A 72089-nucleotide genomic window follows, 5' to 3' on the forward strand; every position below is an offset into this window, starting at 1 on the left:
AACCCACGAGCCACAACTACTGATCCTGCGCTCTAGAACCCACGAGCCGCAACTACTAAGCCCGCCCACCGCAACTACTGAAGCCCACATGCCTAGAACCCCTGCTCCACAATGAGAAGCCACTGCAACGAGAAGCCCCCGCACCGCAATGAAGAGTAGCCCCCGCTTGCCGCAACTAGAGAAAGCCCGTGCACAGCAACGAAGACCCAACACAGCTGTAAATAAATAAATAAATAACCCTATGGTATAGGACTTCCGTGGTGGCACAGTGGTTAAGAATCCGCCTGCCAATGCAGGGGACACGGGTTCGAGCGCTGTTCTGGGAAGATCCCATGTGCTGCAGAGCAACTAAGACCATGTGCCACAACTACTGAGCCCGCACTCTAGAGCCCGCATGCCACAACTACCAAAGCCTGCACACCTAGAGCCCGTGCTCTGCAACAAGAGAAGACACCGCAATGAGAAGCCCACACACCGCAACGAAGAGCAGAACCTGCTCGACACAACTAGAGAAAGCCCGCGCGCAGCAACGAAGACCCAACGCAGCCAAAAATAAAATAATTTAAAAAAAAAAAAACCCTATGGTATAAACACAACCTTTGAAAAGAGACAAGATGCTGAATTCCTGCAGTGTTGTGTCCAAGAACTGAACCAGAAAATGAACCAGATGTATCCCAACTACTGTTAAGTCTGCCCTTACTGAACACCTGGGAGGCATGAAATCTTCGAACTTCCCAACCTCTAATTATTTCACCTCCGAAGTAATTATTAGCGGGATCCAAAACAGGCCTTGAGAATACCAAGTTTTCTAAGGAGACAACTCAACCTGAGGGTGGAGAACAAATGCACAGACAAAGAGCATGTAAAATATGTTTTATTGTTCTTTAAAAGGGCTCAGGGTTTGGTTTTAAATCAGGCTGCACACCTTTCATCAGTCTGACATCTCCCTCACCATGTCAAACTGGCTTCAGCTAGCAATACTTCATTAAATCCAAAAGAAAAAAATGTTTAATTCTGAAGAAAATCCAGTTCTGAGAACAATTAACATTAGTCTGTAATTTAAAACAAAATGAGGGCTAATGTTTCATGTTGTTTTATATACCCTTCTCCTCATACAGAACCAGGAATGTAATTTTCCCAACTCAGGCAGGCACTGTTACTGGTGGATACTGCTCTCTCTCTCGCTCTCTCGCGCGCTCTCTCTCTCTCTCTCACACACACACACACACACACACACACACACACTCTCTCACACGCTCACTCTCCCTTTCTCTCTCTCTCCCCCTCCCTCCTTCCCTCCCTCCAAACAACAAAACTCAGAGCATGTCAAAGGAAAAAGGTTTGTTCTGGTATTGATCAAAACCCTTGGAGTCAACTGTCTATCTGAGCTTAGAGGGTATGCTGTTTTGATTTTGAGCCTATGTTAAAGGAATCTACTGTCAGGTTCTGAAATAAAGAATTTTGGATAGTACCATCATTTTTCACTTTAAAATCCTAGAAACAATTTCAAAAAGCATTATTTTGTTTTGTTTTCTGGGATGGGGGAGAAGAGAATCTACAGATTTTTATTTATTTAAAAATCAAAACAACTCGGCATAGGAAATAGGCAGTTCACATAGCCAGCCAACATCTGAGGTATCATCAGTGTGAAACAAGGTCCTGGTCCATTCCTACTGGCCTAGCTGATCCTAACAAAATGGGAAGTTTATGGCTCTGCACAGCAAATTCCAACAGGACAAGATGACCGTAAGACTTTATTCAAATCCTTAGAAGCAGAGCACTATTAATTATGTAATATTCAGCTGGAGAGTACAAGAGCCCCTGATGGTATCCTCCAACTTGCTTTGTCAATGCAGCCTGGTCACAACTGCAAAGGAGCAGCAAAATAGCTTTTCTAGATCAGTACATTGAACCCAGCAAAGAATCTGCAGAAATGATACTACACCACTGCACTAGCCACACAGTCCCTTTGCTACACAATGAGCTGCTCTATGTCTCTCTTCTACCCTATTATGGCCTGTGGACACATACTCACTAGGCATTGTTGGTTTTGAACCAGCAAAAAAATTTTTTTTAATCTCACAAAGAACCTAGTAAGAAAATAACAAGGCAATCAGTGGTTAAACTGAACTGTACATATAGGGGGCAGTTTGGGAAATACCCATTACAGGCATTTCTCAAGTCTAAAATATTGTGTCTTTGCTGCTACTCCTTTGACTGTTCCTGAAAATTCAGAGTACAAATAAGTCCTAAAATAAAAACTTTACACTAACAGCATTCTCTGACATCATTAGACAGAAAATCAGAGTAATGCTACAGCCCACAATTCTACAAGGTGTAGAAAGTGTGCTAATGCTCTGCCTGGACATATCTTTAGTGACGGCCTGGAGTACTCCCCTTCCGAAAACAACAATCTCTGGGACATCCACTTAGCTTCATTGGTTGGAAAAGAGATGAATTCGACTCTCAGCTAAGTTCTTTGAGAGACTCCTCTTAAAATGCCATTTCCCCACAAATTTATCAAAACAAAAAAGGCTCCTGGCTACTTTGCCTAATGTTGAATAGGGTTTTCAAGAAAAGAAACTAACATGAATACCCCATCATCAGTAAAGACTAAAAAACACCTGGATCATATACTATATACGCCACTGCCTTTTTTTGTTTTTTCTTTTTTTTGGTGTTTTTTTGTTTTGTTTTTTTTCCTAAGAGTGCCCAGGTGGGCTTAAGGCTGCCAGACTGCACGCACATCTACAGCAACATGGGCTTCTCCTATTTCACCTACAACTTGTATCAGGGGAAAAAAGAGGGATAGACGAAAGTGAGAAGAAGGGAAAAATACACCGTGCCTCCCCCCCCCCCCCAAGAAAGAAAGAAATCCACAAAAGGGAGATCTATGTGCCAAGCATAATGGAAGAGTGTGCTCCCCAAACAGATGGTTCTGCAGAGGCTAATGTTCTGCTGGTTTTCCTTAGAGACCTATTTTGAGAAAGTTTAAAAAGACAGGAGATTTTGAAATAATTCAATCCTGGCAGAAATTCAAACTCCAACACTAGGAGCAAAATCATCCTTCACTAAATTAATCCTTTTTTTTCTTTCTCTTTTTCTTTTCTTAAACATTTTATTCACGTTATAGAGGGATATATTCTTGTTTGTTTGTTTTTTTCCAATCATTAGGAGAGTGGTTGAGGAGTACTGAATCCATCACTACTTTGATGACACAGTTAAGATTCCAGATTCACATTTCCAGGTACCAAGAGTTCCCTCTAAATGCCACGATCAAGTCAGCCTTCGTATACATTTCTTTCTACTGAACGCAGCAATGCCCATTGGTATCTCTGAAGCGTAATCGCATCTTAGGTCGGTATTTCTCCAGGTAAAGCAGCTGTTTGGAATTGAATGCTCCCCTTCTTTTTCTGAAAATACAAGAATGGCACACTTTATCATGTAAAAAAAGAGCTGCCTGATTCACTGAAAAGTGTATTTATGGCCTATGGCCTTTCTAACTCTACACAGCTGAAAACCAGCATATTTCCCATACAACATCACTTCTTAAGTGAAAGCGCTGAACTGAAACATGAACTTTCTGTGTGCCTTCCTAAAAGAAGAAATAGACAAATTTTCTTTGCTAACTCTCATTAGAGTCTATTAATCGTTTAATAAAGATCAGAATGGTTAATCCAGAGACATCTGACTATACTCTTCCCAATTAATATATTCTTCATATTAGAAATGGCAGCAAGTATTTAGGATAAATGAGGAAGTATTTATATGAAGCAGCAGACACAGATGGCATTCCTTGAAACATGTTATCTTCCTAGAGCTACCATACATTTCATGCCCTTTGTCACAAAGTCATTTTTTTATTTCTTTCTTTCTCTTTTCAAGAAAAGGTTAGAAAGGGAAAGGGCAAGACAATAACTGCCAAAGAATTCTGGACAAAAAAAATAGCATGGCCTGTTATTCCAGACTGCTGTCAAGATTCTGTCTGGGCACTACCATCCTGATTCTGTGACTGAACAGGTCACTTAAGAATCCTAGGTGATTAACTGCTCCTCTATAGTTTCTTCCTTTCCTCTTTGTCACAGAGAGTTACATTTGGAAGGCATTTTGGACAGCCATTAAAAGAGGCACCACATCACTGAGACTCAGCTACCTAGCTATTCATTTTAAAGACTCCTAGATGTTCAAGTCATATACTGGACATATTCTACAATGCCCAAATTTACCACCTAAATTAGAAAATCTTTAAATCTGGGAGCCAGTAGTGTTATTGTGAGTCTCTTTATCACTTGCCATTTTTGATATCTTCAAATAATATTTTAAGCCAAAGACAGCAAATTACCCTGTACTATGAATGGGTACTTTTTATAATTTCTTTCTCTTGTATGATTTTGCTTTGTGTGTTTTTTTAAAATTAATTAGTTATTTATTTGGCTGTGCCGGGTCTTAGTTGTGGCACGCAGGATCTTTGCTGAGGCATGCAGGATCTTTAGTTGAGGCATGAGAACTCTTAGTTATGGCAATGTGGGATCTAGTTCCCTGACCAGGGATCAAACCCGGGCCCCCTGCATTGGGAGCTCAGAGTCTTAGCCACTGGACCACCAGGGAAGTCCTGCTTTATGTGTTTCTGAACATAAAACTTCATACTCACTGTCTTATAAACTGAACTGCATCTTCGTACTTCATTCCACATTCAATCAAAGCAAGTGCGACCAGCACAGGTGCCCTGCAGAGATAAACTCATTTGTAAATAACCACAGGTCTTTGGAATTAAAGGATTTTTTAAAACCCAGGATTACTTATTACCAAAATTATGTAAAGCTTGAGCTTTCATTGTTCCTGTACACTAAAATATCTGATATTTTTCTACATAGTAAAAATATTTAAATCATTACAGCTTCTATGGTATTTTCTATTTTTAGTAAAGTACAAAATTCTAAACCTTTATTACAAGATCTTTACTCTTTAAAACATCGTCACATTATATCTCAAATTTTCACATCATTTTATGTCACCAAAAATCCACTGATCTTTAACCATTATCATAGTAAATGACCAAATGGATTATCTTGAGTGTCTCAAAATTTTTGTTACAAATCAATTTTAATATCATCTCTTCATCAAGTACTAAAGAGGTGCTAGACTTCCTCAACAAAATCCTTTCCATGAGCTGGGAGAGTGGCAGAGAATTCGTAATTAGGAGTTGCTTTCTATATATATATTAATATAACAAAGGAAATGATGTTTTTAATAAGCCCATTTTAAGGCACTAACTTTGGACTGACTACCTAACTAGGATAGCTATTAGTTTAAAAAACTGCCCCAAATCAGGATAAGGACTAGAGACGTCTGACCCTGAAGAACTGTACAACACTAAACTGCAAAAAAGGAAAATAGCGAACGAAAGGGTTGAGCAAAGGTAACAGCCTGAGTCACCACCACCTTGAGGCAACAGCAGCTTGCATTAATGTTTGGAGTCAAAGTGCACATTATAAATTGACATTTAATCTACTGTTGATGAGTGTTGCAACACCATTCCATGCAGTGCTCAAGGAAAAAGATTTTAAAATCAAAGTCAACTTTCATTCTCCATACATTTCCTTTCAAGAATTTAAGGTTCAACCATCTGCTCTTCATCTATTAACTTCCATTCATCTCAATCTAAAATTAATCATGTACAGATTCTTCAAATCTAAAATTATTTTAACTTTGTTGCCCATTTCAAACACCTAAAACTTTGATTACTGGAAATGGAGAAACTGAATTAAGACTGTATTTTTGGCTCAAAGATAATTACATTAAACCAGTTCCAAAACAACTTATGAACCACCACCCACTAAACCCAGACTCAGACAATGAAACATAAAAAGTTATTCTGAGAAATCATTACACCAGCTTTTGCTCTCGTTTCCTTTCCTTTCAGGCAACTTAATATTTAGCGTAATAAATGCAGTTTCTATCAAAGTGAAATTTTTGATAATGAATTCACAGACAAAAGGGGAAGAACTTACCTTCCCAGTCCTGCAACACAATGCACTGCAACACAGCAACCTGGCTCTTCACGAAATTTGGTTTTTAGTAGGTTTAGCCAATCGTCAACTATCTGATTAGGGGGTGGCGCTCCATCGTCAAAAGGCCAATCCTGGGAGGGAAAGGTCTTTTACATTAAATTGATATTTTCTCCAGAATTAACATCCTAATGCACAACAGCTGCATACACAGGGCAGGCCTAATTGCACTAACTGTTCTACATGTACCGATTTTTTTTTTAATAAATGTATGTATGTATGTATGTATTGCTGCATTGGGTCTTTGTTGCTGCGCGCGGGCTCTCTCTAGGTGCGGCAAGGGGGAGCTACTCTTTGTTGCAGTGCGTGGGCTTCTCGTTGCCGTGGCCTCCCCCGTTGCAGTGCATGGGCTCTAGGCTCACGGGCTTAAGTAGCTGTGGTGCGCAGGCTCAGTAGTTGTGGTACACGGGCTTAGTTGCTCCACGGCATGTGGGATCTTCCCAGACCAGGGCTCGAATCTGTGTCCCCTGCACTGGCAGGCAGATTCTCAACCACTGTACCACCAGGGAAGCCCCATGTACCTATACTTAACCACACAATTCTGATCACTTCTGAAAAATGATCCAAGATCAAAATTCAAGTGTGCCAACTTAGCCTTCTCAATGAAGCATACATAACCAGCAACATAAGCATCAAACTTTTTCTTTGGAAATATGTCTTATCACAAGAGTGATAAGAGGTTAGCATTCTTCAAATATTTTATCTGAATAGAACAGTAATTAGACATAATAGAGAAAACTAAAATTAAAACCAAGACAAAGTAAGAGAGGACACACCACCTGTCAATAAGATTTAGAAGTCCATTTTGGCAAAGTATACCAACTGGTATCTCATTGGTCTCTACGAATATAAATATTTTTGAGGATTATCCCCAAATAGCTCTAAGTTATGATGTCTTTTCTTTAAAGACTCTGATAAGTAATTTCCAACAGATCATAATAGAAACATACTACTATCTTTGTGCCTACATATGTATTTTTTTTAAAGTCAAGCAGCAAATATTTTTAAAGCTCAGCCTAAATTATACACACCCCATTTTACAAGTATAGTGCCACATGATATGATCCTGAGGAAATGAAAACCATTTTCTCAAGTATTCCCTTCTCTTTTTATATTCATTGATTTGGGTTGTTTTTCAATTAAGACCAACCCCATGTGCATTCACAATACAGGCAGGGATTTATCTTCCTTGTTACCTCGCACAAGGTCCTGAGAAACCAACACAAGTCATTTTGAAGAAAGGGAGGAAGGGACATTCACATATTGCATCATACCCTCTGTCCCATCTAACTTCAAGGACAGAAATGCAAAGACACTGGGAATTTTTTTTTTAACAATACTATTCTAATGAGACTGGATAAGGACACTTTAAAATATTAGAGAAGGAAAAAGGGAAAAGTGACAGAGCACTAAATTGACTGTGCACTCATTACTGGCACCACTAGAACACTTCATGGAGCCCATTAGCCATGACAGCACATTATGTTTGTCAACTACGCCCCATAATTAAAGGGCTGTCAATGTTATCGTTATAAATGTCACTACAAAGTTTAACTGTAAATAGCAGTAAAACTAGTAAGTACCTTAGTCAAGAGCTTACTTCCTCTAAGACTCCCTAAAATGCATCTAGTTAAGAAACAATAATATGAAACATGCTTTACTTACTCATACAAGCAGTTTCTATCCAAAAAAATCACTAAAGCAGTAATTTAGAAGCATCTGAACTTCAAACTGACATGGCTGAAACCACCATTAGTCTTTTCCAATGTGCTTCTGATTTACAAGAACATTGGTCAAAGGGTTGAAAGGTCTCACTTTGGGAATATCCTCTTATAAGGTGTTCCAAACCCTCTTCACCTAGCAAAAGTAAATTAGCAATCCAACTTAAACTAAAATTTCTGCCTAGGCATTAGGGAGAAGGGAGGGATGAATAGGTGGAGCACAGAAGATTTCTAGGGTCATGAAACGACTCTGTATGATACTATAGTGCTGGATACATGTCATTATGTATTAGTCAAAACCCCTAGAACATACAAGAGCAAACTCTAATGTAAATTATAGACTTTGGGTGATGATGATGTATCAGTGTAGGTTCATCAGTTGTAACAAGTGTACCACTCTGGCGGGGGATGTTGATTATGGGGGAAGCTATGCATGGGTAGGATCAGGGCATATATGGGAAATCTCTGTACCTTCTGTTCAGTTGTGCTGTGAACCTAAAATTGCTCTAAAAAATAAAGTTTATTTAAAAAATTTAAAAAAAAATTCTGCCTAGGAAAAAAAAGAAATTCCAAGCTTAATTCTAAATATCCTTGGTTTTTTTCCAGCTTTAGTTAGACCTTTAATTTTATCTGATCACAGCTCTTTAAAACAAAACAAAAGCCTAGATTTAAAGGCCTGGAATAAATCCCAGATCTACCACTATCTTCTACAAACTACTTCAAGTTCTTTAGTTCATTTCTATTTCATAAAGGTGTTTACCAACATTACTGATTCAAACAGACTACGGTCAATCTGCAGTTCATTTTCTCACCCTGCCAACTGTCAAGACAAACTGATTTCTCATCTACTCTCTAAAGAACATACAATACAGGAAAAGGAACTTGTATTTGGTTTAATTTCAGAACTTAAAATTCTGTTTTTATTTTTTTAAACACAGGGCTACATTTTATACACGTTTATACTTATCCCCAGTGATTTCCAGCCAGGGGATCTTAAAGTCATTTAGAAATAGGAATGCAAGCAAAGTATTATTACCATGCCATACTATTAAAATACATTTTAAAAAACATAATGTTTGGCTATTTGATTTTTGTGTTTTCACCAATGTGGAAGTGAGGAAACTTTATGTATCAGATGTGAGACAACTGCCTTACCAACAGGACATTTATTTTCTTTGCATCAACTGCCTTCTCAACTACCAACCAATGCAGTAAAGACTACAGAACTAACTCTCAATAAAAAATAGGCACATAGGGGCTTCCCTGGTGGCGCAGTGGTTGACAGTCCGCCTGCCAATGCAGGCGACACGGGTTCGTGCCCCAGTCCAGGAAGATCCCACATGCCGTGGAGCGGCTGGGCCCGTGAGCCATGGCTGCTGAGCCTGCGCGTCCGGAGCCTGTGCTCCGCAATGGGAGAGGCCACAACAGTGAGAGGCCCACGTACCACAAAAAAAAAAAAAAAAAGAATGTCTGATGGAAACTACTTTCAGTTAGATTCAAACCAGTAGCCTTGAAACAAAAGCTAAATGTCACAGTAATTTCCTAGAGGAAAAAAATGAAATTTCCATTTTCTTGAAATAAGTGTGCACTAAATTTTGCCTTTTTTGTTGAAAATACTCTGCATCTGTGGACTTCAAGGGCATAAATGAACAAAACTGCCAATCCAAAGGAATTTTAACAGATTGCTATGATTACTGTATCTCCTGTAAGTTTAAAAAGCAAACTATGAGTGCCAAGTTTTAAAAATATCTATGTTTGAAAGGTACAAGTTGTTTGTAGTGAAAAATTAAAACACTACACACTCACTAGAACGTGGATTCCTTCTTTTTCAACTGGTGCTTTATCATATGTAGCATCACAAACTCGAACCAAAGTTGTCACTCCATACTTCTTAAGTTCCTTTAAAGAAAAACAAATATAAGGAAACTTGTTTTTAGAATCTGCAATGAAAGCTTTAAAAATATACTCTTATAAACTGAAACGAGACCTCATTCTCAGACAAAGATCAAAATCATTCTCGTTGTAACAACATATACAATAGACATTCTTGCATTCAAAGTGGAAGCATCAATAAGGCCCACCTTTGTAAGGGGCAATTTGGTAGCATTAATGCAAAAACTTTAAAAACACACACACACTTTGACCTAGAAATTCTACTTCTGGGAATTTATACTAAAGAAATAATTAAAGATATACACAAAGATTTAGGTACCAGCATGTTTAGCACAGGTTGTTTGGGATGGTATAAAGACAGAAACATTAATGGTCCAAAAACAGGTGAATGGTTAAAAAAGTATAGCACATCCATACAGAATACTATGACAGCTATAAAAATAATACTAAGGAGGTTGGGGGAAATTTTTCTAAAATACACAGTGTGATCCTATCTATATGTATATTTATAAATATATACATAAATACAGAAAAAACATCTAGACACCAGGTATTAACAGTATTTTTAAATTGTCTTTTGCTTATCTGTAACTTCTCATTTTTATGTACTAAGTACATATTGCTTTTTATAATTTAAAGAAACAAAAGCAATTTTGAAATTAAGATTAAATAGTGGTATTATATTACAAAGTCAAGTAACACACAATTACAGCCAGAAGTCTTGCTCCTTTAGAAGTTTTCCTACAGTAATGCCTAATCCAGTCACTAACTAACTTCAAGAGGCCACCGACATCTTTTTATAGCTGCAGGAGTCTATGACCAAGGAATCCACAGGCTGAAAATAGTATCATGTAATTCAGCCAGGCTTAAAGGTGACTGAACAACCTGAGGGCATACCGGCCTGGAATTAACTTGTACACTGTGTACACAAAGTTAAGAAGCTCAGAGAATTAAAAATATAAATAAGCAGAACAGTGATATCCTACAAGAAGTGTCCATCATCTGGTTATCTAAAGAGAAAGTTATTTTAATTGCTAAAGGACTTTATTATTCACATAAACGCCTTCTCATAAAACAGACTCAGGAGAGTTGCTAATGTTATATAATGAGTCAGAAATTTTTAAAAATTTCAAAATACAAATAAAATCCCATTAAAGTGAACTCCACAGTAGCTGTTCATTGAAAGTTTCCAGTAGAAATTTTTTATGGTAAATATTTGTGACCTTCAGCAAGTCAAAACCTCTTCTGAACTCAGTTTTGCCGTTTGTAAAGTGAGAGAGGTAGATTTAGAATCCCTAGGAGTTCATCTAGCTCTCTAAGTCTACTCCACAAATACATCAACAGAAATCATTGAGACTGAACAATCTGAGAATGATTAAAAAGCTTACATTCAAATGCCCGTTGAATAAAGTACAAAATGTTTCTCTACTACTACCAATAGAAAAAATGCAGGATCTGACATAAAAATGCTACCTATAATACCTTTCCTTCCCCTAAATTTCTGGACCCTTGAATAATGTGGTTCCTACTGCTAAGTAGTTCTAGGGGAGGTTTTCATCAAAAGTGGTTAGGGCATTTTAGGAAGAAATGGGTTTTAGTGTCAGAGATAGTTCTACCACATACTGTGTGCCTTCAGGCAAATTACTAAACCACTCTGAACCTCAGTTTCCTCATCTGTAAGGGAAATAATGGTACCTATACCTCATAGGGTTATTGTGAGGAGTAAATGATATAATGCATAAAACTGCTTATTGTAATGCTGGGTACGTACTAAGTATTCAATAAATGTTAATTAGCTTTATTATTGAAACTGTAACAAAAGAACTGCTAATAATGTTCAAAGGAAAAAACACAGTACTAGACAATCTCTAAGATCTCCTCAAATTCCATAAATGTTCTTTTAAAAATCTGTTTTAACTAATTCAACTCAATTCAAACAAAGACTGGTAAGATCCACAGGATCAGTATCATCCATACTCCAATCACAGAAATAAATGGCTTTGTGGTATAAGATTTCTTTAGAGTGGTGTTAATTTTTAACAGGATTTTACCTATAAATCAATCCAAAACGTAGACCATTTTACAATCTTACCTCTGTGAACTTGTTGAGGGTAGCGTTGGTAGGGTTGTGGGTTATCAGAAAACGCATGTTCTCATAGGAGATCTCCACAGGGGCTGGACGGTTCATTATGGCAAATAAAAAGTGTGAGCGTGCGTGTGTGAGTGTGATGGGGAAAATGAAAAAAAAAATCAATAAATCTTGAAATGTTTCACAGCAGAAAACATTAAAAAGACCACTAAAATGCCTATTATCGATCAGTGTTTTCTCTATTCAACTTGTTTATTCTTTAAGAAGCTTCTCCCTTCAAGATAAGCAGAAGTATTTAGAATCCACTTGAATCCAAATTCAATTTGGGCCTCAATGTCTGCTGATGGATACCTTCGGACTCCAAAAAAATCCAACTACATACGAAACTTAAGCAGCCTTTACTACATTTAGGCACTAGTGAGACAAGTTAAAAGAGTAGGTCGCTTTTCACTTTTGTTTACTTGATGCTTAATTTTACTGGAGTCATTAAAAGATATATGCTTGCAATAAAAAAAAAAAAAAAAAGCCAACTATTTCTGAGGCCAGTCTCGGTGTCCAGAGTCTTCAAGGCAATGTTAATTATGGCACATAGAACCTCCAAGCTCACTTGTCAGCGGAAACGCTGTGCTGAGCCTGGCAGAAGTCTGCCCTCACGCTCAGAATCGCCATAAATGTGCAACGTATATTCCAACGAAAAACCTGGAGGAGACAATCATAAAGAAAATGAACTGGAGGTTGACAGCAAACACAATGCCCAAAAGTCAAGAATACATTCTTTATGAGCCCAAAGACATCTGAAATGGCGCCACTTCTAAACTACTGCCATCTACCAAGAATAGGACAGAAGTACATACCAAGAGTATTAAAAGTCAGAGATTTAAGTTAAGTATGTCTTGGGACTTCCCTGGCTATCCAGTGGTTAAGACTCCGAGCTCTCAATGCAGGGGGCCTGGGTTCCATCCCTGGTCAGGGAACTAGATCCCACAAGCATGCTGCAACTAAGAGTGTGCATGCCACGACTAAGGAGCCCTCAAGCCACAGCTAAGGAGCCTGCCTGCCGCAACGAAGGAGCCCATGTGCCACAACAAAGGAGACTGCCTGCCACAACTAAGACCCAGCGCAACCCAATAAATAGATAAAATAAAATAAATACTAAAAAAAATAAATAAAAGACACCGTGCTCCCACTGCCGGGGGGGCAGGTTTGATCCCTGGTAAGGAAATTAAGATCCCACATGCCGCATGGTGCAGCCAAAAAAAAAAGTTAAATATGTCTTCCTTTTTTCAAAACGAGGCTCAATAAAGTTCTATACTAATAAGATTATTTCTAACTCGTCATTTTAAAATGAATTTTTAAAATCATTTTAAATCATTTTTAAATGATTAAAAGATACTTAAAACTTCACTCCATGGACTCTTTTATAAAGTTCACATCAAATGATCTCCTTATTTGTCTGCTTTGATGTTAACTATCTTTGGTTAAAATTATATCTGTAAATGAAGGCTATTTACCAAAATTCCACTTTGAGGATTTAATTCTTTCAATCCAAAATATATGCATTGGCCCCATTTATGATATCAGTTCATAAAGTTCATATGATACCAGTTTTCTTCTTTTCCTCACAACTCTAAGTAGTTTTTAACTACCTATGATGAATGAGGAAAGAGGATCAGAAAAGTGACTTGTCTAAGGTGAATGAATTAGCTAGGCCCAAATTCAGACTCTTCTGAAAAGTCCTGTATTTTTTCCCAAGGTACCACAATTCCAGCTGACTCAGCTAATATATAAATCCCATTCTCTCATTTCTAGTCCAATTTATCTTTTTATTATTTCTCACATCACTACCTCAAGAGTACAAAAGCATCCAAAGGTTAATGATTCACACAGCAGTCTCCTGCGCAAATATTATTCCTACCAAAACAAGGCAAGAAGAGAAGTGGCAGAATTTTTGAAACACAGTAATCTGTATAGCTGGCTCAGTCAGAGTGTCAACATAATCATAAGTTCCTCTGGAAATAGGGACGAGGTCTAAGTTCTTCTACTTGCCTCTTCCCTAAGCCACCAATAAATGCTTATTTAGAACTCTAAAAAAGATGACTGTAACCAGACAAATGAAAGATAATGACTGCAGAGGCACCTGCAGGAAGAAACTGCAAGAGGTAAGAACAAACCTAAGCCTCAAACTTTCAAGCCTAATCTTCTATCTTCAAGTCTTCTTTTTATGATATTCTTAATGGCATTTTATTTTGTAAATTATATACTTCTGATTATATTACCATAGACACAAGCTCAAAACTAAAACATTCCTAAAATATGAGAGACACAAGAAATTCAAAATGGCATTGTAAGAACTTCAATACCTCAGCATAATGAGTTATCCACTACAGTAAACACACAAAACTTCTACATTCAAACTAACAAAAACATAATACACACCATCACCCTTCCTAACTCATAATCTAACTCATAATTCTAACTGTAACCCTAAAACGCAGCCACTTTAGATCACACATTTCACAGAGTACTCCTTGTACAGTCAAGGAATTTTAAAGCTGGCAGAAACTTAAGAGATCAAATACACTGACCTTTAAAAAAAAAAGTTGCTGTTTGGGATCCAGAGAGATTACAAAAACTTAAGACCACACTGCTAATTAGCAGCAGATCAAGGACAAGAACCCAGGTCTTATTTTCCCTCCAATTTTGACTAATGGAGGTATCCACATATTTTTCAAGTCATAATCTTATTCATGACAGTGTAACTTTTCTTCAAATATTTGGTTGGATGTTCATTTGCAACTCTGTGACCTTATAATAAGGGGAGAAAAGACTATTAAAATAACTACTCAAAGAACAATGGTTTGCGTGCAATGCAGAGCAAAACACAAGGAAATTCTAACCTGTTTGAATCCCTTCGGTTTAATGCTGTTATGGCAGCTAATATGTGTGTCAGCTGAGAAAGGCACTGAAAGACCAGCATTGTAGTGACAGCCAGGCTTAAAAGGTTACAGCTCTAGCATTAAGTTTTCTACCCAGTCATCAGTGTTTGTCTTCTCAGAAAACAGAACAACCTTTATCCCATCTTATTCCTCCAAGCTCAGTTTGGAAGGACCACTACCAGGGAGAAGGATAACTTATTATTAAATTTTCAATTCCTTTTTTTTTTTTGGCTGCACAGCTTACAGTATCTTAGTTCCCTGACCACGGATCGAACACAGACCCCGGCAGTGAAAGCACAGAGTCCTAACCACTGGACCACCAGGGAATTCCCAGATTTTCAATTCTTAATACCATACTGAGATCTCCAGCAAAGGAATTTCTGCCAAATGAAACACTATGTTCTATCAGTGTTAACAGATGCATGATAAAAGCAAGCTTCTGTTCCTTCCCCCTCCCCCAGGAGTTCAACTACACATTAACAGTTAAATGTTCTTGCACCTGTCAATTCAGATAAACTGTTAGTTTCTGTGACACCCATAAGAATGCAAAGCAAACAGTCTGTATAAAAAAATCATAAACAACCTACCACAGCTGGAAAGTACTCAACAGTTACAGAGCCATACATTTTAGCATAAACTCAGCACCTGTATACCTTACTGGAAAACTTTTTTCTGAAGTTTTCTCTCTGGCATTGATTCTGCTCTACCTACTCAAGTAAAAATTGATTTTTACTTTAATTTACCAGATGATGGAAGAGGCTGGTACTTGACACATAACAGTGATCAAATTCAAATACGCATCCAAATATTCTCTCCACCCTTTATCTTTTATAGAATCTAACTTTTAAAATGTTGAATTGGGGAATTTCCATTTCCTAGGCAACATTTCCATTTTTAACAAAAGAATATGACTTCACTGAAGAATTAGAAAACGATGGTCTGTGACAGAGAAATCCTTTTAAATTAAAGAGGGAAGAGGAAAAGATAAAGAAGAATAAAGAAAGGGGGCTGGAAGAACAAGCAAGCAGAGGTCTACCAAGCTAAGACAGTGCACTGCCAGTAAGACTAAGTCAATAACACAACAGAGACTACTTAAAACTCTGAAGAGGGGTATGTTACAAGTTTAAATATCCACTGTCAATGCTCAACTGCTAACATCTACCTAGATGAGAACCAAAAGCCAAAATGCATGTAATAATACAATACCCATCACTTAATCATGGCACAATGTTAAAACGGAAAACCATGGAGAGGTTAAAAAGAATAAAACACCTATATAAACTGATACGGGAAAATGGCTAAGAGATACTAATAAGTGAAAAAAGCAAGGTACATGATAATATAAACAGTATATATAGAAATATTTGTGAGTACTTAGTATGTTTTCACTCAGGCCAGGAGCATGATTTACAATATATACCTTCTAAACAGTTACTGTTTTTTTCCCATGTACACTTATTACCTTAATTTCTTTAATTTTTTTTAATCTTTTTTTTTTTTTTTTTTTGGCTGCACCATGTGGCATGCAGGATCTTAGTTCCCCGACCAGGGTTCGAACCCACACCCCCGGCATTGGAAATGCAGAGTCTTAACCACTGGACAGCCAGAGAAGTCCCCTTAATTTTTAATTCTAGGGTGATAAAGAACCTACAATGATTTACAATTTAATTACATCCTTAACAGTGCTATAACCACTGGATTACAAAGAGCCTCAAAAGGGCTAGTCCTTCTGTCCCTGGCAAGCCTGTACCTACACATTTCCAGAAAGACAGCTTTCTTCTTTGTTAAAGATACTAAATTATGGAGTAAAATTCAGATCCTGCTTTGGCAACTGTAATTCTAAGTTCAAATATAAATATAGAGAATTCAAGGGCATGAACGAACTTTACAAAATCAGCCCCATTTAATGTAACCCACACTTACTGGGCATCCTTTTAAAAATCCTGTCAAGCCACTCACAACAAGCTTTCCACTGAAATCACTTCTATTTACAAATTAAAGTGATGATGCAAAAACCCTCTAATTTGATAGGTTATGCCAGTATTCACCAAATTAAAAACAGTACATTATAAGTAAATGTACAAAAGAACTCTAGATCTTAGAAAATAAAATCTAAAAGCAAAGGTCTGAGGAACAAGTAAGTATACATTTACTGTTTACTTTTCTTGCCAGAAATTCTACAGGAAGTCATGCAAATTTGAGTCAGCGTGGTTTCTACAAGCAGACAACATGAAAGCATAATATGGTATACAAGACTAACACCTTGCAACAATTTTTTCCTAAGACAAATTAATTTCACCTCATTGAAGACACCTGCATTTCCCTTAAGTATGAATAATCTGTCAACAGTAAAGAATTCATTCTCATGAAGGACTAGACACTGCAATTTGGCCAGTTAAGAATGTATAAATGCAAATATTTATTGGATACATAATATATACCATATATTCTTATATGGGCAGCAAGAGCAGTAAACAAACAAAAATTCCTGTCAGGATGGATCTTATATTTTAGCAGGAAGAAAAAGACAAATAAAACATGCAACTGCTATGGAGAAAAATGCAAAGCAGGGGAATCTGCAGTGTCAGAAGGGAGAGGGGATTCCACTTTTAAATAAGGCTAGCAGGAAACGCCTCAATGAAAAAAGTGACCTTTTATCCTAGTCCTGGGGTTTTGAGCCAAATAGATATTTGAGGAAGCATTCTAGGCAGAGGGATTAGCTCTTGCAAAGGTTATGAGGTGGGGCCATGCTTGGAGTGTTCTAGGAACAGCAAGGGGGCCAGTGCTACTGGAGCAGATAAGGCAAGGGAATGAATAGGGTCAGAGAAATAAAAAGAGAGGCTTACAGGCCAACAGAAGTATTTGGCTTTTACTCAGAGAAAAATAAGAGGTTTCAAGCAAGAGTGACAACCAATGTTTAAAAGGATCACTCTAGATGCTATATGGAGACAGATTATGAGTAGTAAGGGTGGAAGCAGGGAAATCCGGTAGGAACTTGATGCTATAATCTAGGAGACAGATAATGGTAGCTTGGGCCAAAGCAGTAGCAGTAGAGAGGATATGAATCAGTTTCAAGATGTACCTTGAGGTGGAACCCAAAAAGATTTGTCCACAGACTGGATATGGGGTCTGTGGGGGAAAAAAACTCAAGGCCCTGAGTAACTGTTAATAACTCACAGAAGGCTGACCGAATATTCACTGACTATTCAGACAACAGACCATAAAATCTTCACAACCATCAAGAAAGAAAAGCAAGGAAATTCCTCTTTAAAGTACTACTGTATCTACTGCATTTTGACCATTTGAGATTAAGACTTGTAAACTAAAGAAAACTCAACATTGCTAATTAAACACTCATCTTCTGGGGCTTCTATGGTGGCACAGTGGTTAAGAGTCCGCCTGCTGGGGCTTCCCTGGTGGCGCAGTGGTTGAGAATCTGCCTGCTAATGCTGGGGACATGGGTTCGAGCCTTGGTCTGGGAAGATCCCACATGCCACGGAGCAACTAGGCCCGTGAGCCACAACTACTGAGCCTGCGCGTCTGGAGCCTGTGCTCCTCAACAACAGAGGCCGCGATAGTCAGAGGCCCGCGCACCGCGATGAAGACCGGCCCCCGCTTGCCACAACTAGAGAAAGCCCTCGCACAGAAACGAAGACCCAACACAGCCAAAAATAAATAAATAAATAAATTTATTTTTTAAAAAAAGAGTCCGCCTGCCAATGCAGGGGACACGGGTTCAAGCCGGGAAGATCCCACATGCCGCGGAGCAACTAAGCCTGTGCACCACAACTGCTGAGCCTGCGCTCTAGAGCCCGTGAGCCACAACTACTGAGCCAATGTGCCACAACTGCTGAAGCCCGCGCGCCTAGAGGCCCTGCTCCACAACGAGAAGCCACCGCAATGAGAAGCCCCCGCACCACAACGAAGAGTAGCCTCCGCTCGCCACAACTAGAGAATATCGACAGGCAGCAACGAAGACCCAAGGCAGCCATAAATAAATAAATTAATAAATTTATTTTTAAAAAAACAAAAAGCCATTCATCTTCTGGGTGAGGGACTGGGCGAAGCAGGTGAAGGGGATTGAAAGGTACAAACTTCCCATTATAAAATAAGTCATAGGGATGTAATATACAGCATAAGGTATATAGTTGATAATATTGTAATAAGTTTTTACGGTGACAGATGGTTACTAGACTTATAGACATGATCATTTCACAATGTACTTAAATGCCTAATCACTATGTTGTACACCTGAAACTAACATATTGCACCAACTAAATTTCAATTAAAAAAAAAAACCTCATCTCCTGGTTAACTGATCTTAAATTGGAAATTTTTACTTTCATACCTACTCCCAACTCATCAGAGCCTTGTCGAAATAAGAGCTCTACTCTCTGTACTACTTATCTTTGTTCATCCTCTCTATTGTTGCATTTATCAAACTAAAAGTGAATACACCTGGCTCCTTGAACTTAGACCATTCAAATTAATGTTAGTTCCCGTCCCCTACTGACTACAGTCCCGGGGAATTGATAAGGAAAGAGGTATCATTAAATTCTACAGAAATTATGATCCAAAATATCTGTAAACAAGCTAAAAATAGCAACACACTTCTTACTGCTAAAAAAAGTTTCAGAGTTACTCCCTTGGTTATTCCCACTTTTCTACTTCCTCATTTAAGGAGGGAACTTGAGAATCAAGTTCCACTACACAAATCAATAATCAGTTCTATAAAAAGAAAGCATGACCTTGATAGTGGGAAAATATCTGAACACTTCAGAACCAGCAGCACATACATGGCCTGCCACTCAGAAAGGAAAGGAAAGCAATTAACCAACAGATCACACCTGCTTCTGAGAACAGTGACAGTTATTTTCTGAAGTCCCGTGGGCTCTGTTCCCACTCAAATGAAAAGGGAGTGGTTTTCAAATTTGTATGTACCCTGGCAATTAGAAGTAGTTGTCATTTTCTGGTAATTCCTACCTCTTCAAATAACTGTAAGACAAAAATTGCATTAAATATTTTCACGCCATACTTCAAAATATTTACTTTTCAATTTTGTACTCCATTGTTCCTCTAAAGATTAGCAACTCTCCAGCTGAAACTCTTTGTCCAAATGTTATTTTTCCTTTCAGAAATAAAATTTAAATGAAGATAAAAGCACTATGGCCAATTTTCACTTTTTCTATAAAATTATTTCAATACCAGTAAAAACATTAAAAATCCTAACACCATTCTAGTATGGAACATTATATTATTGTTTTCAGTGAATCTTTTAAAAATTAAGTTAAATAGCTCTATTAAATTGATTCTATTCATTCATATTTCCATTTCCAAGGAAAGGTATCATCAGGACTACCCTCTCCACGTGCTTTTTGTTTAAAGACTTCAGTTTATGTGCATTTCAAGACTCCCAAGCCTCTTTATTATAAAGTTTAAGCACCTTCTTTTCCTAAAAAACTGTGGTAACCTCCTTCATACTATAGAGAACTATCTCAAATTCAGCTGCATTCCCATAAAATTAAATCCTAATATTTGTTTTCTTCTTTCCCTCCATCCTTCTTTCTTTAATCTCAAAAGGATAAATAATTTTCCTGGAGAACAATTTCAGTCTCAATCATTTTACTTTAGTTTCCAACATCACTATACGTACACTAACTCAAGAACCACTGAATTATTTCATTAATAAGGAAATGTATTTGAGATTCTGAATTTCAATTGTAATAAAGCAAACTCAGTAGTAAAAATCCAAAAGGACACCCGAATTCACCCTGTCAAAACCACTTTGAAATGTTTTCTGAGCTATATCAGGACAGTTAGAATGACTGTAACAGCTGCAAGTTCCCTGAGGTTGCAAAATAGATACTTGGGAAAAGGTTATTTGAATCACCTTTCAAAATAACCTACAGCACAGGAGCAGCATGCAAAGCAAAAACTTCCAAGCTATTGTTAGCATTATTTAAAATGTATGTTTCAGAACTTAGCAGTTTATGGGTCAGCTTAACTCTTTCATTTCCCCATTTTGTCTAACATATTGAGCATATTTAAAGGTCCTGTTCAAGTATCCACCACCAAAAGAGGGGAAGGAAGCTCTCTATGTACAGGATATGGAATAAAAACATTCCAAATTACACCTTGTCAGCATAAATTCTTTTGTTTGAGCCCCAGAAATTTTTCTGCTGTTAGGGCATTTTGGTCCAAGTTTCCCCTAAGTAAGTTACACTTCACTTCCTCTCCTAAACTTGTTTCTTAAAAATCACATTATACTTCACAGCCATCTCTCTGTGCACTGAGTATTAGTACAAGATAAACAGACAAGAACCCAAATAATTCAATTTGGAGAGGCTGGTGGCCTTTTAAAATATGCTGTCTACCCACTAACTGAATTGCCCAGTAATGACTTGATGTTTATTCTCATAAAATACAACATTCAAAAGTCTTTAGAAACCATACAGTGAAAGCAGTTGTTTCACATTACATATGAATGTGAAGTAAAAATGGTGAAATACCTCTATAATTCCATGTCAAGGGGTGATTATTCTTTGGTCACCAGCTTAGTTCAACATGGATTCACTTTCCTTCTCTTCTCACTTAAAGAATGCAAAATTTAGGGGCTTCCCTGGTGGCGCAGTGGTTGAGAATCTGCCTGCCAACGCAGGGGACAAGGGTTCGAGCCCTGGTCTGGAAAGATCCCACATGCCGCGGAGCAACTAGGTCCGTGAGCCACAACTACTGAGCCTGCACGTCTGGAGCCTGTGCTCCGCAACAAGAGATGCCGCCATAGTGAGAGGCCCGCGCACCGCGATGAAGACTGGCCCCCGCTTGCCGCAACCAGAGAAAGCCCTCGCACAGAAACGAAGACCCAACACAGCAATAAATAAATAAATAAGTGGGGGAAAAAAGAATACAAACTTTAATCTTTCATGTCCTCTTCCTCAAAATGCTTACTGAGATGCAGGACAATATACCAGCTCTGAATGATACTAAAACTCAGCCCATCTAATCTTAAAACAAGCATTTGTGGAGCTCTCTTTGCATACCATATAATCACCATCCAGGATCAAGAACCTAAAAGAATCAATATGGGTGAAAAATATTTGATGATGAGCATTAAAATTTCATTATTAATGCTACATACTTTGAAGACACAAAATAAGCATGAGTAGAATGGAGTAGGATTAATTAAGACTTCTGAGGAAAGGTAAAATTTTTATGACAAGACTAATAGAAATAGAGACAGGCCATGGTAGCATGACTCGAGAAAGGAGCTAAGTCTTCGGTTAGATAGCTCTGAGGAGGCCTTGACCATGCTGAGAATTTTAGACCAATTCAAATGCAATAAAAGCTCTTAGGAATTTTAAAAGTAGAGTAGTAGTAACTCTTTGCTCACTGAGAGAAAACAAGTATTGCCATATTGGTGAGCATCTTCTGATCTACTGAGCTGCTCCATAATTACCAGCAAGCTTCACAAAAATAGCCTCTCAGCTTACTAAAACCTACCTGATTGCTGAATTCTTTTTCCTAGTAAATAGATACAAGTTTAACTAAATTCTGCTTGGTGATGACCTCCAAATGAATATCTCATCTCACCTGAAAAACAATTCAGAGTTTAGGCTATGACTTAAATTTGATGTGCTCTTCATCCAGAAAGATCTAAATTATTTGAATAATTTAAACCAATCACCAAAAGGAAACTTGTTTGTAACCACACATGCAGAATGAAGAATGTCACTACAATCTATTGTTTCTCCATCATATCCTTCTCAATTTGCTGACAAATCCTGCTGATGACTCATATCCTTCTGTACTAACCAGTCACTCTGTTCCCTCATGACAGGCTTTTCACCAATAATGGAAAGAAGGAAACACACCAATTTGTTTTGCTATTAAAAATAGTAAATATCAACATATGTATATAAATCCAATCTACAAAGACTGTGGTGGTACAACCTAGTGAATCTCAAAACGAAAAGACTAGAAAAAGGCAGACTTGATTGTGAATTTGAATTCTTGTCAAACAATACATTAGTTAAGAGCCAACATTTTTGACCACTGCGGAAATAAAAATATAAAGTAATTTATCTGATCTGCTAAAGCAAATATATCATGTGCGCATTTTATGCCAAAAGAATTAACATTTTCTGAGAAGAATGAAATTTCAACCCAAAAATACATGAAAGGAATTAAATTCTCTAAAAGGAAAGAGGGTTCTAACGGTCAAAATATTTTTTCAAAACAGGCTCAACTAGCAAAGAAAGGGTCACAGAAAAGCTTAATCTAAAAATTCTCTACACTTTAAAAAAGAATGTTGTAAAATGTAAATTTATATTTAAATGATGAAATTTAGTTTCTAGATCACTTAAAATGGAGTGGATGCTGTGTTACAGAATCCGCAGGTAAGAAATCAGTGTAGGCAAACAAAAAACATTTGTATTCAAATCACATAAAAACTGTTGGTATAATCTGTCAACCCCTTGTAGCCATTTTTCTGGCAGAGTTTATGCCCTGTAAGTCTATACTGATTGATCGGGGAAAACCACCTCAACATGTGCAGGAGAAAGGTTATTTTCTCATCTGGGTCCTAGTAACTCCACAGGGTAACTGTGGAAAGTGGACAGAGCCTGCAGTACTGTGCAGCTTCTCTCATGGAGGTGTCAGAGTAGTGACAGTTTCTGGTTTAGCCTAGACCCCTACAACTCCATGGAGCAAAAGATTCAGATACAATATCCACTTGAGCTCTACGCCAAGCAATCCTGTAAGGTTTCAAGTCTCAACAGAGTGGCCAGGAAGTCAAAGGAGCTAGAGAATGTGGTTCAGTCAGTACAATGAAGAATAACCAGAGAAAGCTATCAGACACCTCTGTATATATATACTAGTTCTGAAGTTGAAAATGGATAGAAGACTCTTCTAATACTCCAGATTAGCAGATTCAAATCACCATTTCCCAAGTAATTTTAATCGGTGGCATCCACTGTTCATTTAACAAACGCAAGATACAAAATTATTGAAACTGTAACATCAAGGACTCTTGCTTTACAAACTTCGAGAATAATCATCAGTTTCTATCTAACCCAACTAGTATCTTGAAAGAAATCTCAAAGCAGCAACATCCCCCAAAGAGCAAAAAAAGTAACTGAGGTATCCTTTAAAAAAAAAAAAAAAGAAAACTAACTAAAAACTAAATTTCAAGCAAAAAAAAGGCGATTTCTTTAACATCTACTAATTCCTACATAATCCCCTGTAAAATGACTACAGTTAACTGGGGAGGAAAAAAAAAATGGCTAGAGACTTAAGTACTTTAAGCCCCAAAGGGAAAAAATTTTTTTAATCCACTGGCATCTATTTACTGATACTCTTTAACTAGGATTCAGCAACTGATCCCTAAACCAATTTTCTTATCTGTAAAATTGGAAGAATGCCACTTACTCCCTCCCAGGGTTATTATGAATTTAAAATGATATGATTCGTCATTTAGCACACAGAAGATTCTTAAGGTGGTAATGTTGAATCCTAAAGCATAATGTTGGACTTCATAAGTACTCCAAGACCTCAAAATCTCTAACTACTACCCTAATTCAATAAACATAACTAAGTCTTCTATGTTAAAACTATGGGTCCTGATTTCCAGTTGCTCAAAATTTGTAAAGATCACCAACTTCTACAAGTAGTATAGCTAATGAGATATCACTTAAAGAAATCAACCTAACTTAGGCTTCCCTCTAACTTGTTTCACTCTTCCAAGAGCAACAGCTAAAAATTTATGTACTGCTCATCTGCATCTTATTTGTAAATGCTTTTTCTAGAGGCTTCACTGATTACCAATCCGACATTCCAACAAAAAAGGAACAGTACAGTCAAACCCTATAAAATAAATCTCCATTCAATTTCAACTTCAGGTCTCAAAACCATAAAGTGTTCAGTAACTACCTCATATAGAAATGTCATCTTTAAAAGACAAAGTGAATAAAAAGTTGCATCTTAAGAAAAATAAATGTTTTTCCTTGTTCACACAAATGTCTTTTCAAGTAAAACATAAATATGGGGCTTTCAGACTTTTTAAGAAACTACGTGCAAAAACATTCAAACATTTACTCTTCCCTAGTGCCACCAAAGTTCAATGATGTTGTAAATGGTTTCTGCCTATAAATTTGGTTCGTTCAAATTAAATATCACTTGCCTGACTCATGGAGGGAGTGGTCTGACTTTTGCTGTTCTGAGTCAGAATATACCAGGTTCAGCAGTTCTAAAAAATTTTTCATTTATATAGGTGGTCTAAAATGCTAGTAGCCTTTTCCAGCTACTAAATATAAGAAACTGTTGCATTAGTAGAAGTCTTAGTGATAATAATACTTTGAGTCTGTAGTTCAATTTATAATTAACAAAGTGCTTTCATATATATTTTCTCACTTGATCTTCAAAATCTCCTGAGGTAAAAATCCCACAAAGCTGAAGAGAAAGACTTTCACAAAGAAGTGACAACTTCTGGTTGACTCTTATCCCCATTAATACACTCTTCTTCTTTCCCCCAAAATAAAAAAAAAAAACATTTAAAAGGCTGCTGGGTTTCTTTAATCAGACTTTCCTCTCCCAGACATATCCCAGGTGCCTCATAAGACTCTTGTCTCAAAGCACCCTAAGGCCCCAAGAGAGTTCCAAGGCAGAATCTCCACCCACATAAAAGCCTAGCCTAACTTAGGCCCCAAAGAGCCTCAAGTCAGCATCTCCTAAATGATCTCCTTGCCTCCAGCCATTCAGTCTTCTGAATTACCTTCAACATCTCTCATCTGTACAAGCTGCTAGGTCACTGTGTGGATGAGAAACCTCAAAGAGAGACAACCTAGCGAGGGTAGTTGACGGTATAGTAGAAAAATCAAAGACTTTGGAGTCAGACTGACCTGGGTTTTTAATCCAGCTGGGACAAGTTACTTCACCTCTTTGAGTCTCTATATCTTCTCATCTCATCACTGTAAGTCAATGAGGGCTCATCACTGTATCCCTAACGTCTGGCAAATAGAAACCACTCAACGTGTGCCAAATGAATGCAAATGAGGACACCTACCACCTTTTAATAGTAGCTGTGAGAACTGAATGAGAGTATAAAAACACCTGGTACATAGGAGGAACTTAATACTAATTAATCTGGTCCCCCACCAAACAGTATCAATACTATTTACTGTTTCTGAAAGCAGAGAGCATGCTAGTGATGCAGAAAAGGACACTGTAAGAAAAATATAATTTCTGACTTCTAATTACACACCAATGTTTTTGCTTGTAATTCTATCGCGTCTAGTACCAAAAGGACCACGCTACTCTTTGCTTGTATTGAAAAGACTCCCAACTTCTAAGAGACTTCCCACCATTACAGTATAAAATCCGTATCAAGGTACTCTTCATCAAGAACCTCTACTTTGGGCTTCCCTGGTGGCGCAGTGGTTAAGAATCCGCCTCCCAATGCAGGGACCATAAGTTCGAGCCCTGGTCTAGGAAGATTCCACACGCCTCAGAGCAACTAAGTCCATGCGCCACAACTACTGAGCCTGCGCTCTAGAGACCACGAGCCACAACTACTGAGCCCGCGTGCTGCAACTACTGAAGCCCACGCACCTAGAGCCCATGCTCCACAACAAGAGAAACCACTGCAATGAGAAGCCCACGCACCGCAACAAAGAGTAGCCCACACCCCGCAACTAGAGAAAAGCCCGCGTGCAGCAACGAAGAATGCAGCCAAAAATAAATAAATGTATTAAAAAAAATAATGTGTCATTCTGAAGCCTTAATTTCCTTTTGCACCTTGAATAAGGCATAATTTCACTCACTTCCTGTCTGAAACTACTCTGTAATACAGAGGAAGGGAGCCAGTAACCACCATATTTAATCCAGCAATGGCTACAGTTTGGTGACTCCATAAAGACAAGCATTTGCTGAATGCCTACAATGATGCTAGAACTGCTAGATACTTTATACATTTCTTGAAAAATTCCAGAAAATAATAAGCTAGCCTATGGTTCTTCTTTATCATCAACATATTACACCATTATTATTATCATTATTACTACTTCTTAAAATCTTCTCTCCAGAAGGGTAGGAAAGAGCTAAAACCTAAAAAACATTTCTTAAATTTACCTAACAATAGAATACCTCTCACCTGAAAAACTAGCAATACTTTACAAGAGTCTGTGCAATACACAAATTTGTTTTAGTTAGCTCTCAGAACCCCAGACTAGGGTGGAATGCCAATCATATGCTTGAAAAATTTGGAAATTCATGTCCATGTCATGAAATAATGGGGGGGGGGGTCACAGAGCCAGAAGATGGTAGTGCCACTGGAACAGACTTCTGTACCCTCTCCTCATACTTGAACCCAAGGACCCACGGACAAGATGCTCCAGGAAAGAACTCCCTAACCCAGGACACCCGGGTTCACTATGGCCGTAGAGAACAATCAGGGAGAGCCTCCAGGAAGCCGGCTCACAGACTGAACAGTCGCAGGCACACACACCTCCACACTCCCTCATCTGCCGTTCACCTTCTCCCCAACCTCTCTCACTCTGCACTCAGGTTCTCTCCCCCACCACTCTACCTCGGGCACGAGAAACTCTCCCTCCCCCACTTACTCTCCCCATTTACCCCACTCTCCCATGCACACTCCTACTCCCCACACTCACTCGTTCCCACACGCTCCCCCTCACTCTCCCCTACACTCGGCCACACTCGCTCTCCTCCCACCCTCCTGACACTGTCCCCCCTACCGCCCCCCACTCTCACTCCCCCTCACTCTCCTCTACATACACACACACACACAGACTGCCCCCAACTCCCCCCATCCACACTTTCTCCCCCCATGCTCTCTCTCCCCCCACATGCACACTAGCCCTGTCCCCAACTCACACTCTCGCCCTCACGCACGCACATCGCCCCCCCCACTCAACATTCTTGCACACAACACTAGTCCCTCCCCCTCCCACACGCGCGATCCCCCCACCCTGCTCACCCACCCTCGCTCTCCACGCTTCCCGGCGGCGCTCCCCCCGCCCCCGGCCCCGGCCCGGCCCTCCTTCCGGGGACGTGTCTCGGGCCTGCACTAATGGCTGCGGCGCCTCCCGCCCTCCCCTGCCCCGAGGCCCCGGGAGCCAGAGCGGGGGCCGCCCGGGAGCAGCGCACTCACGCTGGCGAGCTGGGGACTGGGCATTGAAGTCCGGCGGCGGCGGGAGCGAGGAGGCGCCTCTCTCCTCAGTCACCTCGGCGGCGGCGGCGGCGGCGGTAGCGGTGGCGGCGACGGCTCCCCCCCAGCCTCGGCGCGCGACACCCGGCCCGGCCCGGCGGCGGCGGCGCGTGTCCACGAGTCCGTCTTGCTGCTGCTGCTGCGGCCGCCGCTGCGTCTCCGGCTGCCGCCGCTGTCCCCGCTGCCGCCGCTGCCCTGTGGCGTCGCCTCGCGCCGTGCCCGGCCGCCGCTGCCGCTCCAGCCGCTACCGGACGGACGACGGTTACAGCCCGGCCGATCGCGCCGCCGCCACCACCGCTGCGCGCGCAGCCGGAACCAGCTCCCGCCGCCGCCCCTCAGGGGGCGCTACGGGGCGCGGCGCGCGCGCCCTCCGGCCCGCCCCCCGCGCCCGCTGACTGGCTGGCGGGCCGGCTCGGGGCGGTGGGGCCCGCCCACCTGCCCCGCGGGGCGCTGACCCACTGCCCTCGGCGCCTCCCCCGCTCCTCCTCGTGGTTCGTTCCGCTCAGCACTCCTGGCTGCGGAAGGCGCGTCCATGTGACCGGGGAGGGGGGGGGCAGAACCTGGCCTGGGTGTCCTTCACCCACGCCGCGGCCCGCCCATCCGCACCTGGACTGGGCCAGAGCCCGAGGCCGTGGGGTGACCGTCAAGGTCGAAGGGCCTTTTCCCGCGGCCGGGCCGTGAGGCCTGAGGCCAGATCCTGATGGGACAAGGCGGCGACCGAGCCCTTTGCTCGGGGATTTCCAGCCCAGAAGTGAGAACCCGGGCAGCTCAGTTCTTGGCTGCCCTTTCCCGAGGCCCCAGATAAATGGCGTGTGCGTCTGCAACAGCGAAGGATATTTCTGTGTCCCCCTACCCTTACTCCCCGACCGCGCGCCACACACACACACACACCCAGACCTAGGAACAGCGAGCAGCAGATCAAAATTCAAACTTCCGGGATGTAGTATCTTGGGCAAGTTATTTCCTCTCTCTGCGTATTTTCAACTATTAAATGGAAATAGTTATCCGCTACCTCATGGGGCTGTTTTCATTACGTATGAAAAATTCCTGATAAAAAGGAGACCCTGAATTTAACGACAGGGATTATCCAAGAGATCTCAGTGTTCTCTCTTGTATTTAGAAGGTGGCCAGAAATTCTTTCTTTGTCAGACCATGCGTTCTGAGTTTTGGTTTGGAAAATGTGGTCACAGGTGAGTTGGGAGATTGGTCTGGGCCACTGCCAGATGGCAGCAGGAAAGACACTAGGGGCTGGCTTGAGAGGAAGGAGGGAGGCTTACCCATGAGAGTTGGAGGAGGGGGGCAGGGGCTCTGTCCTCCCTCACCACTCTGGGAAGCCTCACCTGCTCAGACTTGGCACCTATCTAGAAGGGACTCCTGCCCCTTGGGCTGCCTTTCACCTGCCCCCCAGCACCACCACACACATGTTCGCTTGGCCCTGTGGGGAGAAGCAATGGTCAGTAGTCATCATTAAGCCTTCCCCACAAGGTAGACCTGGAGCTTTGCTCCTGACCAGAAGGCCTCCATTAGAGCTTAGCGGTGAAAAGAAAGGTCTTATGACTCAGCCACATCACGCCACAGCACAGAACCCAGGATGTTCACCTCTAGCAGGTGGCCCGGGAAGGGGTAGTTATTCCAGGGCAAGGCTGGGTGGCAGAGCTGTGTAGGAGCTGAGAGGCCTTGAAGCAAGAGGGGCTGCAGATCAGAATCAAGGCCCTTTGGGTGAGGAGCACAGGCTCAGCTGCTGCTCTTACGTTCTACCTGCCTCCAGCAGGCAGCGTTTTCCACTTCCTCGAAGCACAGGCTTGAGACAGAGAACTACCTGCTCTGCAAAACTTTGGTTGAGTCTCCTGGTTATTGATTCGTCTGCTAAAGTTTCAAAACACCTTATGCAATCCCCTATCATAGCATGTATCACGTGTATTATAAATGCCTATTTCACGTTCTCCCCTATTTAGACTGTCTTACTTGGGGCAGTGTAGTAGATTGTTGAGAAATGGATTTAGCCCAGCCCTAAAATGTCAGTAAATAGTATAATAACAACATGGGACTTCACCGGCAGTCCAGTGGTTAGGAGTCCGTGCTTTCACTGCAGGGGCCACGGGTTCGATCCCTGGTTGGGGAACTAAGATCCCACATGCCCTGCGGCATGGCTGAAAACACACGCACACACACACACACACACACACACACACACACACAACATAAGGATAACAAAAATAGCTATCATAACAGGTACCATTTATTAAGCATCTATTCTAAGCCCTGGGCAGATGTTTTTAAATATATTATCAAGTTTATGCTTCAAAATAACCCTGTGAGGAAGTTGTTACCATCCTCATTTTAAGAGGGTTGGAGGGAACTCCCTGGCAGTCCAGTGGTTAGGACTCTGTGCCTTCACTGTCAAGGGCCTGGGTTCAATCCCTGGTCAGGAACTAAGATCCTGCAAGCTGCATGGTGCGGCCAAAAACATTAAAGTAAAAGGGACTGGAGGCTCAGAGAGACGAAGTGACAGAAGCAGGATTCAGCCCAGGTGTCTGCCTCTGAAGCCCACATAAGCATGAGGTTAGTCTCTGACTCCAATCAATAACTGGTGTACATCATAGTAAGCTGGAATCCCTTCTGAGATATTGGAAACGCCCCCCTCTGGGAGCAAAAGCCCTGAGACCATGGCACCACTAACTCCCCGCACTCCCAGGACAGCAGGGAAATGCTCTAACCCCTGACGTGAATGACCTCATCCAAATGGTTTCCCAAGGAAAACTGCACACCTCAAACAGATCAGGAACTGGGCTGCAGGCACCTTATTACAGCGTGAACCACCCTTGGCAGTGAGTTTTACACATAAGTGCCCTGAGTTTATCCAGCGCCTTTGCTGAAGCATTCCAAGTGCCATTAGCTTATTAATCCTTCCAGCGCCCCTGTGAGGCAAAGCTGGCGGCCTTCTTGACTGGTTTTATGGAGCATTAGCTCCTTGAGAGCGGGAGCTGTGTGGGCCTGCCACACACAGGGGTTAGAGAAAGAAGTAACGGTGGTGTGGCAAAGAAACCGAGACCCTCAGGGAAATGGTTTTAGACAGAAGTGGGGACACAACCAAGGTGCCTTGTTGCTACCCTGGGACCCTAGACTGTTTCATCAGGCATCCTTGCATTGCCATTATATTGTTGTGTAACTTCGGGAAGTTATTTCATCTAGTCTTAATTTTTCTATCCGTAAGATGGAAAAGGAAACAGTACTTACCTCATGACATAGTTTTGAGCATTACAAGAGTTAGTGTACATAACTCAGGTAGCACCATACAGGACACATAGTAAGTGTTCAATAAATGTTAGCTATTATTACAATTATTAGAACAGTACTTGGCACTGTGGAATGAGTAAATGGAATGAGCTTTGCTACTACTGGCTCTACAGAGTTTATTTCAAAACTGCAGGCTCTTGTTATCACTGTTAGCTTTGTGACCTTGGACAGACGGCTTAACTTCAGGACTGAACCTCTATCCTCATCTGTGAAATGGGGTAGCTCTGAAATGAAGATTTTTAAATAAAAAAAAAAAAGGATTTATTTATTTATTTATTTATTAAATCTTATTTGTTTTTGGCTGCGTTGGGTCTTCGTTGCTGTGCGTGGGCTTTCTCTAGTTGCAGTGCACGGGCTTCTCATTGCGGTGGCTTCTCTTGCTGTGGATTCTCATTGTAGTGGCTTCTCTTGTGGAGCATGGGCTCTAGGCACACGGGCTTCAGTAGTTGCAGCACTCAGGCTCAGTAGTTGTGGCTTGCAGGCTCTAGAGCACAGGCTCAGTAGTTGTGGTGCACCGGCTTAGTTTCTCCGTGGCATGTGGGATCTTCCCGGACCAGGGCTCGAACCTGTGTCCCCTGCATTGGCAGGCGGATTCTTAACCACTGCGCCACCAGGGAAGTTCCTGAAATGAAGATCTTGAACGTATTTTGTAAACTGTCAAGCACTACACGGACATTAACTGTGGTTTTGTACTATGACTCTACAGGAACCCCAGCTCTGTCCCTCAAATTCCCAACTTCTAAAGTTGCCTGGTGGGACTTCCCTGGTGGCACAGTGGTTAAGAGTCTGCCTGCCAATGCAGGGGACACGGGTTCGAGCCCTGGGCCGGGAAGATCCCACATGCCGCGGAGCCACTAAGCCCGTGCACCACAACTACTGAGCCTGCGCTCTAGAGCCCACGAGCCACAACTACTGAGACCGCATGCCACAACTACTGAAGCCCACGTGCCTACAGCCCATGCTCCACAACAAGAGAAGCCACTGCAAATAAGAAGACCCTGTACCTTAACGACACTTGCCGCAACTAGAGAAAAGCCCGCGCGCATCAACAAAGACCCAACGCAGCCAAATAAATAAATTTATTAAAGTTGCCTAGTGTGTAATATGGCGGTGATGATCACATCTATCTCAGGGGGTTGTTGTGAAAAAATAAATCATAAAAGACAATATATTTAAACTACGCAGCACGGTAGGAGGTAGTCCATACATGTTACTTCCGTACCCCCTAATAAGTGTTGCCTTTCAAAGTCCTAAAGTAAAGGAAGCTGCAGGGTGTGATGGGAAATCTATGGAACTGATAGAGCTGGGATTATTCCTGGCTCTGCCACTGTTTGACCTTGGGCAAGTTACCTAACCTCTCTGAGCTTTCCGATTTCCTAGCTAACGCGAGATAAGGTATGCCTACGCTGCAAAGTTTTAGGAAGAAAAGACAGAGCCAGGGCTTGCCCAATAAATGGGAGCTACTGACAAATGCACAGGCAGGCCTGTGAACTACTCTATATGCAAAGGACCCAGTTGGCAGCAACGACCAAAATTCCCCAACCCGAAACCAAACGGGGTCATGAGCTGCAAAATGAGCGATCTGGGCTCCAGAAAGTTCAGCTGACCCTGGGAGGTTCCCGCCCAGCACTGCTTAGCTTGTCTGGACCCTGGCAGTGGACCGGTCAGGAGAAGGCCAAGAGAGGACTCAACCCCCCCAAAGTGATAACCGGGGAGGGGGAGGCAGGGGGAGGAAGGAATGTACTGATTCACCGCCCCACCCATCCCCTGCCTCTAATCTCTCTTCCGGAATTTTACAGCCCTCTTTACAGGGGCGGAGGCCGAGGGGGCAGGGCGCCGGTCATTAAGGGCTGCAGGAACCTTCCACCCCCCACCCCCCACCCCCGCCCCCGTGCTTGTCAATCAGCTTCTGCGGGAAGCCCCGGGGAGTTGTGCAGACCCCTGCAGTTTGCCCTAGGCGGCAGCCTCCTAAAGAAGAGCCTGGGTGCGTGCTGCCTGGGGAAGCCCAGCGGGGAGGGAGAGGAGCTGTAAATTCCGGGAGACGTCAAGGCTTGCTTCGCGGGTGGGTCCGCGGGTCAGGAGTTCCCTCCTCTGGTGCCGGTAGGAGCTGGAAAACTGCTGCTGAATCAAGCCTGGGCCTGGGTGCACTGGAAGGCCGCGGCCTCCTTCTGGATCCTTCCCTCGGCCAATCAGCTATTAGGATACCCCTCTCCACCGCTGTCAGGTGTTACTGGATTTCAGCCAGAGATGCAAAAGGAAAACGACTTAAGGAACTGACAAAGAGCGAGCGAGGGAGCGAGCGAAAGTTTAGAAACATGGTGCAACTCCTTATTTTATCTTACTAAAGATGGGGCAACTGAGGCCCCCAGAGGGCGGGGATCAGCTCAAGGCGGTGCTGAGAAACAGCAGCGGACTCCAGGCCAGTACTTTAACCTCTGGCGCTGCCCTGACTACTCCTTTCAGTTCACAGCTTTCCCTGACACCTCGAGACTTAGTTTCCCCGTTTGACAGTTGGAAAATACCAAAGAATTTATTAATAAGTGAAACAAGCGCTGTTGGAAGTGAAGCAGCGAACTTCCCTACACAATGAACAAAGTGATTAGGAGGTAATGATGCTCAGAGCTAACACTTATTGAGCACTTACTATGTGCTAGGCACTGTTGTTGTAAGCCCTTTATAGCTATTGACGAGTTTAATTTCACAACAATCCTAGGAGGCGGAAATTATTATACCCATTTTACATACGGGGAAACTGAGGTGAATAACAGAGAAGCCATTTGACCAAGGTCACCCAGCTAGTATGTGATAGAGGCAGGATTTGAACCCAGAGAGTATTTGTCCTGAGCCTCACACCCTCAACCTCTATGCAGTCTGCTTCCCGAATGAGAATGTGGTTACGATCTACCTACCTTACAGGTGTTGGTTTAACCGTGTAAGCTCTTTTCATTATGGCAACTTCTTTTGGAGTGACATAGATTATCTGCTTGTGTATAAATGTTTAATATATGCTCTCTGACCGTGATAATGTTTCTACACACTGAGACTTCAAAGCACCAGGTTAAATGGGGCAATCAAGGTCACATTGTGAAATTGAGAGGATTCCTTCACTGATGGTGCACAGTTGTCTTAATTCTGTCAGGTGCTATGGCCAGAATCCTGACTTTTCCCCCCCGCACAGTGGCTCCCTGCCCTGCTACCCTCAACATATCCCCTACCCTATCCTCAACTTGTGTACACATAAACTGCACAATTGAAGGTTTCTTTCTTGGCTTAAAGCCAAAATGACAGTTCTTCATTTGTTAAAATGCAAACATCACAAGAGTGAAAAGCTGGGCCTTTCCAGCCATTTTCATGTAATGAGAATGAGATTTATCAACTCCTCTCTAAAAATGAATTTCAGTAGGAGAGAGCAGAAGGACTACAAATTCACCGGAGTTAATGTGTGAAAGAACTTCGGAAGTCATCTAGTGTAGCCTCTCCTTTCATAGGCCCAGATAAAGAAAAGGAGTTTCCCAGGCCACTCAGAGATATTGAGGGCCTGAGGAGGGTGGGAGGACCCATTGTGGGGAAGGGAACAGAAGGGCAGGCAAAAGGACAAAAGATTAGGTTAGCCTCAATGTCAGCAGCTTTTCCTTCTAGTTGTGTTCTAACCCTCAGCCCCAGCCTTAAAAATTATATGTGCATTTTATAGTATATAAATTATACTTTAATAAGACTGTTAAGGGAATTCCCTGGCGGTCCAGCGTTTAGGAGTCAGTGCTTTCACTGCCGGGGCCCGGGTTCGATCCCTAGTCAGGGAACTAAGATCCCACAGGCCACGTGGTGTGGCCAAAAATAATAATAATAATAACGCTGTTAAAAACTAAGACATGCTTCCTATAAAAAAAATTTTTAATTACAGAGATGAATGCTTAATAAAGTAAAAGTCCCCCATAATCATACCCAAAGAAAGAACCACTATTAACAATTTGTATTATATTGTTCCTCCCAATTTTTCTCTGTACATTCATATTTTTTCTGTGTATTCATATATGCATATACATGTGTGCGTGTTTATAATAGGGTTGGGATTGTTTCTCTTAACAATATGTCTTGGACGGTTTTCCATGTCAATACATTTAGATCTACCTCATTCTTTTAAAGGCTGTGTACATAGTATGGCTGATCTGTAATTTATTTAACAGATTCCCTAATGATAGATACTTGGATTGTTTCCTTTTTTTGCTAATACAAGCAGTACTACAATCGACATTTCTGCACATACATTTTTTAGCCCTTTTAGAGGAATTCTGTAGGATAAATTCCCAGAGAAACTGTTCCTTTTAAAGCAACATGCCTCATAGATTATCATTTTCATCTTATTCCAAATGCCCTGACATAAAAGCCTGACCCTGATCAAAATCACACAAAGTGCTCAGGCTATAGTACACATTAAATAATGTGTTATTTTCATGATTATTATTACTATTATTTCATGATATCATTAGTCTGGTGGGTAGAAGTTCATTCCTTCAGTTAACAATTATTGATGAGCTTCTGCCGGGTGATGGGCCAGAGGGTCCAGCAGTAAACAGATGTAGACCCTGCCCTCAGGAAGGTGACAGTCTAGTTGTTGATGGATGTATCAACCAGTGATTACAACACTGTGAGATAAATGCTGCAAAAGTGGTAACTGTAGGGGAGATAAGGGAGCATACATGAGGGACAATAACCAACCTGAAGAAGGGCAGGCAAGAGAGGGGAGATCAAAAAGAAGTGACAGCTTGAATTATCCAAAGAGGGAAGGTAATGAGCGCCCCAGCCGTCAGAGGTATCTGAGCAGAGGCCAAGACACCATCTCCAAGAACTACTGGTAGGAACAGTAAACTAAATCAGTGGTTTCTCAAATGTCCACACTCAGACTGGTGCTAGTGGATGGGGATAGCAGAAAATTAAGGATAAAAAGGTAAATTTCCTATGCTAAATCTATTCAGTTTAAGGGACAGGTTTTCATTCTGAAAGTATACCCTTCCTATCTTTTTTGGTATTAAAATGTCCTTCCTTTCATGAAGCAGTGGTTGTAGTAAATGATAGTTGTTTTTCTTTAATGTTTTTGTTTGGCCAAACTAAAAGCTAGCAACCATGTCTGGATTTTCCTCCTTACTTTTTAAACTTCTGGGACCTCTGAGCCAGGTGACTTCTAAGGCTCTTTCCATCCTTGTGATTATAAGATTCTCTGCTCAACAGTGATCATGACCTGAAGCTAAATTAAGTTTTTACTCTGTGAGCCAAATCTTTTTCAACAGACCCAGGGTAAAAAAAAAAAAAAAAAAAACATAAGTATGTGAGTAAGTAAAAGAAAGAAAAAAAATTGGTACTCTCTTAAACACTTTTATTTTTTGGTTCCCAAACCACATCAGAGTACCTCAAGTTTCCATATAGACTTGCTCTCTTGCTCCCAGAAAATGCAGCACTGAAGAAGAGAAACCACAGAAGTAACAGATAGAAGTGATATGGGAAAAATCAATTTGGTGCAGTTTTCACAAACCTTTAAAATAGAGCAATTTAAGTGATGATGGGGTTTCATGACCAGCAGCAGCAGAGCCTCTGATGGGACTGCTGGTGTTTTTCTAGCGTTTCTCTGAGCAGGTGGGGAAGGGATTTTTTTTCCTCCCCTTTCACTTAGAAGAAAATGGAAGCAATGAAAAGCAAAAGTCTCCTGTAAGGTTACGTCAAGAGGAACAAATGAAATGCAGCTCCCCTGTAGCCAGAAGCAGTAAACCCTCAGACAGGCACCAGGCAGTACCTCCCTGCAGAAACTGAGTATTCGCCAGCACACCTGGCTCTGCTGTTACCATGGCAACTCCTCACCTTTACATTCCTTGACTTGGGGGTTGAGACTGGTTCAAGGCATATTTGAGTTTTCATGTTTCTCCTTGGCTTCTAGAAAAGGAAAGAGGAGGAGAGGGAAAGGATTCAAATCAGCTGACCTCCTGCCTTGGCTATTTGCTTTGCAGCTTGTGTAACTAGGCCTCACTGGTGAGAGGGGCCTGCATCAGGGTGAGGGAGCCCAAAAGGCCTAGGTTCAAATCCCAGCTCCTCAACTCAATCCATTTATTCATTCCAACAAGCCCTCCTCTGGGCCAGGCACTAGCAGTACAGAGAGATGACTGAATAGCCAGGGTTGGCCGTCAGAGAGCTGGCAGTCCAGAGGGAAAGCTGGGTCAGCAGCCACAAGCCAGTGTGACAAGTGACTTCACAGAGGCAGGTGTCGATTCTATCACTGCCCAGAGAGGTGACCTTGCAGGGAGGGGAGAAACAATATGTGACTCACACTGCATTGGAAAGGACTCTTAGCAGCACTCTAGCAAGAGTTCCTTCCTCTTGAGCCCAAAGAATTCAGCATGAGAGCCTCAAATTAAGGGTGACAAGAGTTGAGATTTGCACTGTGACCTCAGGCATGTCAACTCACTTTCCTGAGACTCAGTTTCCCCATCTATAAACCAAAGCTAATAATAACTACCCTACTCCTGTTGAGAAAAATTACATTCATTAATATAGAATGATGAATCAAAGAACAGATAGACTTGGATCCAAACCCTGACTCTTCAATGATCAACTGAGAGATAATTCTGGCCTTTAACCCCTCTGAGTCTCACTTTCCTCACCTGTAAAAGAATCATCATAATCATGCAACTCATAAGTGTTGCTAGAATTAGATGGGCTAACACAGGTGAACCACATAGCACCAGCACACAATAAAGTGCTAGTTACTTCTTATTACAGAATCTCCTGATCTAGTGCCTGATGTGTCCCTAAGTCAGATGGTATTGTTATTATTGTCACATGGCACCTGGTAGGCACTCTGTAAATGTTACTTTCCCAGCCTCTTCGGACCCTCTCCTCCAATGACTCACCTTTGCATCATCTCCAGCTTTCAAATCTGTTGGCTGTTTCTTTCTCAAGCCAAGGAGAGTGCAATTTAATCTGCATCCCTCCCCAGCATCCCCTTCTTCACCTTGGCCTGAGCCTCTCTCCTGGGCTGGGCCTGGCCCCAAGGAGCTCCTCTGGAGACTGAGGTGGGGGAAAAGACAGGGAGTGCGTCAGCCCTGATGCAATCGCAGGCTCATTGCTTGGCCCACTTCCTCCTCTTTGGGTGTTTACTGGAGCCTGGATTCCACAGGAACCCTTGGAAGAGTGCACCGACAGTGGGGGCGGGCAGCACACAAAATTGTGCCTGCTTTGGGGACAGTTTAGGGAGAAAGAGATACCATGCCCGCCTGGGCCTCACGCGCCCTGGGCTCATGGACACGAGAAAGAGATACCAGGTGTCAAGTCCAGAGGGAGGGGCAGGGAAGACAGGCTCGAGGAGGGGGGACTAACCACTGGCTGCTGCCAGACCACTTCCAGACCAGCTCTGGGAGGCCTGATGAATAGGCCCTTTATCCCTGAGCTTAGAAGCTCAGGGGAGGGAGCCCTGGAAGAGGGTCTCAGGTGACAAGGAGCCTCAGAACAAGCTGAGAGGATCCTGTCCCTTCCTTCTCAGTAGAAATCCGAGCTGGAGAGAAGCTTGTTTTCCAGGTATTTGCTGAGGATCTTCATTTGGGAGGCCCCTCGCCAATCCCACAGCCTTGCTGTGTCACCTAGAGACATCCTCAGAAGTGCAGAGCTGCACAGGGCAAAGAACACAGGCTTCTGGCAATCACTTCTCAGAACTTCCCGTTACTGGCTGGATGCCCCAGGCAAGTGACTTCACCTCTCTAACTCTCAACTTCCTCATGTCAAACCGGATAGTCAAAGTAGTAGACTTCAGCGATAAAGCCTGTAGGCCCTTAGAACAGTGCCTGGCTAGGGTGAAAGCACTCAGTAACTGCTACATATTGTTATTTTTATTAAGATACAGCAGGAGGCAGAGAGGCAAAGGATCCCAGCATCAGCTGTTTGCTTCCAGATCCAGGCACTAAAATTCTTTCCTGCTTAGAGAGCCTTCTTTTTTTTTTTTTTTCCTTTCTTCTTTTCCCTCTCCCTCTCCCTCTCTCCCTCCCTCCCCTGTCTCTCTCTTATTTTCCTGAAGCTGAGGCCTAATTGTCCTTCTTTCAGTATCTAATGACTGTTTCCTAGTTATCAGGAACGCATCCGACTGCCCCTCCCCCAGAACTGTGAAACCAAGTAAGCAGAGCTTGCTTCAGCTCCTGAGTCATTCAGCAAAGCCAGCCTGAGATAATCAGTGGATCAAGGAAACTAGATGCAGAGGGGAAAACCCAGCAAAACCCAGCCACAAAGCCCGGGCCTACTCTCAGGGCAATTTCTCTCTCCTGGCTCCTAGGGTGCGCTTTCATTCAGGCTCCACAAACACGACAGCACCCGGCACCTGAGTCCTTCCCAGGCCCTCCTGTACCCAGAATAAGACTTCAGCTACACCTGGGTCTCTAGCCTGTAGCCAGGCCTTCCCATGGAATCTTGTCTGACACAAACTCTTTGCCCGTGGACAAACTCCTTCCCGCTGCACCCCGGTCCTAGGCAGAGTTGACACCCTGCCTCCCATCCTCCCTGCCCAATCATTTCTCAGCCCCTGTGCCTTGCCTTCCGCCCAGCCACTCCACTCCCATCACACTCATCAATGGCCTCTTAGTTGCCAAATCCAAAATACTGTCTCTGGACCTTTGCTTCTTGCCCTCTCTAAACACTCTGACCACTCCCTTCTTGAAACTCTCCCTCCCGGCCTTCTGTGAGGCCACAGCCCCCTGGTTCTCCTCCTCCCTCTGTGACCAGCACTGGTTGCTGGCTGCTCTCCCTGCTCAGCGTTGTTCCTCGTGGTTCTGCTCTTAGCTCTCTCCCCTTCCTATCTTCTTGCCCCTTCCCAGGTTTAATCTGTGCCCAGGTCTTTAACTTCCACCTCTTTGCTGGTCACTTTCCAGGCCATATCTCCAGCACAGATCTTCCCCCAAATGCCACTAAGCAGCTCTATTTGCATGACCTCCAGGCACAGCCAGCCCAACATGCCCCAAACCCAACTCTTTACTTCCTCCCAAACCTGCCCCTCCTCCTGGGTTCCCCATCTTGATGAATGACACCACATTTTACCCTGTTACCCAGAGGCTCAGACGTCTTCTTTGCCATCTCTCGGCCCTGTCCACAAATCACCATGCTCTTGGCATCTTATAAATCTCCTCCTTTCTCCTCCATTCCCACTGTTTCTGGTTCAGTTCAGACCTTCATCATGACCTGAAGCCTAGATTATTACATGTCTTGTAAGTAGGCTCTCAGCCTTAATTTCTTCCCCCTTTGTGCTAGACTTGTCTGGGAGTGTCTATCCAACTGCAGCCCTTTTCCTGAGACCCACTGTTGCCTACAGACCTCACTGAAGAGGTGCCCTTAGACTCATGTCGACCTCACCACAGCCTGTCTTGTGATCATCACAGTGTTTGAACCAGAGGTGTACATTTGACCCAAGCTGAGCTGAACTCTGTATTCTGGGACTTTGAAATTGGGACGTAGTGACTGTAGTCCAAATGCCCCCCAGGGTCACATCAGTAATGACAATTAGCGGAAAAGCCCAAGGAGAGACAATGGGGAGCAGGCGATGGTGGCAAATGGAGAGTTCGGCCCTTGTCTCATGACAGCAGCTGCTACTCTGCTCTGGCAGATGGTTGCCATGGGGATATAGGCCCAAGCTTGTCAGATATTCTGATTTTCCATATTTTTATGTGAAATTTCCCAATTTTCAAATATTGGGCTCTAATTCTTTTTTTTAATGCCACACGCTAAGAATATCTTGTGCATCATATTTGACCTACAGGGCTGCCAGTTTGTAACTGGCACCAGGGAGTGAGGGTTAGGAACTGGACCCAAAGCTGGGGACGGCCACTTTCTGCCATGTGTATGGAGAAGCAGAGAAAGCCCTCTGTGTAGACAGAAGAACAAAGCCTGTTCCTCCCGGCTCCTTGCCCTCTGCGCCCCCATCCCCACGCCAGGTACACTATAGGCCCACCTGTCCTGGCCCCAAACCTCCTGCCCATCTCTCCAGGCCCAGAACTATGTGAGAGTTAAAGTTATGGACTCTGAAGTCAAAGAGACCTGGGTTCAAGCGCTGACTCTGACGCCTGGTTGTGTGCTCTCGGGCAGTTGACTTCACCTTTCTGAGCCCTGGTTCGTTCCTCTGTAAAATGGGGTACTTTCTTCATAGGGTTGTTATTGGCGTTAAAGGAGATATTGGTCAGAAAGCTCTTAGCACAGTGCCTGGTACCCAGTAAGCACTGAATGAGTGTTAGCCATTATTATTATTATTGCCATTAGTAGCAGTAGTATTCCTCCTCAGCACAGCCCAGTCTCAGAGCATTTTCTTGTTTGTATAACTCTGGGCACTTACCATTTGTTCTTATTATTTATCACTATTTTATCTGACTTGGTATATTGTAGACTGCTAGAGGGAAAGGCCACATTTTCTCTCTCTTTATATGGAAGAGAGGGGAAAGGAAGTAGAGTTGGAACACAGTGTTTTGTACATAGTAAGTGCTCAAGTAACATTTATTTGTTGGTACACTACTGGAATTTAAGCTCCATGACAGCAAGGACTTGTCCATCTCATTCACTATTTTATCCCCTGAGCCTAGTACACTGTTGCACACATATAGAACCCTCAATAAACATATACTGAATAAAAAAATGAATGGCATCTCCTCATCCTCCACCAGGATTCTTGTTTTAATATATAAATTTATTTTATTTATTTATTTTGGCTGTATTGGGTCTTCGTTCCTGTGCGCAGGCTTTCCCTAGTTGCAGCGAGCAGGGACTAGTTTTCGTTGTGCTGTGCGGGCATCTCACTGCGGTGGCTTCTCTTGTTACAGAGCACAGGCTGTAGGCACGCGGGCTTCAGTAGTGGCACACGGGCTTAGTAGTTGTGGTTCGCAGGCTCTAGAGCACAGGCTCAGTAGCTGTGGCTTATGCGCTTAGTTACTCCGCGGCATGTAGGATCTTCCCAGACCAGGGCTCAAACCCATGTCCCCTGCACTGGCAGGCAGATTCTTAACCACCAGGATGTCCCTCCACCAGGATTCTTTAACATATGTCGGAGGTTATTGGTGCAAATCCAATTCACTGTTTTAAAAGAGTAGGTTCTGGAATCTCTGTTAAGAGCTCCCCATTTTTCCTTTGGGAAACTGTCCCTCCCCCACTCAATGTGGCTGCCCCACCTGAGCGCTAGGAATGGTCATGTGACCCAGGGCTAGCCAATTAGAGGAAACTAACCCCTGGCCACAGTGATTGGTTCAAGATGGGCTTATAACTCAATCAAAGCCAATAAGATTTGAAAGGATTGGAAAGGAGAAATCTGCTTTCCTCAGAGGAAGCTAAGTCATGAGAATACAGGCGGGGTATTTGCAGTATAGAGCTGCTAGTGGCCATATTGCTACCAAGAGGAGAAAGCTTACCTAGGAAGGAAGCAAACACAGAAAAAGGTCTGAGAAATTGAAAGAGATAGGTTCTTTTTTTTTCTTTTTTTTTAATCATTTAAATTTTATTTTATTTTTTTATACAGCAGGTTCTTATTAGTTATCTATTTTATACATATTAGTGTATACATGTCAATCCCAATCTTCCAGTTCATCCCACCACCACCCCCGCCCACTGGAACCCCTTGTGGTCCATACATTTGTTCTCTACAGGTGTCTCTATTTCTACCCTGCAAACCGGTTCATCTGTACCATTTTTCTAGGTTCCACATATATGCATTAATATACGATATTTGGTTTTCTCTTTCTGACTTACTTCACTCTGTACGACAGTCTCTAGATCCATCCACACCTCTACAAATGACCCAATTTCATTCCTTTTTATGGTTGAGTAATACTCCATTGTATATATGTACCACAACTTCTTTATCCATTCGTCTGTAAATGGGCATTTAGGTTGCTTCCATGACCTCGCTATTGTAAATAATGCTGTAATGAACATTGGGGTGCATGTGTCTTTATGAATTATGGTTTTCTCTGGGTAAATGCCCAGTAGTGGGATTGCTGGGTCATATGGTAATTCTATTTTGAGTTTTTTAAGGAACCTCCATACTGTTCTCCATAGTGGCTGTATCAGTTTACATTCCCACCAACAGTGCAAGAGGGTTCCCTTTTCTCCACACCCTCTCCAACATTTGTTGTTTATAGATTTTCTGATGATACCCATTCCAACTGGTGTGAGGTGATTTCTCATTGTAGTTTTGATTTGCATTTCTCTAATAATTAGTGGTGTTGAGCAGCATTTCACGTGCTTCTTAACCATCTGTATGTCTTCCTTGGAGAAATGTCTATTTAGGTCTTCTGCCCATTTTTTCATTGGGTTGTTTGTTTTTTTAATATTGAGCTGCATGAGCTGTTTATATATTTTGGAGATTAATCCTTTGTCCATTGATTCATTTGCAAATATTTTCTCCCATTCTGAGGGTTGTCTTTTCGTTTCGTTTGTAGTTTCCTTTGCTATGCAAAAGCTTTTAAGTTTCATTGGTCCCATTTATTTATTTTTGTTTTTAATTCCATTACTCTAGGAGGTGGATCAAAAAAGATCTTGCTGGGCTTCCCTGGTGGCGCAGTGGTTGAGAATCTGCCTGCTAATGCAGGGGACACGGGTTCGAGCCCTAGTCTGGGAAGATCCCACATGCCGCGGAGCTACTAGGCCCGTGAGCCACAACTACTGAGCCCGCGCGTCTGGAGCCTGTGCTCCGCAACAAGAGAGGCCGCGACAGTGAGAGGCCCGCGCATCGCGATGAAGAGTGGCACCTGCTCGCAGCAACTAGAGAAAGCCCTCGCACAGAAACGAAGACCCAACACAGCCAAAAAAAAAAAAAAAAAGATCTTGCTGTGATTTATGGCAAAGAGTGTTCTTCCTATGTTTTCCTCTAAGAGTTTTATAATGTCCAGTCTTACATTTAGGTCTCTAATCCATTTTGAGTTTATTTCTGTATACGGTGTTAGGGAGTGTTCTAATTTCATTCTTTTACATGTAGCTGTCCAGTTTTCCCAGCACCACTTATTGCAGAGACTGTCTTTTCTCCATTGTATATCCTTGTCTCCTTTGTCATAGATTAGTTGACCATAGGTGCGTGGCTTTATCTCTGGGCTTTCTATCCTGTTCCATTGATCTATATTTCTGTTCTTGTACCAGTACCATATTGTCTTGATTACTGTAGCTTTGCAGTATAGTCTGAAGTCAGGGAGTCTGATTCCTCCAGCTCCGTTTTTTTCCCTCAAGACTGCTTTGGCTATTTGGGGTCTTTTGTGTCTCCATACAAATTTTAAGATTTTTTTGTTCTAGTTCTGTACAAAATGCCACTGGTAATTTGATAGGGATTGCATTGAATCTGTAGATTGCTTTGGGTAGTATAGTCATTTTCACAATGTTGCTTCTTCCAATCCAAGGACATGGTATATCTCTCCATCTGTTTGTATCATCTTTAATTTCTTTCATTAGTGTCTTACAGTTTTCTGAGTACAGGTTTTTACCTCCTTAGGTAGGTTTATTCTTAGGCATTTTATTCTTTTTGTTGCAATGGTAAATGGGATTGTTTCCTTAATTTCTCTTTCTGTTCTTTTGTTGTTAGTGTATAGGAATGCAAGAGATTTCTGTGCATTAATTTTGTATCCTGTAACTTTACCAGATTCATTGACTAGCTCTAGTAGTTTTCTGGTAGCATCTTTAGGATTCTCTATGTACAGTATCATGTCATCTGCAAACAGTGACAATTTTACTTCTTCTTTTCCAATTTGTATTCCTTTTATTTCTATTTCTTCTTTGATTTCCATGGCTAGGACTTCCAAAACTATGTTGAATAATAGTGGTGAGAGTGAACATCCTTGTCTTGTTCCTGTTCTTAGAGGAAATGCTTTCAGTTTTTCACCATTGAGAATGATGTTTGCTGTGGATTTGTCATATATGGCCTTTATTACGTTGAGGTAGGTTCCCTCTATGCCCACTTTCTGGAGAGTTTTTATCATAAATGGGTGTTGAATTTTGTCAAAAGTTTTTTCTGGGCCTTCCCTGGTGGCGCAGTGGTTGAGAGTCCGCCTGCCAATGCAGGGGACACGGGTTCGTGCCCCGGTTTAAGAAGATCCCACATGCCGCGGAGCGGCTGGGCCCGTGAGCCATGGCCGCTGGGCCTGCGCGTCCGGATCCTGTGCTCCGCAACGGGAGAGGCCACAACAGTGAGAGGCCTGTGTACTGCAAAAAAAAAAAAAGTTTTTTCTGCATCTTTTGAGATGATCATATGGTTTTTCTTCTTCAATTTGTTAATATGGTGTATCACATTGATTGATTTGTGTATATTGAAGAATCCTTGCATCCCTGGGATAAATCCCACTTGATCATGGTGTATGATCCTTTTAATATGTTGTTGGTTTCAGTTTGCTAGTATTTTGTTGAGGATTTTTGCATCTGTATTCATCAGTGATATTGGTCTGTAATTTTCTTTTTTTGTAGTATCTTTGTCTGGTTTTGGTATCAGGGTGATGGTGACCTCATAGAATGAGTTTGGGAGTGTTCCTTCCTCTGCAATTTTTTGGAAGAGTTTGAGAAGGATGGGTGTTAGCTCTTCTCTAAATGTTTGTTAGAATTGACCTGTGAAGCCATCTGGTCCTGAACTTTCATTTGTTGGAAGATTTTTAATCACAGTTTCAATTTCATTACTTGTGATTGGTCTGTTCATTTATTCTATTTCTTCCTGGTTCAGTCTTGGAAGGTTATACCTTTCTAAGAATTTGTCCATTTTATTGGCTTAGAGTTGCTTGTAGTAGTCTCTTATGATGCTTTGTATTTCTGAGGTGTCTGCTGTAACTTCTCCTTTTTCATTTCTAATTTTATTGATTTGAGTCCTCTTCCTCTTTTTCTTGATGAGTCTGGCTAAAGATTTATCAATTTTGTTTATCTTCTCAAAGAACCAGCTCCTAGTTTTATTGATCTTTGCAATTGTTTTGTTTCTATTTCATTTATTTCTGCTCTGATCCTTATGAGTTCTTTCGTTCTACTAAATTTGGGTTTTGTTTGTTCTTCTTTCTCTAGTCCCTTTAGGTGTAAGGTTAGATTGTTTATTTGAGATTTTTCTTATTTCTTGAAGTAGGCTTGTATTGCTATAAACTTCCCTCTTAGAACTGCTTTTGCTGCATCTCATAGGTTTTGGATCATTGTGTTTTCGTTGTAATTTGTCTCTAGGTATTTTTTGATTTCCTCTTTGATTTCTTCAATGATCTCTTGGTTATTTAGTATTGTTTAGCCTCACATGTTTGTGTTTTTTACGTTTTTTTCCCTGTAATTGATTTCTAATCTCATAGTGTTGTGGTCAGAAAAGATGTTTGATATGATTTCAATTTTCTTAAATTTACTGAGGCTTGATTTGTGACCCAAGATGTGATCTATCTTGGAGAATGTTCCGTGTGCACTTGAGAAGAAAGTGTAATCTGCTGTTTTTGATTGGAATGTCCTATAAATATCAATTAAATGTATCTGGTCTATGTGTCATTGAAAGCTTGTGTTTCCTTATTAATTTTCTGTCTGGATGATCTGTCCATTGGTGTAAGTGAGATGTTAAAGTCCCCCACTATTATTGTGTTACTGTCGATTTCCTCTTTTATAGCTGTTAGCAGTTGCCTCATATATTGAGGTGCTTCTATGTTGGGTGCAAATATATTTATAATTGTCATATCTTCTTGTATTGATCCCTTGATCATTATGTGGTGTCCTTCCTTGTCTCTTGTAACATTCTTTATTTTAAAGTCTATTTTATCTGATATGAGTATTTCTACTCCAGCTTTCTTTTTTTTTTAATGTTTATTTTATGTATTTATTTTTGTCTGCGTTGGGTCTTTATTGCTGCACACGGGCCCTCTCTAATTGTAGTGAGCAGAGGCTGCTCTTCGTTGTGGTGTGCGGGCTTCTCATTGCAGTGGCCTCTCTTGTTGCGGAACACAGGCTCTAGGCACGCAGGCTTCAGTAGTTGTGGCTTGCGGGCTTCAGTAGTTGTGGCATGCGGGCTCAGTAGTTGTGGCTCACGGGCTTAGTTGCTCCATGGCATGTGGGATCCTCCCGGACCAGGGCTTGAACCCATGTCCCCTGCATTGGCAGGCGGACTCTCAACCACTGCGCCACCAGGGAAGCCGTCCAGCTTTCTTTTGATTTCCATTTGTATGGAATATCTTTTTTCATCCCCTCACGTTCAGTCTGTATGTGTCCCTAGGTCTGAAGTGGGTCTCTTGTAGACAGCATATATATAGGTATTGTTTTTGTATCCATTCAGCGAGCCTGTGTCTTTTTGTTGGAGCATTTAATCCACTCACGTTTAAGGTAATTATCGATATGTATGTTCCTATTACGATTTTCTTAATTGTTTTGGGTTTGTTTGTGTAGGTCCTTTTCTTCTCTTGTGTTTCCCACTTAGAGAATTTCCTTTAGCATTTGTTGTAGAACTGGTTTGGTGGTGCTGAATTCTCTTAACTTTTGCTTGTCTGTAAAGCTTTTGATTTCTCCGTTGAATCTGAATGAGACCCTTGCCAGGTAGAGTAATCTTGGTTGTAGGTTCTTCCCTTTCATCACTTTAAATATATCATGCCAATCCTTTCTGGCTTGTAGAGTTTCTGCTGAGAAATCAGCTGTTAATCTTATGGGAGTTCCCTTGTATATTATTTGTCGTTTTTCCCTTGTTGCTTTCAATAATTTTTCTTTGTCTTTAATTTTTGTCAATTTGATTACTATATGTCTTGGCATGTTTCTCCTTGGGTCTATCCTGCCTGGGACTCTCTGCACTCCTGGACTTGGGTGGCTATTTCCTTTCCCATGTTAGGGAAGTTTTCAACTATAGTCTCTTCAAATATTTTTTCGGGTCCTTTCTCTCTCTCTTCTCCTTCTGGGACCCCTATAATGCGAATGTTGTTGCGTTTAATGTTGTCCCAGAGGTCTCTTAGGCTGTCTTCATTTCTTTTCATTCTTTTTTCTTTATCCTGTTCTGCGGCAGTGAATTCCACCATTCTGTCTTCCAGATCACTTATCCATTCTTCTGCCTCAGTTATTCTGCTACTGATTCCTTCTAGTGTATTTTTCATTTCAGTTATTGTATTGTTCATTTCTGTTTGTTTGTTCTTTCATTATTCTAGGTGTTTGTTCTTTAATTCTTCTAGGTCTTTGTTAAACATTTCTTGCATCTTCTCGATCTTTGCCTCCATTCTTTTTCCGAGGTCCTGGATCATCTTCACTATCATTATTCTGAATTCTTTTTCTGGAAGGTTGCCTGTCTCCACCTCATTTAGTTGTTTCTCTGGGGGTTTATCTCATTCCTTCATCTGGTACAAAGTCCTCTGCCTTTTCATTTTGTCTATCTTTCTGTGAATGTGGTTTTCCTTCCACAGGCTGCAGAATTGTAGTTCTTCTTGCTTCTGCTGTCTGCCCTCTGGTGGCTGAGGCTATCTATGAGGCTTTTGCAAGCTTCCTGATGGGAGGGACTGGTGGTGGGTAGAGCTGGGTGTTGCTCTGGTGGGCAGGGCTCAATAAAACTTTAATCCATTTGTGTGCTGATGGGTCAGGCTGGGTTCCCTCCCTGTTGGTTGTTTGGCCTGAGGCAACTGAGCACTGGAGCCTACCCGGCTCTTTGGTTGGGCTAATGGCAGACTCTGGGAGGGCTCAAGCCAAGGAGTACTTCCCAGAACTTCTGTTGCCAGTGTTCTTGTCCCTGTGGTAAGCCACAGCCACCCCCAGCCTCTGCAGGAGACCGTTCAACACTAGCAGGTAGGTCTGGTTCAGTCTCCTGTGGGGTCACTGCTCCCTCCCCCTGGGTCCTGATGTGCACACTACTTTGTGTGTGCCCTCCAGGAGTGGAGTCTCTGTTTCCCCCAGTCCTGTTGAACTCCTGCAGTCAATCCCGCTAGCCTTCAAAGCCTGATTCTCTAGGAATTCCTCCTCTCGTTGCTGGACCCCCAGGTTGGAAAGCCTGACGTGGGGCTCAGAACCTTCACTCCAGTGGGTGAACTTCTGTGGTATAAGTGTTCTCCAGTTTGTGAATCACCCACCCAGCAGTTATGGGATTTGATTTTATCGTGATTGCACCCCTCCTACCATCTCATTGCAGCTTCTCCTTTGTGTTTAGATGTGGGGTATCTTTTTTGGTGAGTTCCAGTGTCTTCCTGTCAATGATTGTTCAGCAGTTAGTTGTGATTCCGGTGCTCTCGCAAGAGGGAGTGAGCGCACGTCCTTCTACTCCGCCATCTTGAACCAGTCTCCAAAAGAGGTAGGTTCTTAATGGCATCTTTTGAGCAAGTAGATCTAGCTGTGCCTAAATCCAAGCCCTTGACTGTTCTCTTAGAGACAGTAAATTCTCTTTTTTTGTTTAAGTCATCTTGAGTTGAGTTCCTGTCACATATCCAAAAGAGAGCAGATTAATATTTGGATTCTATAGATAGGGAATCATAGCAGACATAAACATACACCTTTATAGGAATCTGCCCATCCCACAGTGATCTCCTCTCTCTACGAACTGGCCCCTACTGACAGACTAGACTAACAGCTATGTTAGTACTGAACCCTGCCCCCCAACTACACAACTGGTTGGACCAGAAGTAGACGTGTATTGCAGCATAATCAGATCAGATTCTCTCTCCTGGGGATTTGGGTTTAGGACCGAGAGATCCTAGTTCAGTCTGAGCTGCATGCTTAAACTGAGGGGATGTAAATTGGCAGCTGGGAGAAGGTCACATTCATGGGGAAGCAGAGAAACTGATCTGCTGAAGAAGAATTAGGTTGACTCACACATGGAAGCAGAGGCTGTGACCTCTCAGGGAGCGAGAGAGAGAGAACAGAAGAGAGAGACCGGAAAAGAGAGATGCTCCCTGATCTCTCATGAGACTAATTACTTCTCCTTTTGGGTTCCAAGAGATTTCTCTGTGTTCATATAATTGTCTCCTCCACCATTACCCTCCCTGACTTTTCTAAAATTTACAATAGCTTTAGTGTTTTGGGGGGGTTTGTTTTGTTTTTTCTTGTGACTAAAATATTTTTAGACAACCATCCTAGGAACAAGTCTACAGCCAAGGCTGTTTATTAGGCTGACAAAGACCCTGGCTTCCTAATCAAGACACACACACATTCAATTATTAGCTGTGTAACCTTGGCCAAAACACATGGATTCACTGAACTGGCTTCTTCCTCTGTAAAATAAGAATAATAATGCTTACCCTACCAGGTTGTTGTTAAGACTGAAAGAGATAAGGTGGAAAGAAGAGCTTAGCACAGTGCTGGACACCAAGAAGCCATGTAATCATTTTGTGCTGAATGCAGAAGAGGGGTTGGGTCCAAGCCTAGAGCCAGGCCACTAGTAGGTGCCAGCCAGGACTACAAAAGAAAGCTAAAGGGATAATCCCTCTCCCCATCAGCACCCTTTTCATCATTTGTACCAAATTTTCAAAAGCATTGAGGAGGGAAAGAATATCTTTATTTTTAAAAATCTCCATTCTGGAACTCTATTCTAATGATATAATCAGACAAGAGAAAATACATATGCATAAGAATGCTCATTGCAGTAGTGTTTACATTGGAAAAAAATTGGAAATGACTGAAATGTTCAACACTGTTTTGGTTAATAGATGATAGTACAAACATACAACAGAGTATTATAAAGATTAGGAGAACAAAAGACACAATATTTTCAAATAAAAATAAACATGGAGTAGCATGCAAAATATTATAGAGTATAATGCAAAATTTGTCTGAAATTTTAAGGTAAAAGCTCGATATTTCAAAGAAGTTTCTCCTACTCCCTTACATTCCAGCACCACACACACTGTCTCACACAGCACTCACCCAGCAATGCATTCATCTTCTCTGCCTTTGGGGTAACTTGGATGGAAAAATTGAAGAAGCATTTATGTAAGTACAAGTCCTGAGGCCTCTGACATTAAAGATATTGACAAGGATGGGTGTTCACAACATTTTTCGAGTTTAAAAAAAAAGCAGGTTACAAAAATATTGCCAAAAATGTGAACAATGGTTATCTCAGGCCATGGGATTTCAGGCATTTTTTTTCCTTCTTTGTACTTTCACGTATTGTTTGAAATTTGTATAATGCGTGTACATTATATTTATGAGAAAAAATAAAAACTATTTTCATAAGGGGAGGGAGCTACCTTGATTTTATTTTCTCCTATATTGTCCTCAACGCATGTTCTACCAGGTTACCTCTAACATACCTTCCTTCTTCAAGCACAGGGAGATTTACCTGGCTGCCCTGTTGTGTGGAGCTGCTCCAGACAGAAGCTCCTTGTTCAGGGAGAATAGCCTTCCATGAGTCTGGCAGAAACGCTAGGCAGCTCACTACTTCCCTCTCCTGGTCAGAACAGGTCAGAGCCTTATCTAGCTAAACAGCACACCAAGTGCATCCTGACTGGCCAAGGTCATCCCAGAGCCGTGACTTCTGGCTATCCCTGCAGTCATCAGTGTGCTGCACACCACCACTTGCTCTAGCAGTTGGAATAGAATGTTTCCTGGGAGTCTCTGGCTTGGTATGGACAGCACTGTCCAGATGGGTTTGCAGTCATTAGACTCAGCCTGGCTAAGCCCAGGTCATGGCCTGTTTGAGGGTGGGGTGCTGAGCCAGTGATGGAGACCTTTCCTGCCCACTAGAGAGCACTGATGGTCTGGACTTGAGGTTTGAGAAAGTAGAAGACAGGGTTGCAAGAAGATAAATGCAATCATCCTAATTATAAAAGCTCTTGTTCTTGTATGGTTCTAATTAGTTTTCAAGTATTTGCCAAGGCAGCTTGACATGTACAAATAAATTCATACAAGGATGATTGCTGAAGAATTGTTGGTAACAGCAAAAAACTGAAAATAATCTAAATATCCCTCAGTATGGGAGCATTTGGACAAAATGGAATAGTATGCAGCTGTTTAAAAGAATGAGGTAGATCTTCATGTGCTGCTGTGGAATGATCTCCCAGATTCATTGTTAAGTTAAAAAAAAAAGCAAGATATGTAACCATCAATAAATGTGAGCGTGTGTGTCTTAAATAAGGATCTGTATAACTGTATACATTTCTATTTAGATATGTATAGAATACATTGGAAGGAAATACCAGAAATTAATAATAATGACTGTCTCTGGAGATAGCAATAAGAAAGAGACCTACTCTCACTGTATATCCTTTTGTACTGTTAAGTTATTTACCATGTGTAGGTATTACTTTTTAAGATAAAATTTGTTTAAATTTTTTAAATAATATTTTTCAAAAGACAGTTTCATATAATAGAATCAGAAAGACTTGGGTTCAAATCCAGACTCGGAGACTTAACCAATTGTATGACCTTAAGTAAGTCACTTAACTACTCTGAACCCTGATTTTCTCGTTTCTAAAAGGGAACTATTAACATCAATCTCATCGCATTATCGTTAGGATTGAAGATAAGCATTTGGAATCGGGAAAATCTTATTGCACACTACCAGATGGCATTATTTACATTGTTTTCTATATTATTGGCACCCTCTGGGGATGAACATTGTGATGGTCCTGTTGAATACAGGGCCTGGTACATAAATAGATGCAGGGAAAAACATTTACAATTTTCATATATATTTTCTCATTATAATTTGTCATTTTTTCAAAAGTATTTTGTACCTGAAGAAACAGAAATAGATCAGCAGCAAAACTTGGCTTGGAACATGGGTCTCCAACTCCTACTTTAAGTTGAAAGCAAAACACTAGGCAGATTGGCCTAAAGGCTATGTGTGAGAAGAATGAAAGACAGGGTAAGAGTTGGAGATTGTGGCATCTAGATTGGAAAGTAAGAAGTCTATTTCTATTTGCAGATGACATGATATAGGACATCCTAAGGAATCCACACACAAAAAAAGGACTATTAGAACTGGTAAATGAGTTCGGCGAGGTTGCAGGATATAAGATCAATACACAAAAGTCAGTTGAATTTCTATACACTAGTGTCTTAGTCCATTCAGGCTGCTATCATAGGATACCACAAATTGGGTGACTTTAAAACAACAGAGGGCTTCCCTGGTAGCGCAGTGGTTGAGAGTCCGCCTGCCGATGCAGGGGACACGGGTTCGTGCCCCGGTGCGGGAAAGATCCCACACGCTGCGGAGCGGCTGGGCCCGTGAGACATGGCCGCTGAGCCTGCGCGTCCGGAGCCTGTGCTCTGCAACGGGAGAGGCCACAACAGTGAGAGGCCCGCATACCGCAAAAACAAAAACAAAAACAGAAATCTATTTTTCACAGTTCTGGAAGCTGGAAGTCTGAGACCAGGGTGTCAGCATGGTCAGGTTCTGGTGAGGACCCTCTTCCGGGTTGCAGACAGCTGTTTTCTCTGGAGTCCCTTTTATAAGGGCTCTAATCCCATTCACTGGGCTCACCCTCATGACCGTATCATTTCCCAAAGGCCCCACCTCCTAATACCATCACATTGGAGATTAGGATTTCAATGAATGAACTTTGTGGGGACACAAACAAACATTCAGTTCATAATAACTAGCAATGAACAATCTGAAAACGAAATTGAGAAAATAATTTTCTTTGCAATGGCATCAAGAAGAATAGTACACTTAGGGACAAATTTAACAAAAGGAGTATAAGACATGCACTGAAAACTATAAAACGCTGTTGAAAAAATTAAAGAAGAAATTAAAAGAAGACCCAAAACATATCTAAGACCTAAATGGAAAGAAATTTATTCATGGATTGGAATGAGCAGATGGCATTCTGGGGAGTAAGATGGCAATGGTCCCCAAACTGATCTACAGTTTCAATGCAATGCCTATCAAAATCTCAGCTGGGGGCTTCCCTGGTGGCGCAGTGGTTGAGAGTCCGCCTGCCGATGCAGAGGACACGGGTTCGTGCCCCGGTCTGGAAAGATCCCACATGCCGCGGAGCGGCTGGGCCCGTGAGCCATGGCCGCTGAGCCTGAGCATCCGGAGCCTGTGCTCTGCAACGGGAGAGGCCCCAACAGTGAGAGGCCCGCGTACAGCAAAAAAAAAAAAAAAAAAAAAATCTCAGCTGGCTTTTGTGCAGAAATTGACAAGCTGATCCTAAAATTTATATGGAAGTGCAAATGACACAGAATAGCCAAAACAAGTGTGGCAGGGAGGGATTTCAAGATTCTTACATAGCTAAAATAATCAGTGTGTGGTACCGGCATATGAATAAAAATACGGTTAATGAAATAGAAATGAGAGTCTAGAAGTAAACCTTTACATTTATGTTCAATTAATTTTATTTTATTTTTTAAAGATTTATTTACCATTTATTTATTTTTGGCTGCGTCGGGTCTTAGTTGCGGCATGTGGGCTCTTTTGTTGCGGCGCGGGCTTCTCTATAGTTATGGCATGCGGGTTTTCTCTCTGTAGCGTGGAGCACGGGTTCCAGAGCACATAGACTCTACAGTTTGCAGCACGCGGGCTCTAGTTGAGGCGTGCGAGCTCAGTAGTTGTGGCGCATGGGTTTAGTTGCCCCGCGGGCATGTGAGATCTTAGTGCCCTGACCAGGGATCGAACCAGTGTCCCCTGCATTGGAAGGCAGATTCTTTACCACTGGACCACCAGGCAAGTCCCTGTTCAATTAATTTTAGACAAGAGTGCAAAGGAAACAACTGGATATCCACAGGCAAGAGAAAAAAGTTGGATCCCTACTCACACCATATAAACAATTTAATTCAAAATATCATAGACCTAAATGTAAAAGCTAAAACCACAAAACTCTTAGAAGAAGACATAGGAGCAAATCTTTATGACATTGGATTACGCAATAGTTTCTTAGATATGACACCAAAAGGACAAGCAACAAAAGGAAAAAATAGATAAACTGGGCTTTGTAAACATTAAAACTCTTTTGTGCTTCAAAGGACATTGGAGCAATGAAAATCTTCTGGAATTAGAGTGTGGTGATGATTGCACGACTCTGTAAATATACTAAAAATCACTAAGTTTTGTACTGAAAAGTGAGTTTTATTGTATGTGAATTATATGTCAAAAAAGCTATTGCTTAAAAAAAAAAAGAGTTGGTGATCGTTAAATGGGAAACACTCATAATTTCTTCCTGATCTTTCCCTTCCATGGGAAAAGCATCCATTGACGTAATAATCCTGGCTTCTCTCTGCCTCCAACTCATTCCTCTCCTAAAGGAGAGAAGTGACTTAATCTATCTGAGTTTGGGATAAAGGACTGGTATGTGCAGTTCTGCACACTCGTTTCCTCCTGGAGGTGGCGTTCTGCCTATTTCTCTCTGTCTGTTTCTCTACAGCATCAGGTGTTCTGCCTATTTCTCTATGTCTATTTCCCTACAGCAGCAGGCACTGCCAGTGAAGGGTGGTTAGCTGGTCTAATTCTGGGGTCAATATTAGGAAGCACACCTAGCCACAGACATAAGCCACTACCTCCAACATCAGTTTTATCAATAATAAGGCTGCTATTTTAGTCTCCATATATCTTATTTCTTCATCTTATTTATCAAATCATTCAGAACTTTTTCAAGCAGGGAGGGTGCTATTTACTGACTAATCCCCAAGAACCCCAGCAGCACTGCGGGCCTGGTGTGAGCACCATCAAATAGCTACTTGTGTATCACAGAGACATTGAGTTTGGAGAGGTAGCATGAAGCAATGGGATGACTCAACAGACCTCATGTCTCCTTCTAAATTCATTCATTCATAAGTTTATTCAACAAATATTTAGCAAGCATCTAGTATGTGCCAGGCATTGCTAAAGGAGTTGGAGAGTCAGCTTTGAAGAAAACTGACCAAACCCCTGCTATAAAGGAGCGTACATTTTAGTGAGAAGACTGGTAATAAACCAGAGTATATATTATCTTAGATGGAGCTAAGTCCTAAGGAGAAAAAAATCGCACAGGGAAGGAGAATAGGAAATATCAGTGGAGGGTGTCAAATTTGGGGTAGAATGTCCAGGAAAAGCCTCACGAGAGGATGGCATTGGAACAAAGACCTGAAAGAGATCCAGAAGCAAGTCATGTGTGTATCTGGGGGAAGAGATTTCCAGGCAGAGTAAACAGCATATGCAAAGTCTCTGAAGTGATAGGGAGGAGGAAACTAGAACATGAGGTCAGAGAAGTCTCAGGAAGCCAGCTCAGATAATGCCTTGTAGCTTAGAGTAAGGACTTTAGCTTTTACTCATCAATTTACCCGTTGAAGCTTTCGAGCAGAGGGGTGACATCTGAATCTGTTGAGAATAGATTAAAGAGGGCAAAGCCAGAAGCAAGAAAACCAGCGAGGAGGCTATTACAATAATCCAGGTGACTGATGATGATGGCTTAGACCAGAAAGGGAGCAGTAGAGGGGAATTCCCTGGTGGTCCAGTGGTTAGGACTCCACGCTTCCACTGCAGGGTGCCAGGTTTGATCCTGATCCCTGTGGCGCCAAGAAAAAAAAGAAAAGAAAAGAAAGAAAGGGAGCAGTAGAGAGAGTGAGAAAGGGTCAAATCTGGAGGTATTTTGAAGGCAGAGCTGACCAAGTGTGCTGATAGCCTGGAGCTAGTGTGTATGAGAGAGAAGTTAAGGATAACTCAAGGTTTCTGTCCTGAGCAACTAAAAGATGCAGTTGCAATTAACTGATTGGGGGCTGGGGAGAGTGGAAACCAGGAACTCAATCCTGGACATGTTAATTTTCAGATCCCATTGGACATTCAAGAAGTTACGTTAAATAAGCAGTTGGACATGCGAGTCTGCAGTTCAAAAGAGAGGTCCAAGCTACTCATTGGCTTACCGTTTAGCCATTTGCTAGCCTCATGACCTTAGACAAGTCACCTATCTTCTCAGAGCTACATTTTCCTCTTCTGTAAAATAGGGATAAAAACAGTAGCTATAACACAAGGTCGTTGTGAGGATAAAATGTGATAATCAGTAAAATACCTGGCTCACAGGAGGCTCTGAATAAATTATCACTAATATGAAGTTCAATTAAACGTGCGTCTAGTTGCTGGAAGCACAAACAATGAAAGATACAGTCCCTGCCCTCAATCCCAATGGAGAAAACTTGGTCAAAGCTTTCAACAAACAATCTTTCAGGTAACAACAATCATTTGGGAGAATCATCGGGTCCTGGCACCTAACAGGACAAAGAGAAGAAAGGAAGAGTCAAAGATAATGGACAAGTAGCCTCAGGATGAAAGCAGTCCGGGGGGATTGGAGGGAAAACCAAAACTTATATCTGGTCCTCACATCTACTTCTCTCACTTCCCTAATGGGTAAACCCCAATCCCCCGAGATGTTTAAAAGTGACCAAAGTTGCTCCGGGGAAAAACACAGATGCTGTGACGCTAGTCACATCACTTCCCTCATGCCTGTTTTCCCACCTGCTCTCTTCTGATTGAGACCTGTCTCCCCATGAGGACTTCTCCAAACTCCTGTGGGTCCTGAGCCTGGTTTTTCTCAGCTTCTAGGCAGGAGGGTAAATAGCTCAGAGACCCTGTGCAACTTTGAAGAACCTAGAACACAGGGGAGATAGATGCTAGAACCAACACGAAGGGGAAAATCAGGAGCATAAGGGGAGGGAAGGTATCATTGAATTCCTACTGGGCCAGGGGCTGTGCTAGGTGTTTTCAGGACTGAGAGAGTTGTTCCAAGAATTCAATATGAATCCATGTTAGAGCATTGGGCCCAGGGCCTGGCACATAGTAAGAGCACAATAAACGTTGGCTGTATTTTTATCTCTTTTAATCCTCACAACAACCCTACAGGCTGGGCTCTAAGCTAACAGGCAGTTTGGTATAGTGGTATATGCTGTTGTGTCAGACAAACCTGGGCTCAAATTCCATCTCTGCCACATCTAGGCTTTTGTGACCCTGGGAAAGCTGTTTTACCTTTCTGTAGAGAGGAGGAAAAATGGTCCCTACTAAACAAAGATTCATCTAAAACCCTTAGTGTAGGGCCTGGCGCACATGAACTGCTCAATAATCACTAGCTATTCTTAGTACTCTTGCAGAAGAGGACATAAAAGTTCCAGAGGTTAGGTTACTTATCTAAATTCACACAGCCAGGTAGAATAGACTCGTGGTTTTGCCCTGCTCAGCATGCACACTCCTCTTTTGGTTAAAGTACCGTCACTCTCTTTGGGGAGCCACCCTCCCCCACTCTTAGGCCTTGTGATTTGGGTGGAGTTGACACCTCTGTTTCAAGCTCCAGGGGAGAGCATGTGACCCACGTCTGGCCAATTGCTTATCCCATCTCCCTGGCCACAGCAATTGATCTGAGAGTGGACTTGTGACCCATGCGGAGTCAATGAGCATGCTGGACCTTTGTTGAATCCATTGGGAAAGAGATGAACTTGGTTGTGGACTTGACATTGGGAGGAGATAAGCTTGGATTCGCTGGGGGTTGCCTGAGTGCCAAGCAAATCCAAAGGAAATAGAGCTGAAGGATGGAAAAAGACTCAAGCCTGCAGACTTGGAGCTCTTGCCTAAACACTTGAGCAGATACGTCTAAAGTCTGTACCTCAAGCTCCAGGTACGTGAGGCAATAACAAGACAAGAATTCATATTCTCTCTTTCTCCCTTAAGACAACCAAAAGAATCCTTACTTGGCAAAGGCATCAGTCAGGGTCCCAACTGGAAGCAGATGGCACATTCAAATTAGAATTATTTGAAGAGAATTTATTTACTACGGTACAGACGGTGTAGGAGAACCACAAGGGGTAGTGTGGTAACCTAGGGCTAGTAACAGCTGAGGAGTTGTCACCACGCCTAGGCCTGAAGGGACAGAGGAGAGATAGTCACCTGAACCCAGAGGGAGGGAGTTTGGGAGAAGAGGCCTCCTTAAGAAGAGCAGTGACTGTCAATCACAGCACACCGCCAGCCGTGGAGGGAGCCGGGGGCACTAATACCTCTCTCTCCTCTTGCCTCTCATCCACAGACTCCCCATTGAACATGCCCAGCAAGAAGCCAGAAGGCAAAGGAGCCTGCGGGTAGTGCCCTCACCCCGCCAGCTCCCTTGCCTCCATGGAAATCTGTCCGCCGCCCGGTTTGGCCCCAGTCTCAGGCACCACGAGGCAGCAGCTCTGTGACTTCCCTTTCTCTCCATAGGAGATGTCTCTTTCCTTCTGCAGCCAAGCCAGAGAAGCTTCTGGGATTCCCCACTACTGGCAGCGGCCCAACAGGGCCCTAAGGACAGGGCTGAGCGGCATCCAAGTATCTCATTTTGGCCACACAGACACCTGTTCCCTCTTCTTCTTTTACAAAACAACTCACCCTACTCTTTTTTTGCCAAAATAGTTTCCTCCCTACCTTTCAAATCCAGTTTCAGCCTTAGGATCTCCTCAGAAACCTTCCTCATTAACTTGCCTGACCTACACTCTCCTGCTATTATGGTGATTATTACCTGAAGTACTTCTGCATGTAAAATAACTAACGATAGCAACTCCTATTTACCAAGTGCTTTCTATGCGCACGCCACTGAGCTAATTGCCTTGTAGAAACCATCTCATTTAATCCTCATGACCACCTTGTAAAGTAGGTGCTATCCATATATAGAATATGTTGTCATTGGCACCCTTCAGATTGGCACCTTAGAAGCAGTTACTTTATCCGTATCTACAGAGGAGAAAACTGAGGCTCAGAGAGGATTAAATTACTAGTTTAAATTCACACAAGCAAGCAACAGGAGGAATGACCAGCTATGAAGCCCAAGCTCCTAAAACCGAAATGTTTTACTACAGCCCAGCTATGTGCAGTCCCAGAGTTAGGTAGCGGCTGGAGGAGTTCCTGAATCTTCTCTCTAACATGTATATACATGTTCTGGCATCACAGTCGAGGAACCTAACTTGTTATGCACATACTCTGTACACTGTAAGTAACGCTATCTCCCAAGTTTTTGCAGCAGACACCACGATCGTCCCTTTGTGGTTAAACCCACTTGGTCACCACTCTGGCTCTCAAACCCTAATGAGATGCCAAACACTTGAAGAAAATTTCATTAGTGATGTCAGAACACATTTAAGGACAGAATAGAGAAAGCAAAGGAACCGACTAGGAGTTACTGGTAAGACGCTCACCCTGCCCCATTTTCCACTGCCAACAAACCGTCTTTAGCCACTTGGAAAATTGGCCTTGTTTTCACTTCCTTTGTGAAATGTTTCATGTGGTATTTTTCCCGCAGTGTAAACAAGTCTTTTTACAGTAATCAGTTCATTTAATTCTCACAAAAACACTATAAAGTAAGCACTGTTATCATCTCCATTTTATATAGATGAGGCATCTGAGGCACAGAGAGGTTAAGTAACTTCCTCAAAGTCACACAGATGGTAAATGACAGTGCTGGGATTTGACCCTTTGAGTCAGCCTCCTGAACTTATGCATTTAACAACTGCTACTCCGTAGTTTAACAATAAAGCTAAGTGAGATTATTAGAAGACCCATCAAAGCACTAAAAATGAAAAACATGCTCTGGAGGAGGCTTTTTCTGTAGAATCCATGTGCTCCAGTAATGCAGAGGAGAGATCTCCCACCTAGAATGTGTGGCTGGTTGGAATGACCAGCAAAGAAAATCTGGAGAACAGAGAGCTGAGGAACAGCCATCCGAGTGTCTAGTGGGACAGGCAGGTAAGCTAAAAGAGGAATCAGGGAACAGAGATCCATGGCCGAGAATGAGTGAGCAACCCTCAGACCAGCAAAGGTAAACTTGAGGATGGTGCTTGGAGCATCAGCTGGCAGGGGAAGTTGGGAGGAAGGACCTAGCAAAGTGAAGAAGAGGATCCCTTCTTTTCCTTCCTTAAACCCCTGTTTGCTGAATTCCTATCCTATGCCAGGCACTGCAGCCTTCACGGAGTTTACAGTCTAGTGGGGGAACATATTAGCACATTTTCTGTTGCAAGTGACAGGAACCAATTCAAATTGGATTCAACAAAGGGGAATTTATTGGCTCACTTAATTGAAAAGTCAGTTGGTAGGATGGGCTTCAGGCTGGTTGATCCAGGGGCTCAAAAATGTCAGTGGGAGTCAGTCTCTTCCTACCTTGACTCTGCTCTCCTCTGGGTTTCCTCCATTCTCAGGCAGCTTTTCTCCTTGTGGTGGCATGATGGCTGCCCCTCGCTCCAGGTTTTCTTCTTAGCCTGTCAGTACCATCCCTCCACCCCCGCCCCTGAAAAAGGTTGTTTCTTTCCCAGTTGTTCCAGTAAAAATCCTAAGATTGGCTCTGATCAATTACCTTGATTCCACGCTTAACACTGACCCAGTTGTAGGGCTTAAGGATGGAATATGCTGACTAACCAGGCCTGAGTGATAGGCACACCCTCCTGTGCAGCTCTACCTAGACCACACAGATTGAGGGTGGAGGGATTGTTCCCAGGGAAAATTGCAGTACTAACTAAGAAGAGGGGAATGAATGCTGAGTAGGCAAAAACAACAGACGGTTGATCCAAGGATTCAGGCAATGATTCTGGTCATTACAACACAGTGTGATAAATGACATGGTGGGAAGGAAGTGGCTAAGGGAGTGCATAGGCAGCACCTAACCCAGAGGAAGTGACTGTAAACTGAGACTTGAGGAGGTCTCAGGACAAGGAGGGGCATGAAAGGGGAAAGGAGAAAACAGGTCTTGCAAGTTTCTTGAGAAATGTGAGATTGTGGCCTGAACGTTAAGAGGAACAGCGAGAATGAAGACGATGGGCCAGATTATGAACTGGGCCTGAGCAAAAAGGAAGGAAAACGGATTTGGGGTTAAGAGGAGATGAAGATTTCAGTTTGGAAGTAGAGTTGCGGATGTAGAAGACAAACTTATGGTTACCAGGGGATGGAGTGGGAGGGATAAATTGGGAGATTGGGATTGACATATACACACTACTATATATAAAATGGATAACTGATAAGCACAGGGAATTCTACTTAATACTCTGTAATGGCCTATACGGGAAAAGAATCTAAAAACAAAGAGTGGATATATGTAAAAAAAAAAATTTCAATTTGGGGTGTTTTTGAGGAGCATGAGGGTCATCCTGTTAGAGATATCAAAGAGCCATCTGGATATGTGGGTGGAGAGTTTAGGAGCAGAACCTCTGGAAGCAGCACAAGGATGGTCATTAAAGTGTGGGTGAGACACTTCTGGGTGAGAGGATCAAGGTTGATCAGACTTTGGGGAAAGAACAACCAAATGTTCAAATGTTCTTTGAAAAGAACAACCAAATGGCCAATAATAAGCATATGAAAACAACATCATTACTCATTAGGGAAAACACATGAAAACAATGAGATACCACTACACATCTACCAGAATGGCTGAAATTAAAAGGAATGAAAATATCGGGTATTAGCAAGGATGCTGAACAAACAGAACTACCATACACTACTAATAGGAGTGTAAATTGGCATAACCACTTTGGAAAACTGGCGGTATTTATTAAAGCAAAACATATGTATCCACTATGACCTAGCAATTCTACTCACATATATATATAGCCAAGAGAAATAAGTGCTTAAGTCCGCCAAAAGATGCATAAAAGAATGTTCATAACAGCATTATTCAGAAGAGCCAAGGGGCTTCCCTGGTGGTGCAGTGATTGAGAACCCGCCTGCCAATGCAGGAGACACAGGTTCGAGCCCTGGTCCGGGAAGATCCCACATGCCACGGAGCAACTAAGCCTGTGCACCACAACTACTGAGCCTGCACTCTAGAGCCCACGAGCCACAACTACTGAGCCTGCATGCCACAGCTACTGAAGCCCGTGCGCCCAGAGCCCGTGCTCCACAAGAGAAGCCACCACAATGAGAAGCCCGCGCACTGCAACGAAGAGTAGCCCCTGCTCGCTGAAACTAGAGAAAGCCCATGCGCAGCAACAAAGACCCAACGCAGCCAAAAATAAATAAAATAAATAAATTTATTTTTTTAAAAAAAAGAAGAGCCGTGACTTCCCTGGTGGCACAGTGGTTGAGAGTCTGCCTGCCGATGCAGGGGACACGGGTTCGTGCCCCGGTTTAGGAAGATCCCACATACCGCGGGGCGGCTGGGCCGGTGAGCCATGGCCGCTGAGCCTGCACGTCCGGAGCCTGTGCTCTGCAACTGGAGAGGCCACAACAGTGAGAGGCCCGCGTACCGCAAAAAAAAGAGCCAAAAGCTGCCAACAAACCAAATGTCCTTTGTTATATGTTCATTCAATACAATACTACACCATACACATAAAAAGGAACTAAGTACTGACATGGATGAACCTTAACAGTTACAATGTTGAATGAAGGAAGCCAGACGGTGATTTCATTTATAAAAAGCTCAAAAACAGGTATAACTAGTTGATGGTGATAGAGGTCAGAAACAGTAGTTTCTATTGTGGGAGGAGATGCACCTGACAGGGAGCCACAGGAGGCTTGCTGGGGTGCTGAAAATGTTTTCTATCCTGATCTGGATGGTGATTATAAAGGTGCTTACAGTATAAAAATTTATCCAGCTGTTCATTTAAGAGTTGTGCATTTGTACAACATGGGGAATATAGCCAATATTTTATGATAACTATAAATGGAGTATAACCTATAAAAATTGTGAATCACTATATTGTACACTTGTAACTTATAGAATATTGTACAGCAACTATAGTTCAATAAAAATAAAGTATTTAGAAGAGTTAAAAAAAAGATTGTGCACATTACTGTATCTATTTTATACCTAAAAAGCCAGGAGTGAAGCTTAGCCCCTCCTCCAAAAGACAAAAGAAATTATGATAGCACTGACCCAGGGACTATCAATATTTTACAGTTTGTGATATGAGATGACAGTTCCCCAGACCCAGCTTGATAGTGAAGTCCCCCAGGGCCAGAAGTCTTTTTTGGATTCTGATCTCTATTGTTCCAAAGCATCTATATTGGGGTTCAGATCTCATCAGGCCCACAGCACCCAGGACTCAGCGTCTGCTCAGAGCAGCACACTCCAGCCTCTGAGTGTTCAACTCAGCACTTATTTCTGGCATGTCCGCTCTGTGCCAGGCCCTGTGCTGAGAGCTAGGAGTATGAAGACAAATAAAACACCATCCCTGCCCTTAAAAGCTGCCAACCAAGAGGTGGGTGCTCCAGGACGAAGGAGGGGCTCTTGCAGCAGCGAATTCATCCATCAGCACATGTAAAATAATAATAGTAACCAACAGCCACCATTTAAAACCTGCCAGGTGCTTTATGTAACAGATTTTTTCCCCTTAATTGCTATTTAAAACCACAACTGCCTGCAGCTACTTTTGTCTGTTAGGGGAGTGGCATAAGTTTTCTCTGGGTATAGGGATCTTTGTTTAGGAAAATACTTAATAAGTTGCTTTGGCATGAAGAATGAAGCTCCCCAGGGCTAGGCAAGACAAAAGGAGCTGAATAGCTTTGCAAATTAGAGTGGGGAAATGTGGCCCTAGGGAGAGGGAGGGAGGTCTGAAAACCGGAGGAGGGGAGATGTTAGGAGGTATGGTTCGGGAGATCTATGTTGTTTTTGTTTTCCGACATTCTGTTCCTTAGAGCACCACCCCTTTGCCTTCCTAACATCACTCGTTCTTCAGGTTTTGCCTTTTCAAAAATCACTTCCCCATACCACACACAGCCTTCAAAAGGAATGAGGCAAAGCTTGTCCTGACGTGGAAAAAGGCACAGGATACATTGTGAAGTGAGGAAAAGTAACCAGCAGAGTAGGTGCTTAATAGAATCCCATTTTTTAAAAGGAGTGCCATATATATATATTTATACCTGGCTACATAAGCAAGATTCCTGAAAAAGTACCGTATTAACAGCTGTTACTACTGGGGGGGAGGGGTGGATAATCAGAAGCTTCTATTTTCAATTTTTCCCCTTTTTACCTTTAAATATTTTATCATGAGATTTTATCCCTTTTTCAAAAGTCTCTTCCTCCAAGCAGCCCTCCCTGATGTCTACAGTAGATCGGGTCCCCGTGGTATCCTGCCCTCCTCTGTTGCGACATTCAGACCTTTGTAATTCCTGCTCCCTACCTCTCCCACCCCTCTACCTCCTGTACCCACTGTGCTCTCCGCAGCTCCAAGATGACAGGGACGAGGAACTCCTAGCAGAGTGCTTGGCATAGCTGTTAACCAAATGAATAAATTCTTCCACCTTCCAAAGAATTTTCTCCTGCCTGGCTTTGAAACTTCCAGAGAGAGGCAGCCCCACCTGTGTGTGCTGCTCAGGCCCGGCTCACTGTGTTCCAGCTGATTCTCTGCCCTGGGCGGGGTGAGCTGCCCTCTTTCTTGTTCTGGAGAGAAGCGTAAAGGCAGCAGCTCTGCCCTCTTCAGTGTGTCAGCCCTGAGGGACACCGAAATGCCTGAGACCAGAACAACCTGTGAGAGGTGTGAGCAACTGGGGGAGCCAATTACCAGAACGAGCCGGGGCAGCCTGGCTGACCTCGGCAGGGGCAGAGACGGCTTCCCTTGCATCTTCCTTTCCTTTCCAGCAGCAGGGGGAGGAGGAGACGAAGACCTAATTGCTTTCACCTTGAGAAAAATCTGCTGCTGACCATGTGCAGAGAGAGAATCGCTGAAGTTATGCAGCAGGGGCTAGAGATGATATCAGATCAGGAAGGCTGACATTTTCCCTGAGGCCCTCACTAACAACTAAGGGGAAGAGATGTACTGGGCCTACTGCTTTCTCCTTGCTCGGGCCCACCAATCACATGTCAGCCCATCTCCAGCTTTCTTTCTGCCCAGAACCCCACAGGGAAATCTCCGTGTCTGCCTCCTCGCCCCGCAGGCTGCTGTCACTAAGATGGTGCCTTCACTAGGTTTTCCCTAGGCCAGGGCGAAGGTTCTGGGAGAGAATTAGCTTTCTCACAGGCCCTGACTGCCGAGTGGACGTCTCTATCGACCCAGCCAGCCTCTTCCCACCAAGTTCAGACAGGAAAAGTGATGCCGGCTGATGCAACAGCCAGGGAGTGGCACTGGCCAGCCACAAATGCCTGATTCTGCTGGAACACTTCTAACAATTAAAGCAAAGGATGAACTCTCAAGGCTTTCTCCATCCCTGATGAAAAGCAAATTTAAAAGCCACACACAATCCTCAAGGCCTGGGGTGAAGCAAGGAATGTGATAAAGAGAAAGCACTGCAACTCAGTAGAGCGGTCTTGAAGTTATACGGATGCTATACAGGGAAACTGCCACCAGAAGTTCAGCATTCGAGCCACTGAAAATCACCCAGGAAGTGTGTGATACAATTAATGACATAAAACTTAAGCGAACTAGCTGGTCACCTATTGGGTCCCGAGTAGAAATTTCCTTTAAGAAATTCTTGAGAGGCAATAGAAGCCCACAGCTTCATATATAGGCCACTTCAACCGCTTTCTAGCTGTGTGACTTTGGTCATGCCACTTAACCTCTCTGAGTTTCAATTTCCCCACCTGTAAAATAGAATTAATAACACCTACCTCAAAGGGTGTCACAAAATAATATACATAAACTATCTAGCACACTATTTAGTGCCCAAAAAGTGCTCACTAAATGGTAGATGTTCATCTTATTGTCACGGAGCCATCAGTGCACACTCCAGCACAGACATTGGTGAGGTGGAAAGTGGGGAGGCCTTTAGGACCACGCAGACCTGGTTTGAGATCCTAGTTCCATTACTTCTATTGTGTGGCCTTGGGAGAGTTAATTCACTTCTTTGAACTTCAGTCTCCCTCTCCAAGAAAACATTAATAATACCGACCTTGTCAATGGGATGGATAGATCCCAGCCATCAACTGAGCCTGAGCACCTAGAAGGTGCTTAGGGAATGTTAGCTGCATGGGTACAGAATCATCACCCTCTTTCCAGCATCCTCCACATAGTCTGTTCGGTAGTTTTTACTGAGAGAAAAAACCCTGCTCAAAGTGACTTACTTTGTGGCAGCATATTGATTTTATCAAAGCCAGTGGTCTCTTTCCTGTTGATTCTTTTTTTTTTTTTTTTTTTTTTTTTTTGCCTGTGTTGGGTCTTCGTTGCTCTATGTGGGCTTTCTCTAGTTGGCGGCAAGCAGAGGCTACTCTTCATTGCGGTGCACGGGGTTCTCGTTGCGGTGGCTTCTCTTATTGTAGAGCACGGGCTCTAGGCACTCAGGTTTCAGTAGTTGTGGGACGTGGGCTCTAGAGCGCAGGCTCAGTAGTTGTGGCGCACAGGCTTAGTTGCTCCATGGCATGTGGGATCTTCCCGGACCAGGGATCGAACCCATGTTCCCTGCATTGTCAGGTGGATTCCCAAGCACTGCGCCACCAGGGAAATTCCCTGTTGATTCTTCTAGCCATCTCTATACTATTTGACCCTGGTGATCACTTCTGAATTTTTTGAGACCGCCTCCCTGTCCCCCATGGTTTTCTTGACTCTGATCCCCTGATCTCTCTCTCTCTCTCTCTCTCTCTCTCTCTCTCTCCTTCTTCCCAGCTCTTCAACCTCCTTGGCTTACTCCTTATTCTTCTGACCTTTCGTCTCCACATTCTCCACAGTTATCATTTTCTCAGAGTTTCCTCTGATGGTGTGGTGGTGGTGATGGAGAGCTACCTGTCTGAGGAGTTGGTCGATGCCTACTGAGACACCTGTCTATGCCTTCAACTTACACTGGAGGGCAGAGTTGGTATCTCGAACATCCTCCTGGATGGCACAGCATAGTGTCATAGCGATTTGGAGTTGGACAGGCGTGTTCAAATCCTAACACATCACTTTCCCACTGGTTGCAAGACCAACCTCTCCCAGTCTCACTTCCTCATCTGAAAAACAGCAGTCATAATGACCTCATAGATTTGTTGTGAAGATTAAATGATAATGTATGCAAACAACCCTGCACAGTGCCTGGCACCCAGTCTAATTCAATAAAAGGTAGAGATCATTATATTTCCTGGCACCCTTCAGCTTAAGCATTAGTTATGCATCCCTGCTCGTTTGCATAGTCAAATAGTAATTTACATAGACTGTGATATTTTACTATAGGTATATCTGCTTTCAAAACAGCTCTCTTTTCCAACTTTCCATTTTTATAAATGGCACCACTGTTCCAATGCTCCCAGGTTCAAACCTTGGCAGTGTACTCAGCTTTTCCTACTCTTTCATGGGCCAAACCTGTTGGCACTTAACCATGGGCTGTCCCTAACTGTTCTGAGATTGTCTTAATTCCCCAGTGGGACTGTAAATGCTTTGAGAGCAGGAACTCTGACTTATACTGCCTTGGTACCTATTACCCTGGCATAGAGCAGGAACTCAATATATATTTGTTTTCTGACAAGATGCTATCAACAAATTAATTTACAGGGGCAGGTGTGAAGGAGGTACTACGCCAATCTGAAAAAAGGATCAGGTATTCTGTGATTATATTTTATTCTCTCCCTGTTCTCTACTCCATGAATTCCTCCTACTCATTCTTTTTTTTTTTTTTTTTTTTTTGCGGTACGCGGGCCTCTCACTGCTGTGGCCTCTCCCGTTGCGGAGCACAGGCTCCGGACGCGCAGGCTCAGCGGCCATGGCCCATGGGCCTAGCTGCTCTGCGTTATGTGGGATCCTCCCGGCCCGGGGGGGCATGAACCCGTGTCCCCTGCATCGGCAGGCGGACTCTCAACCACTGCGCCACCAGGGAAGCCCCCTCCTACTCATTCTTTAAGCCCAAATCAATATCCTCCTTGCTGAGATAGGCCATAAACATTATTTCCTTTCTTTCTTTCACTTATACTACTTATTTAACTGCATAGAGTTTTAACCAATTTTTTAATTAAAAATTGAAAAAACTGGAGTTCCCTGGCAGTCCAGTGGTTAGGACTCGGCGCTTTCACTGCCATGACCCAGGCTTAATCCATGGTCACGGAACAAAGATCCCGCAAGCCACGTGGCGTGACCAGAAAAAAAATAAAAACCTGAAAACGATATAGAAAGGTGTAAAGTGATGATGAAATTTTTTTCTCTTTGTTCCACTTCTCAAAGGTAACAATTGGAAATTGGTGGGTATCCTGCCAGATGTTTTTCTGTTGTACTGGGAATTGATACCCTATACTATGACAGAATACAAAATAAAATTTAAAAACTAATTGTATTTCTCTGAGATTTTACATGCCCCCAAATGGCCATTTTCTAGGTCGGGGGAGGGGGATTAAAATAAATCCAAGTTGTGAAATAAATGAGTAAACTTCAAATCTGTTCCATAGCACTTTGACACCTCTCTTAGAGAGTACCTATCACACTGCAGTTTGTGAACACCTCTGCCTCCCAGCTAGCTTGTATACTAGAGCAGCAACTGACATTAATTTTGATATTCCCTGGACGTCCCTGGTGGTAGAGTGGTTAAGAATCCGCCTGCCAATGCAGGGGACACAGGTTCGAGCCCTGGTCCGGGGAGATCCCACATGCCGTGGTGCAACTAAGCCCGTGTGCCACAACTACTGAGCCTGAGTGCCACAGCTACTGAGCCCACACGCCTAGAGCTGGTGCTCCACAGCAAGAGAAGCCACCGCGATGAGAAGCCCGTGCACCGCAACAAAGAGTAGCCCCCGCTCACTGCAACTGAGAAAGCCAACACGCAGCAGTGAAGACCCAACACAGCCAAAAATAAATAAATAAATTTATTTATTTATTAAAAAAAATTTTTTTACATTCCCAACACCTAATTTGCACATAGTAAGTACTCAATAAATGTTTAGTAAAGAATGACTTAGGGACTTCCCTGGTGGTCCAGTGGGTAAGACTCTGTGCTCCCAGTGCAGGGGACCCAGGTTCAATCCCTGGTCGGGGAGCTAGATCCCACATGCATGCCACAACTAAGAGTTCGCATGCTGCAAGGAAGATCTACGTGCCACAACTAAGACCCAGCGCAGCCAAAATAGATAGATAGATAGATAAATAAATATTTTTAAAACTTTAAGAAAGAAAACGCAATTAACATGAGCTTTATTATAGCAACTTAATATTATAATAGTTTGAGAACAAATTAATTCGTTTAGGTCAACTTAATGGTACAAAGAAATTCTGTTTTTATGTGTTGTAAATGTTTTTTCGTAGGCATTGTATTGACGCCATTGTAGAATCACCAAATTCAGTATAATTACACCTAGTTTTATAGAACTAGAGGCCAAAATTTACCAATTTACATAATTTTAGGAGTTTATAGTTGTATCATTTTCTTTAAATTCCTAAATTGGTCACATCTATGGTGTAGTGCTTAAAAATTTCGGCTCTCAGAAGAATAGAATTAGAGGAATCACACTCCCTAGCTTGAGCGTATACTACAAATCTACAGTAATCAAAACAGTATGGTACTGGCACAAAAACAGACACATAGATCAGTGGAACAGAATAAAGAGCCCAGAAATAAACCCACGCACTTATGGTCAATTAATCTATGACAAAGGAGGCAAGAATATACAATGGAGAAAAGACAGTCTCTTCAATAAGTGGTGCTGGGAAAACTGGACAGCTACATGAAAAGAATGAAATTAGAACATTCTCTAACACCATATACAAAAATAAACTCAAAATGGATTAAAGACCTAAATATAAGACTGGAAACCATAAAACTCCTAGAGGAAAACATAGGCAGAACTCTCTTTGACATAAATCATAGCAATATTTTTTTGATCTATCTCCTAAAAGCAAAGGAAATAGAAGCAAAAATAAACAAATAGGACCTAATTAAAGTGAAAAGCTTTTGCATAGCAAAGGAAACCATCAACAAAACAAAAAGACAACCTACTAAATGGGAGAAAATATTTGCAAATGATATGACTGATAAGTGGTTAATATCCAACATATATAAACAGCTCACATAACTCAACATCAAAAAAAAAAAACAACCTGATTAAAAAATAGGCAGAAGACCTGAGTAGACATTATTTCAAAGATGTAATACAGATGGCCAACAGGCACATAAAAAATGCTTAACATGGCTAATCATCAAGGAAAAGCAAATCAAAACCACAATGACATGTCATCTCACACCTGTCAGAATGGCCTATCATCAAAAAGCCTACAAATAACAAAATGTTGGTGAGGGTGTGGAGAAAGGGAACCCTCACACACTGTTGGTAGGAATGTAAATTGGTGTAGCCACTGTGGAAAACAGTATGGAGGTTTCTCAAAAAACTAAAAATAGAACTACCATATGACTCAGGAATTCCACTCCTGGGTATATATCTGTAAAAAACAAAAACACTAACTCAAAAAGATATATGTACCCCACTGTTCATAGCAGCATTATTTACGATTGCCAAGATATGGAAGTAATCTAAGTGTCCATCAACAGATGAATGGATAAAGAAGATATACAGATATACAAAACGGAATATTACTCTGCCTTAAAAAAGTAAAATCTTGCCATTTTCAACCACATGGGTGGACCTTGAGGGTAGTATACTTAGTAAAATAAGTCAGACAGGGAAAGACAAATATTGTATATTTCACTCATATGTGGATTTTAAAATAAACAAATGAATATAACAAAACAGAAACAGACTCACAGATGTAGAGAATAAACTAGTGGTTACCAGTGGGAAGAGGGAAAGGAGGAGGGGCAAGATAGGGGTAGGGGATTAAGAGGTACAAACTATTATGTATAAAATAAATAAGCTACAAGGATAAGAGAATGGACTTGAGGATATAGGGAGGGGAAGGGTAAGTTGGGACGAAGTGAGAAAGTAGCATTGACATATATACACTACCAAATGTAAAATAGCTAGCTAGTGGGAAGCAGCTGCATAGCACAGGGAGATCAGCTCAGGGCTTTGTGACCACCTAGAGGGGTGGGATAGGGAGGGTGGGAGGGAGACGCAAGAGGTAAGTGATATGGGGATATATGTATACATATAGCTGATTCACTTTGTTATACAGCAGAAACTAACACAACATTGTAAAGCAATTATACTCCAATAAAGATGTTAAAAAAGAGAAAATATAAGCTACGAGGATATATTGTACAACACAAGGAACTTAGCCAACATTTTATAATAA

General features: G+C 42.3%; 1 protein-coding gene across 1 annotated transcript; it reads right to left on the reverse strand.

Annotated features, from left to right (window-relative positions):
• Positions 1 to 858: 858 nt before the first annotated feature.
• PTP4A2 (protein tyrosine phosphatase 4A2) lies at positions 859 to 28259 on the reverse strand. The gene is made up of 6 exons (XM_079931111.1): positions 27873 to 28259; positions 11775 to 12470; positions 9596 to 9688; positions 6012 to 6142; positions 4652 to 4726; positions 859 to 3413 (listed from the first exon to the last, which is right to left on the reverse strand). Exons 2-6 carry the CDS (start codon positions 11868 to 11870, stop codon positions 3305 to 3307), a joined length of 504 nt encoding a protein of 167 aa, XP_079787237.1. The 5' UTR covers positions 11871 to 12470; positions 27873 to 28259; the 3' UTR covers positions 859 to 3304.
• Between the last annotated feature and the right edge of the window lie 43830 nt (positions 28260 to 72089).

Source organism: Stenella coeruleoalba (assembly GCF_951394435.1).
Source record: "Stenella coeruleoalba genome assembly, chromosome: 1".
Classification (NCBI taxonomy): domain Eukaryota; kingdom Metazoa; phylum Chordata; class Mammalia; order Artiodactyla; family Delphinidae; genus Stenella; species Stenella coeruleoalba.

Bases quoted from the DNA above. Each gene is read 5' to 3' on its own strand.
- PTP4A2 (XM_079931111.1), bottom strand. From the start codon at position 11,870: ATGAACCGTCCAGCCCCTGTGGAGATCTCCTATGAGAACATGCGTTTT. The intron at 6,143-9,595 runs GTGAGTGTGTAG...TTTCCCTCCCAG, and splicing joins AAGAAGGAATCCACGTTCTA to GATTGGCCTTTTGACGATGG. The intron at 3,414-4,651 runs GTGAGTATGAAG...TTGTATTTTCAG, and splicing joins GCAGTTCAGTTTATAAGACA to AAAAAGAAGGGGAGCATTCA.